Source organism: Dermochelys coriacea, chromosome 1 (assembly GCF_009764565.3).
Source record: "Dermochelys coriacea isolate rDerCor1 chromosome 1, rDerCor1.pri.v4, whole genome shotgun sequence".
NCBI classification, from domain to species: Eukaryota; Metazoa; Chordata; order Testudines; family Dermochelyidae; genus Dermochelys; species Dermochelys coriacea.
In genome coordinates this window covers 186,566,634-186,625,458 of record NC_050068.2, presented here as the reverse complement: position 1 = coordinate 186,625,458, position 58,825 = coordinate 186,566,634, and the positions used below count along the sequence as shown (strand labels likewise).

General features: G+C 45.1%; 2 protein-coding genes across 2 annotated transcripts; both read right to left on the bottom strand.

Moving 5' to 3' along the window:
* Positions 1–8,326: 8,326 nt before the first annotated feature.
* LOC119850105 (zinc finger protein 883-like) lies at positions 8,327–34,050 on the bottom strand. Its single transcript, XM_043509922.1, has 6 exons — positions 33,898–34,050; positions 30,270–30,393; positions 29,617–29,730; positions 28,342–29,209; positions 11,779–16,144; positions 8,327–8,984 (listed from the first exon to the last, which is right to left on the bottom strand). Exons 3-5 carry the CDS (start codon positions 29,705–29,707, stop codon positions 15,310–15,312), a joined length of 1,794 nt encoding a protein of 597 aa, XP_043365857.1. The 5' UTR covers positions 29,708–29,730; positions 30,270–30,393; positions 33,898–34,050; the 3' UTR covers positions 8,327–8,984; positions 11,779–15,309.
* Positions 34,051–45,927: 11,877 nt separating this feature from the next.
* Positions 45,928–49,391, bottom strand: LOC119853194 (zinc finger protein 883-like). The gene is made up of 4 exons (XM_038395978.1): positions 49,382–49,391; positions 47,803–47,982; positions 46,883–47,689; positions 45,928–46,568 (listed from the first exon to the last, which is right to left on the bottom strand). The coding sequence occupies exons 1-4, from the start codon at positions 49,389–49,391 to the stop codon at positions 45,928–45,930; spliced, it is 1,638 nt and encodes a 545-aa protein (XP_038251906.1).
* Positions 49,392–58,825: the final 9,434 nt, after the last annotated feature.

The window sequence follows — 58,825 nt, the reverse complement described above, 5'->3', positions numbered from 1 at the left end:
TGCTAAGCCCCAACCCCTGTCCTGAAGATAGGTGCCTAAGTCCAGGCTGCAGTGTGGTGTTCACATCTGCTAAAAACCCACCAATGGGGAGAAGATAGACATTTGGCCAGCTAAGGTGTATGCAGGGCCTGAAACAAAATGGCTAGGGGTGGAAAGAAAGGAGGAGGAGCTCCCTCATAACCTTTACTCTCACATACTTATGCAGAATGTGGGACAGACCTAGTTCAAGTCCCCCATCCTCCTGAAAGGTGAGTCCCCCACCTCTCAACTCAGCACCCTAACCACTAGGACATAGAGTCATTCTAACTTTTGCTTTGGCTCAGTTAATATTTATGTATTCCCTTGCTTAATTAAAGGGAAACAACTTCAATAAGAGAGGTTGAGGCAGCCCGCATCAGAATAGTCTATAGCCTAGTGGGACACTCACTTGAGGATTGACTGAGGCCTGTTCAAATCCCTTCTCCCCTTCAGGAAGTGGGAGGGACTTGAACCAGGCTCTCCCTTACCCTGAGTGAGGGCCCTAGCTAACAGTTATTAGAGGCCCCTCCCTTGGTTGTTTTGTGTGAACTTGCCTGAAGAGGTCGATCCAGTAGGGCATACTCAGTGGCTGCCTACTGGATCTGCCCCCCTGCGACTTAGACAGTCGAATACCTATCTAACATCTTTCCCAGCTTGTTAATTGCTCTGGGGCTTAGGCAGGAGATAGGTGTCTGGGTGCCTACTACGAGGCAGTAGCGCGCATGCTGAGGCAGGAGATAGGTGCCTGGAGTGATGCTGAGGTATACACGCCCAGAGGAAAAAAATTAGGCGCCAAGTGAGATTAGGCAGCAGCCAGGCTGCTGTTCTGTGGATCGCAGTGATCCCTAAAAATAGACCTTAGGTGCTTAAGTACTTTTGTGGATTGCAGCCTGTGTGCCCAACTGCCATTGATTCCCATAAGCCTCTTTGAAAATCCAGTCATGGTACTTAATCCACTTGTTATTGTATTCATGGGTTATGCATTGCTCATGTACATGGCAATCTTTTTTCTCCCAGTATGCCAGGAGCGAGTTGTTCTGTTTAAATGCACTCAGCTTTTGTTAGTGCTCCTGTGCTCTTCTCTACACACTGAGGTTATTTTCAAAAGAAAAAAGAAAGAATGCCAAAGATAATGGGGAAAAATAACAGAACTTTTTTTTTCTCATACACCCTTCTTATCCAACGTTATCCATTTGTCAAAATTTTAAAGCAGAAAAAACGAATGTCAATCTGCCCTGATTATCCTGTAGGTAAGTACTTTGTTCCCTTTCTCTCAAAAATCAAAGTTACTTTGCTTTAGTCTACACATAAGGCATATTTGCTTATTTTTTGTAGGCCTGCAGACTTCTTTTGCACTGATTTTATTGTTGCAAATTAGGGCTGTCGATTAATCGCAGTTAACTCATGCAATTAATTAAAAAAAATTAATCTCTATTAAAAAAATTAATCGCGATTAATCACAGTTTTAATCGCACTCTTAAACAATAGAATACCAATTGAAATTATTAAATATTTTGGATGTTTTTCTACATTTTCATATATATTGTATTCTGTGTTGTAATTGAAATCAAAGTGTAAATTATTTTTGATTACAAATATTTGCACTGTAAAAATGATAAAAGAAATAGTATTTTTCAATTCACCTCATACAAGTACTGTAGTGCAATCTCTTTATTGTGAAAGTGCACCTTACAAATATAGATTTTTTTTGTCACATAACTGCACTCTAAAAAAAAAAACAATGTAAAACTTAGAGCCTACAAGTCCACTCAGTCCTACTTCTTGTTCAGCCAATCACTAAGACAAACAAGTTTGTTTACATTTACAGGAGATAATGCTGCTCTCTTCTTATTTACAGTGTCACCAGAAAATGAGAACAGGCATTTGCAAGGCACTTTTGTAACTGGCATTGCAAGATATTTATGTACCAGATATGCTAAACATTCGTATGCCCCTTCATGCTTTGGTTGCCATTCCAGAGGACATGCTTCCATGCTGGTGATGCTTGTTAAAAAAATAATGAGTTAGTTAAATTTGTGACTGAACTCCTGGGGGGAGAATTGTATGTCCCCTGCTCTGTTTTATCCGCATTCTGCCATATAGTTCATGTTATAGCAGTCTCGTATGATGACCTAGCACATGTTCATTTTAAGAACACTTTAACTGCAGATTTCACAAAATGCAAAGAAGATACCAATGTGAGATTTCTAAGGATAGATACAGCATTAGACTCAAGGTTTAAGAATCTGAAGTGCCTCCCAAAATCTGAGAGGGATGAGGTGTAGAGCATGCTTTCAGAAGTCTTAAAGAGCAACACTCTTGATGTGGAAACTACAGAACCCGAACCACCAAAAAAGAAAATCAACCTTCTGCTGGTGGCATCTGACTCAGATAATGAAAATGAACATGCATCGGTCTGCTCTGCTTTGGATTGTTGTTGAGCAGAATCTGTCATCAGCTTGGACGCATGTCCCCTGGAACGGTGGTTGAAGCATGAAGGGACATAGGAATCTTTAGCGCATATGGCATGTAAATCTCTTGGGACACCAGCTACAACAGTGCCATGAAAATGCCTATTCTCACTTTCAGGTGACGTAAACAAGAAACGGGCAGCATTATCTACTGCAAATGAAACCAAACTTGTTTGTCTGAGCGATTGGCTGAACAAGAAGTAGGACTGAGTGGACTTGCAGGCTCTAAAATTTTACATTATTTTATTTTTGAATGTAGGTTTTTTTTTACATAATTCTACATTTGTAAGTTCAACTTTTATGACAGAGATTACACTACAGTACTTGTATTTGGTGAATTGAAAAATATTATTTTTTTTTTTACAATTCAAATACTTGTAATCAAAAATAGATATAAAGGGAGCACTGTACACTTTGTATTCTGTGTTGTAACTGAAATCAGTATATTGAAAATGTAGAAAACATCCAAAAATATTTAAATAAATGGCATTCTATTATTGTTTAACAGTGCAATTAATTATTTTCAATCGCTTTACAGCCCTAAAGCAAATGCTTTTATTTTGCTTGTTTGAGCCTCTGGCACCCTCCCTTCTCCCTAATAGTCTGGATTCATTTGTTCTTTCTTATAACCAAATGTATTAATTCCTCCCCTCCCTCCCCCGCATGTTTTAAATTAATGGTGAGAAACTATAGAATGTTCGGAACTTGATTTGACAAGCAGCTACATGTGCGGATGCATATCCACTGAGAGTCAGCATAATCCACAGATTAGATCTGGAGTCAAGAGAACTGTGTTCAGTTCCCACTTTTGCCATACGTTTGCAGTGGGACCTTGGGCAAGTCACATCATCTCTCTGTTTCTGTTTTCCCCAGTGACAAAATGGGGATAGTATATATTGATCTTTCTTACAGGGAAATTGTAAGGCTTAGATAATGTTTGTAAAGTGCTGATGGTCCCAAACCAAAACCTCAGATTTGTCTTTCTTGAACTTTGGGGAAAATCAAATTTTGATCTAAACTTCATTTCTGTCCCCATTTTCTATCATGTGCTGAACTAAAAGCCCAGCTCTAAACCTTAGAAAAGTTGTATCCAGATCCAGATTTTGTGATTGGGGACCATCTGTATACTCTCCTATTGGATCTATAAACATAGGCTGGAAATCTCATGAGAACAAGTTCACTCTTATGAGCTATACCGGGGTGGGCAAACTTTTTTGGGCCACATCAGGGTGCAAAACTGTATGGAGAGCCGGGTAGGGAAGGCTGTGCCCCCCAAACAGCTTGGCCCCCACCCCTGTGCCCTCCCACTTCCTATCCCCCATTGCCCCCTCCTGGGACCCCCTGCCCCAAACCACCTCCCTGGGATCCCACCCCCTATCCAACCTCCCCTGCTCCCTGTACCCTGACTGCCCCGACCTATCCACACCCCTGGCCCCTGACAGACCCCCTGGGACTCCTGAGCCCTATCCAATCCCCCATTCCCTGACCATCCCAGAACCTCCACCCAACCGCCCCCTGCTCCCAGTCCCCTGACTGCCCCCCAGAACCCCTTACCCAACCCTCCCACTGCCGCATGTGTGCCGCCCCCTTACCATGCCGCTCAGAGCGACAGGAGCTTGCAGCCCCGCTGCCCATGCGGCAGCATGGCTGCATGGGAGGAGGAACAGTGTGGGAGGGGCCGGGGCGAGCCTCCTGGCCAGGAGCTCAAGGGCCAGGCAGGATGGTCTCGCAGGCTGGATGTGGCTCACGGGCCGTAGTTTGCCCACCTCTGAGCTATACACTACTTCCTATTGTTGGTCAGACCTTCTCCTGGAGATTTTCAGCACTCCTATTTCCATTCCCAGCCTAACCCAGCAAGCACAAAGGCAGCAGCAAAAACAAACAAACAAAAAAACAAAAAAAAACCCCTGGATTTTTTAAATGTGAAAAAATGTTTGAGGTTTTTCATGATTTAGGCAAAGGATCTCCTTGATTTAAACAGGTTTGCCTGGCTCTGTTTTATATGCTTCACACAAGGTGGCATTACAGCATTTCCAGACATGGTATAGGAGGAGAAATCATGAAATTTCTTTTCTCTCTGTGTGACCTTGAACATCCCATATTTCTGTAATCTAGCATTGGGATGAAGCACCATCTGGTGGCTCTCATAAACCTTTGCATTAACCTCTTCATAGGTAAGGTTACAACCAAGCACCACTTTAGCCCCTCAGTATCTTGGCTTGAAAACTGCCACGTTGACTCTGAAGATAAAAAAGAATGTTTCTGCAGAGTCTGAAGACAATTAATAGGTAATTAAAAATACTGTGATTTGAAATTCTGACTTTTGTCTGTTTCTTCGACTTCCATTATCTTGAAAAGAAAAATCCTCATGTTTTCAAAGTAGTGCCAAGTCTCATTGACCGTTAGACTGTCTGATGAAAAGTTTAATTAAACTGAGTATCTTTTGTGATTACCAGATTTAAATTAGTTCCGTTTGAAAATATTTGCAAAGTATTTAATGTAGCCTTTTTTCTCCAGCAAAACCACGTACCACCACAAAGTCTCATGAGGGGTTTTTCAAGAGTAGAAGTAGTAAAAGGTTACACTATTGCTCAGGCAATTAATTTCAGAGGGTAAAGATTTATACTATTATGAATTAAAGTGTAAATGGGATTTACACCTGGATTTCAAAGCCTTCAAAGTGTAGGCATATTCAGATGATCCAAGGTTTTGGTTCAGACCATTGTAAAGAAGAGGGTTATTTGCAAAATTCAGATCCAGGTCTCATTTTGGATTCTGAGATCTTGGATATTAAGATACAGGGTTTGGTTCAAGCTCATCTCTAAATTGGAAACATAAAAATGTCTCCCAAAAAATGTTGTCTGGGAACATTAAGTCTTGGTCATTAGCATAACTCTGTTTTTTTTTTCTTTTTAGTTACATGTCAGACTTGTTTTCATCACCCCTGCCCTGTAGCAGGTGTCAGTTATTTGCATTTTCTAACTATAACATATTAGCTGCAAGCAATAGATTATTCAGTGGTTTTCTCACTGAATACACACTGCAGGGTAAAGGTAGCACTAATCAGATGTGTGTTTCAGTAAAGATCCAGCTAAACATTTCATCAATTTGCTCCTTGAAGTTCAATGTTTCTGGACAAAACCCCAGGTTGCCATGTTATCTGCATCAGATCCAGCAGAAGGACCTGATCCTGCTTTCACTAAAGTCAGCATTTTTATCAAGGATTTAGAGTAGGATTGGGCTGTAAATCTGTGATCTTTCGGCATACCCTGTGCAGACTCTTCAATTAGTGGTGAGATTCCATTCAAAGATGCTAGCGCTGGGTAGCCATCAGTATGGAGATGCAGCAGCCTGTCCAGCGTGCTAAAAGACTTGTTTCCTGTTGGAATCCTAGTTTTGCACACCTCCCCTCCATTTTTCAAACAATGTTATTTCCACTTCAAATGGAGCATGTTTTGCCTGTTGCTAGGGGACAATATATAGTCCACATTTGGGAGGGGGGGACGAGGAAGAGAGAAAATCACTTCTAAGCTATGGGACTCAGAGAACCTCTTTGCCTTGGATTTTCAAGAGGCTAAGGGAGTTAGATGTCTAGGTGCAGTGAAGTACAGTGGGATTTGAGCCCCTAGCCCATTAGTGTCTAATGAAAATCCCAAGTTTTGTGCTTATTTTATCTGGGGTACCACACCAAAGGTCTCAACTATTTATCACCAATGCTTTGTATTTCTATGCAAGGATCACAAAGTATTGTTGAAAATAAATGGTTTCAGAGTAGCAGCCATGTTAGTCTGTATTCGCAAAAAAGAAAAGGAGTACTTGTGGCACCTTAGAGACTAACAAATTTATTTGAGCATAAGCTTTCATGAGCTACAGCTCACTTCATCAGATGCATTCGGTGGAAAATACAGTGGGGAGATTTATAAACACACACAGAGAACATGAAACATGGGTTTTATCATACACACTGTAAGGAGAGTGATCACTTAAGATGAGCTGTTACCAGCAGGAAGGAGAGGGGAAAGGAGGAAAACTTTTTGTAGTGATAATCAAGGTGGGGCATTTCAAGCAGTTAACAAGAATGTCTGAGGAACAGTGGGGGGTGGGGTGGGAGGAGAAATAACATGGGGAAATAGTTTTACTTTATGTAATGACTCATTCACTCCCAGTCTCTATTCAAGCCTAAGTTAATTGTATCCAGTTTGCAAATTAATTCCAGTTCAACAGTCTCCCGTTGGAGTCTGTTTTTGAAGTTTTTTTGTTGAAGGATAGTCACTCTCAGGTCTGTAATCGTGTGACCGGAGAGACTGAAGTGTTCTCTGACTGGTTTTTGAATGTTATAATTCTTGACGTCTGATTTGTGTCCATTCATTCTTTTACGTAGAGACTGTCCAGTTTGATCAATGTACATGGCAGAGGGGCGTTGCTGGCACATGATGGCATATATCACATTGGTAGATGCGCAGGTGAACGAGCCTCTGATAGTTTGGCTGATGTGATTAGGCCCTATGATGGTGTCCCCTGAATAAATATGTGGACAGAGTTGGCAACAGGCTTTGTTGCAAGGATAGGTTCCTGGGCTAGTGGTTCTGTTGTGTGGTGTGTGGTTGCTGGTGAGTATTTGCTTCAGGTTGGGGGGCTGTCTGTTAGCAAGGACTGGCCTGTCTCTCAAGATCTGTGAGAGTGATGGGTCATCCTTCAGGATAGGTTGAAGATCCTTGAGGATGCGTTGGAGAGGTTTTAGTTGGGGGCTGAAGGTGATGGCTAGTGGCGTTCTGTTATTTTCTTTGTTGGGCCTGCCCTGTAGTAGGTGACTTCTGGGTACTCTTCTGGCTCTGTCAATCTGTTTCTTCACTTCAGCAGGTGGGTATTGTAGTTGTAAGAATGCATGATAGAGATCTGGTAGGTGTTTGTCTCTGTCTGAGGGGTTGGAGCAAATGCGGTTATATCGTAGAGCTTGGCTGTAGACAATGGATCATATGGTGTGATCTGGATGAAAGCTAGAGGCATGTAGGTAGGAATAGCGGTCAGTAGGTTTCCGATATAGGGTGGTGGTTATGTGACCATCGCTTATTAGCACCGTAGTGTCCAGGAAGTGGATCTCTTGTGTGGACTGGTCCAGGCTGAGGTTGATGGTGGGATGGAAATTGTTGAAATCATGGTGGAATTCCTCAAGGGCTTCTTTTCCATGGGTCCAGATGATGAAGATGTCATCTTACAGTGTGTATGATAAAACCCATTGTTTCATGTTCTCTGTGTGTGTATATAAATCTCCCCACGTATTTTCCTCCGAATGCATCCGATGAAGCGAGCTGTAGCTCACGAAAGCTTATGCTCAAATAAATTTGTTAGTCTCTAAGGTGCCACAAGTACTCCTTTTCTTTTTTGAAAATAAATGTATCCTTCTTAATTATAAATCAGAAGCTGTTCTCTGTATCCTGACATTTCAAAAAACAATATCCTTCTCAGAGCAGAGAGAGAGTTTAACCCCCCTCCCCCCAAGTTTTCCAAGAGAAATAAGAGGCAGTTTGGAGAGACAGAAGTTGTCACTTCTCTCCAGATCTCCAAGAATCAGTTACAAGGAATGCTGTTTCTTGAAAGAGAAAGATCTTTGCTGTCCAGATTGCTGTGACGCTCTTCACGGTCTTATGTTTCTACCCTCTAACAATCTTAGTCTTAGTACATGAGTGTAAACAATGCAGGGTGATGGGGGCTTTAGTCCCCCATTAACAAATAAATAAGTTATGGATTGCATTCATAAACACTGGGTTTGGAACAAAAGCTTCTTTATTTTACTTAATTAAAAGTGGACAAACCACCATAATACAAAACTGCTCATTAAACCTATAGTCAATGGCTGTCATTTTATTATTGTTTAACTCTATCTCCCTAAATAAACAAAATGGTCTATGCTCTTGTAGGAAGATTTAGGCCGGAGTAATTATGTTCTAGGAATAAATTCTTATGCCCAGATTCTCCAGAAATTTATGCATGTGTTTGATTCGACTCCTGGGACTACCCACAGTAGTCTATTGAAAACATGCATGTTGTTTGCAGGATTGAGGCCCTGGGCTTGATGTTTTTGAAGTGCCAAACACCCACATTTCCAGATGAAACCACTGGCAGGTGTGGGTGCTCAAAACCACTGAAAATTTAGCCCTACTTACATCTAAATATATTTATTTTCACTGTTTTTGAGGCTATGTGATTTAGCCTGGTCTTTGTAAACAGTTGTAAAATAAATGCTCGTGCAGCAGAATCTTTATAATCCAGAAGCTCCAGACAGCCTATCATTCTGATTTAGTACAGCTTCGTAATCAAGAGAGAGTGCGATTTTGTACTTGCAGTGATTGTCCAGTTTGTGTCAAACCTGTTGGTTTACTTAAGAATTAGGAGTTACATTGAGCTGCCAAGGACAAGTGGCTTAAAAGGAGTTAAATTGCAACTAAGCTAGAGAAGTGTAAGGCCACATCATTTCTATCAGAAGCCTGAAGAGAACTAACTTTACAGAAAGAAAAGGAGTACGTGTGGCACCTTAGAGACTAACAAATTTATTAGAGTATAAGCTTTCGTGAGCTACAGCTCACTTCATCGGATGCATTTGGTGGAAAAAAAAGAGGAGAGATTTATATACACACACACAGAGAACATGAAACAATGGGTTTATCATACACACTGTAAGGAGATTTCAGAGTAGCAGCCGTGTTAGTCTGTATTCGCAAAAAGAAAAGGAGTACTTGTGGCACCTTAGAGACTAACAAATTTATTAGAGCATAAGCTTTCGTGAGCTACAGCTCACTTCAATGCATCCGATGAAGTGAGCTGTAGCTCACGAAAGTTTATGCTCTAATAAATTTGTTAGTCTCTAAGGTGCCACAAGTACTCCTTTTCTTACTGTAAGGAGAGTGATCACTTAAGATAAGCCATCACCAGCAGCAGGGGGGGGAAAGGAGGAAAACCTTTCATGGTGACAAGCGAAACAGCAGCCTGGATTTCTACATAGACTGCTTCCGCCGACGTGCACGAGCTGAAATTGTGGAAAAGCAGCATCGCTTACCCCATAACCTCAGCCATGCAGAACACAGTGCCATCCACAGCCTCAGAAACAACTCTGACATCATAATCAAAAAGGCTGACAAAGGAGGTGCTGTCGTCATCATGAATAGGTCGGAGTATGAACAAGAGGCTACTAGGCAGCTCTCCAACACCACTTTCTACAAGCCATTACCCTCTGATCTCACTGAGAGTTACCAAAAGAAACTACAGTATTTGCTCAAGAAACTCCCTGAAAAAGCACAAGAACAAATCCGCACAGACACACCCCTGGAGCCCCGACCTGGGGTATTCTATTTGCTACCCAAGATCCATAAACCTGGAAATCCTGGACGCCCCATCATCTCAGGCATTGGCACCCTGACAGCAGGATTGTCTGGCTATGTAGACTCCCTCCTCAGGCCCTTCGTTACCAGCACTCCCAGCTATCTTCGAGACACCACTGACTTCCTGAGGAAACTACAGTCCATTGGTGATCTTCCTAAAAACACCATCCTAGCCACTATGGATGTAGAAGCCCTCTACACCAACATTCCACACAAAGATGGACTACAAGCCGTCAGGAACAGTATCCCCGATACTGTCATGGCTAACCTGGTGACTGAACTTTGTGACTTTGTCCTGACCCATAACTATTTCACATTTGGTGACAATGTATACCTTCAAATCAGCGGCACTGCGATGGGTACCCGCATGGCCCCACAGTATGCCAACATTTTTATGGCTGACTTAGAACAACGCTTCCTCAGCTCTCGTCCCCTAATGCCCCTACTCTACTTGCGCTACATTGATGACATCTTCATCATCTGGACCCATGGAAAAGAAGCTCTTGAGGAATTCCACCATGATTTCAACAATTTCCATCCCACCATCAACCTCAGCCTGGACCAGTCCACACAAGAGATCCACTTCCTGGACACTACGGTGCTAATAAGCGATGGTCACATAAACACCACCCTATATCGGAAACCTACTGACCGCTATTCCTACCTACATGCCTCTAGCTTTCATCCAGATCATACCACTCGATCCATTGTCTACAGCCAAGCGCTACGATATAACCGCATTTGCTCCAACCCCTCAGACAGAGACAAACACCTACAAGATCTCTATCATGCATTCCTACAACTACAATACCCACCTGCTGAAGTGAAGAAACAGATTGACAGAGCCAGAAGAGTACCCAGAAGTCACCTACTACAGGACAGGCCCAACAAAGAAAACAACAGAACGCCACTAGCCATCACCTTCAGCCCCCAACTAAAACCTCTCCAACGCATCATCAAGGATCTACAACCTATCCTGAAGGACGACCCATCACTCTCACAGATCTTGGGAGACAGGCCAGTCCTTGCTTACAGACAGCCCCCCAATCTGAAGCAAATACTCACCAGCAACCACACACCACACAACAGAACCACTAACCCAGGAACCTATCCTTGCAACAAAGCCCGTTGCCAACTCTGTCCACATATCTATTCAGGGGATACCATCATAGGGCCTAATCACATCAGCCACACTATCAGAGGCTCCTTCACCTGCGCATCTACCAATGTGATATATGCCATCATGTGCCAGCAATGCCCCTCTGCCATGTACATTGGCCAAACTGGACAGTCTCTACGTAAAAGAATGAATGGACACAAATCAGACGTCAAGAATTATAACATTCAAAAATCAGTTGGAGAACACTTCAATCTCTCTGGTCACTCGATCACAGACCTAAGAGTGGCTATACTTCAACAAAAAAGCTTCAAAAACAGACTCCAACGAGAGACTGCTGAATTGGAATTAATTTGCAAACTGGATACAATTAACTTAGGCTTGAATAGAGACTGGGAATGGATGAGTCATTACACAAAGTAAAACTATTTCCCCATGGTATTTCTCCCTCCCACCCCACCCCCCACTGTTCCTCTGATATTCTTGTTAACTGCTGGAATTAGCCTACCTTGCTTGTCACCATGAAAGGTTTTCCTCCTTTCCCCCCTCCTGCTGCTGGTGATGGCTTATCTTAAGTGATCACTCTCCTTACAGTGTGTATGATAAACCCATTGTTTCATGTTCTCTGTGTGTGTGTATATAAATCTCTCCTCTGTTTTTTCCACCAAATGCATCCGATGAAGTGAGCTGTAGCTCACGAAAGCTTATGCTCTAATAAATTTGTTAGTCTCTAAGGTGCCACAAGTACTCCTTTTCTTTTTGCGAATACAGACTAACACGGCTGCTACTCTGAAACCTAACTTTACAGAATGTTTGAAAAGGCCAGGGCAGGGATGGCTATTAAGGCAGTCTGGGTTGTTAAACCAAACAGCAGAAGTCTTTGGAGGGGAAACACAATCCAATCCCTGAGCATCAGAAGGGTATGATATCCTTATATTCTAGAAGAATCACTTCACCTGCAGGCAGTCAAATAAGCACCAGTCACTGCCAACTCAGTTTAATTAGGTTCCCTGTTAAATATCCCAATTAAGATGAATTCAAGATTAAGACTGTCCCAATTAATGGGAGTAACAAAATGAAATGTGGTCAAAATATTGGGTACTCTGTGTTCCTTAATGAGAGAGGGCAGCTGTTAATGAGAGAGTGGAGCGAATGAAAAGAAAATCACTGCTGTTTATGAAGAGCTAAATTCAATTCAAATTACTGGCTTTTTCCAGGACTCCACCCCAGAACGCTGTACCAGGACGCTGAGCACAACGCGCACATCCAAGGAAACACAAGATAGCAGCATTGCATCATGAGAACTGGCATCAGCTCACTAATAATCTCAAGAGAAGAATATTGTTGTAATAAACACGTGACACACCACACCATAGGGTTGGTAAGAGACTACACTTTCTTTCCTGGCTCCACTCACTTTAACCTGGGCCAGCATTACAATGGGTATATTCATATCAGGATTTAGTATCCACCGACTCCAAGTACTTACTGGTTTCAGAGTAGCAGCCTTACTGTTACAGCTGTAATCATTCCTGAGAGCTGACTAATCTTTTGGTGTGCATCATATATTCTACATCACTCTCCTTCCCCTGCTCTGAAATTGCAGGTTTCACTAAAGATTAAAAAAAAAAAAAAGTCCCATGAACAATAAAATAAAATATAGCTATAGTTTTTCTTCTATAAATTTAGTCTGACTGGAGGCTTCCTGATCTGCTGAGTTCTGGTCATTAACACAGTAAGGGCTAGATTCACAAAATACTTAGGTGCCTAACTACTTCTTTAGGCACCTAAGTCCAACATTAAGGCATTAGTTGCACCCTCAGAACTGCCACTGAGCTACCACCCTATCCTTTAGGCACCTATGTTTGTGCCAGCGGCATGCGCAAAGCCACCTAAGTCCTGATGCTGCTCCATAGCTCATGAGCTGCTTGGAGCCCTAGCTCAGGATTCTCAAACGAAGCATTCCCCTACCTGTCTTACCCCTGGGGCTGACCCAGGAGGCTTTCTCAGAGCACACCTACTGCATTGGGCCTCACACAGAAGTCAGCCAGGAGTGAGAGACAGAGAGAGATGGTGTGTGTGTCTAGAATAGCTGGGATGCTGGAGAGCTGTATTCAAATCCTGACTCTGCCTGATTTGGAGCAGGGACTTGAACACAGATCTCCCAGGTCAGTGCTCTAATCACTAGGGTAGTAGGTACTTTAGACTGGATATAAATAATTAATGCATCAGCCCTTCAGTCACGATAGAGACTTGCAGGATAGACAAGACATGAATTTTTAATGTAAAAATGCTTCTTTGGGGGGCTCCTTCCTCCATCACAGAGAAGCAAAAGAAGGCACAAGTCCAATTATTTTCCTTTGCAGGTCACCTGTAAAGGAATTTCCCTAAATGCCTCACCTTGGGGTCCCAATCCTAGCTGCAGAAGCAAGAGAAAGAGAGTCCTGTGTAGCTCGCCAAAAATGGAGCAACAGGGTCTGACGTATCCTCAGATGCACACGCTCCTTGTCATTTGCACTTCCACTCTCCCCTGACCTGCCTTTACCCATACTGTCCCCTCTGCCCTTGGAGACTCACTTCTGGCATACAGCAAAGTTCTTTACTTTTATTTTTTTAATAAAGCCTACCAGCCCTGAGGGGACTGCTGGGCTAATCAGCAGTGCCTTCCACACAGGATGCAAATGAATGTCCATTATAATACCTTGTTTGTCCACAGCACCTTCCATCTGAGGAGCTCAAAAGTGCTTTTCAAAAAATGAATTAATTTGCACAACACATTGAGAGGTAGGTCAATATTAACCCCATTTAACAGATGGGGAAACTGAGGCCCAGAATTGAAGTGAGCTTCCCAAGGCCACATAGCAAATCAGTGGCAGACCCTGGCTCCCAAGTCTGTGTTTTAACCATTGGGTCATGCTGTTTCTCTAGGGAGGTGTAGAAAGACTATACTTAAATGCAGCTTCTGTAAAGCAAGGACTGGCTGTGTAAACTTGTCATTTAAGGAAAAGGCTTCAGTGGGAGTTTGTGTTCAATATAAAGCTTCCAATAGTTTCCCTGGAGGGTCCTTTCATGTGGTGGTGTCTTCTTGAGCTCTGCTCTGAAATTGGCTTGCTAACACAGCAATCACAAAGAAGGGATAGGGATGAGAAACCATGTGCAATGAGATCTTGGGTGTGTGCAGGACTCTTTGGACAGGTAAGGGGCTTCAGGGAGTTTGACCTGAGCCAGCAGAGTACAGAAACTAGGCTGAACAGACTGCCTGATCAATGACTGGTGCAATGTGGGAGAGGAGCAGAGGGCAGTGAGCATTGTGGAGGCTATTACACTGGTACTTGCTGCCTACACTTGCACTGTATTGATGGAGAGTGGGACAGTGGCAGATGCCATGGCATTAGCCTTGCTCAGGTCAAGTGCAATCCAAATGTCTGTGTGAACTGAGCTTGTGAACTGTTGGGAGCAATTTTGTTTGTGAAGGCATGGTGTGCTACAGGAGTGCTGGGGGATCCAAAGAGTGGCAAGGATGCCAAATTTCTATAGGGTAGACAAAGCTCAAGCAGGCAGGATCTTCTGATCAAACCAGAGTCCTCCTTTGAAAGCTTGGTGTTAAGTCCTGGGTCAAGTGCAGGGAACACATTTCTATGTCAGGTTAACCACTGAGACTTGCAAGCACATTTATCAAAGCAGACATTTTCAAAAGCGTTCTCTTCTAATACTGGATGCCTAACCTGTGACACCCGGTGTCTGAGTTTCAGAGGTGCTGAACTCCTGCAGCTCCCATTGACTTGCAGTTGCTAGGGTCCAGTACCTCTGAAAATCATCTTCTGGGTGTCTCGAACTGGGCACTCAAAATTCAAGGTAATTTGGGGAAATCTGGGTCTACACATCTCAGCTGCACCATGTGACTCCATTTAATCTCATCCCTCCCCACAGCCTCCAGATGATCGCTCCTCCCATTGCCTAATTCCCTCCTGTTCTGGTGCCTGCCAGCTCGTTGATTCCTGACTAGTTCATCTCCTTTCCACACACACCCTTACTCCGCTGCCCAGCACTGCCCCACCCCCAGTCCTGCAAGGCTCTGTGCCCAGCCGCCGATTGCTATGTGGCATGCAGTCTCTGGTGCTGTCTGAATTGTGGCTGGTATCGGAAGCTCTCCCTGCATTGGGTGCACTGGGAAGGTTTCTCTCCCCGGTGGATGCTCTGGTGGCTGTGAAGGGTGGCGTTCCGACTGAATCCCTTCCCACACTCGGCACAGCTGTAGGGCTTCTCCCCGCTGTGGCTCCTCTGGTGACTGTGGAGGTTGGAGCACTGGATGAAGCACTGCCCACAGTCAGCACACTGGTAGGGTCTCTCTCCAGTATGGGTTTTCCGATGCTTGATGAGGTGCAAGCTCATCCCAAAGCTCTTCCCACAGATGGTGCAGCAGTAGAGTCTCTCCCCTGTGGTGCTGGAGGAGGTTGAAGCTGCGACTGAAGCCCTTCCCACAGTCTGGACATTTGTAGAGTCTCTCTCCCGTGTGGGTGATCTGGTGTCTAACCAGGGTCGAGGTCTGAGCGAAGGTTTTCCAGCACTCAGCACACTGGTAGGACTTCTCTGCCCGGTGGCCAATCTGTCCAGAGTGCTCTCTGATACTTCTCCTGTAGCTGGGGCATTGGTAGGGTCTCTCTCCGGTGTGCACTCGCTGGTGGGTGGTGAGGATGGAGCTGATGACGAACCCTTTCCCACTCTGGATACATTTATAGGGCTTCTCTCCCGTGTGAGTCCTCTGGTGTTTGACCAGGTCCGAGTTCTGCCGGAAACATTTCCTGCACTCAGCACACTGATAGGGCTTCTCTTCTGTGTGGATCCGCTGATGTTTCACCAGGTCTGAGCCCTGGTTGAAGCTCTTCCTGCACTGAGTGCATTTATAGGGTCTCTCCCCAGTGTGGGTCCTCTGATGTTTAATAAGATCTGCACTCCGGCCAAAGCTCTTCCCACACTCTGTACAGCTATAGGGTCTCTCCCCCACATGGATTCTCTGGTAGTTAATAAGCTTGGAGCAGACACTGAAGCTCTTCCCACACTCCATGCATCTGTAGGGTCTCTCTCCTGTGTAGGTTCTCTGATGCAGAATGAGGTCGGGACTCTGGAGTAAGCTCTTCCCACACTCAGCACATTTGTAAGATCTCTCCCCCATGTGGGTTCTCTGATGCTGGGTAAGCTGTGAGCCCCAAGTGAAGCTTTTTCTGCATTCAGTACATGTGTTTGATTTCTCTCTCATCTGGGTTCTGCCCTGGACAGTGAAGCCTTTGGGTCTCCTGCAGTGTTTTGGAGGTATTGTGTCCTGTCTTTTCTCTCCAGAGTTTCTCTGCTCTCTTTCTGACCTGTGCTGACCCAGACGGTTTCTTCTCTGGTCAGGACTCAGGGAAACATTCCTGTTAGAGCTTCCCGATAACAGCCCAAGTGATCTCTCAGAGCCTTCCTGCTGAGGATTTTGCACCTGATTTCCACTCACCATCCCATCATCTGCTGGAAAGAAAGAAAATTCACACATGATTCATGTCCTTTATTTGACAGAATGAAAACTTTGGGAAGGGAAATTGCAAAGGGCTCACGGTTGTTGGGTTTTTTTATTTGTAAAAAGAGTGTTGATAAGTTTGAAAATCAGGATATAAATCGTACAAAACTTTTTCCCAGAGGCAGAAACAAGGACTTGGTAGGTGCATTTTCCAAAGATCTGCTCTGCCTTTGCTAATTCACTCCCCATCTGCAAGGGAGCATCAATAAGAAATTAACAGGATCAGCACTAACTCATTGGATATGTTAATTTCACTTCATCCTTGCACAGCACTAAGGTTTGATGGTAGTTCAAATGGGAGCTGACTAAAGAGGTTGGGGTAAAGGAGGAAAATGTGAGAAGGTGAAAGGGAGGCAACTTGTGAGCAGAAGAGGGGGGGAGTAAGAAAGCAGCAAATGAACAAAAGAAAAAAGGGGACACCATATGGGGAGGTGAGAGAGAAAAAAAAACCTAATTGCACACAGATCAGAAAGAGACAGACAGGATAGGGTAGGGTTGAAAAAAATGACCAAAGAAAGGAGGTGATATGAGAAAATAGAAAACGTGGGAAAGCGAGAAGAGACAAAAGAGAAAATAAAAAGGAGAGAAATTCTGGGATGTAGTAGAGGAGAAGTTGAGATTGTCCAAGAGGAGGAAGGAGCACACAGGAGGGAAAGGACCATGTGCCACGCATAGCAGACACTGTGCACAAGAGGAGTGGACAGTTTGTCTGAGCTCCCTGTCCCCACATTCAGACACCTGGATCAGTTCTATCCTCAGATACTTTACTGGGAGTTGTGCCCTTGTATCCGAGGCTTTGAAGCCTTTTTAATTTCAGCTTTCTTTTACTGAACATTTTAAAGGAACTGGCATTGGGTGAAAAACAATTTAGGGTGGGATTTTCAGAAGCACTTATAGCTACCTAAGTCTGCTCCCATTGAATCCAATGGACATTTTACCAGTGACTACAATGCTGAGCACTTTTGTAAAATCCTTAAATGGCTACAAAATACAAATGCTAAATGCAATGCGTTATTAAAGACTACTGTTAGTGCAACATTAAGTGATCTCTATCATGCATTCCTACAACTACAATACCCACCTGCTGAAGTGAAGAAACAGATTGACAGAGACAGAAGAGTACCCAGAAGTCACCTACTACAGGACAGGCCCAACAAAGAAAACAACTCATCTTAGCTGAACAGAATTTTGCAAAGCTGACTTGCAAAGTGACAGGGCTGGTATCCAAAAAGAATGTAAGATGTCTGGGGAACAGATTGTCTTTTTCTTTATTGCATGTAGAACAGATTACCAAGAGATGTGGTGGATTGTCTATTACTTAGATTCTTTAAATTGAGCTTGGAAGTCTTTCTAAAAGAGATGCTGTAGTTCAATCACAAGTCTAGATGCAAAAACTGGGTTAAATTCTATCACCTGCTTTATACAGGATCAGACTACAGGATCATAATGGCCCCTGCTAGCCTTACAATTGAGGAATCTAGGAGATGTAAATGTTTAACTTATTCCTCACCTGTGCATTAGGGTTGGATATTTGGGACACACAGCTCTTCCCCGTTCCATCTGCGATTCAAAGTCCATCTTCAGAATAGGAAATCCTGCTAACAGAAAGCAATAAGAAAGTATGGCAGTTAGTTAAATGTTTAGTGAAATGATAGTTGCATGATTTGAAACCCCAAGTGGAGACTAGAGAGGTGGAAGGAGCAGTTCCTGGGTCCATTCAGAGCAATCAAAGGCTCCTTCTCCTCACAGCTCTTCAGAAGCCCCTCATCTGTTTATCTCCTACATCAACTTCACTTCACTGATCTGGACACAATGGCACCCTTGGATCAAGGGAGGTATTTATATTGTAGGTTCACTGTTTGAACACGAACAAATATACGGTTTAGGTATCAGTGATCCTCTTATTCTCCCCAAACTCAGGCCATTAGTGGAGAGGCAGGGCAATGGGGAATGGGAGTTTGCTCTCTTCCTGGTGCAGCATTCAACATAGCAACAGCTGGGACACTTAGAGCCTTTCAGCGTACACCTGTCCCGCTCCCCTGATATCAGAGAGATTCTTTGGACCCAGATCCTAGTCCGGCCTGTGGCAGTTTTGGATTAATTGGGTACATGAGTATTCTCTCAGAGAGAGGGAATGCCAACATGGGATAGGACCAGGATAGTAGCTTGTATGTCACTGCCTCCCAAGGCCCCACACTGAGGGTAGGGAGTGTAGCTATGTCTACCTACATGTGCTGTTGCCAGCCAGTGCAACTGAGTCTTGGTCTATACTAGGAACTTACGTTGGTATAACTATGTTGCTTAGGGGTGTGGAAAATCTGCATCCCTGAGCAGAGGCACTGACTTTCTGTGTTCCTGGGGGGTTCTCGACCCCCCACTCCATCCCTTCCTGCCCTCGCTCCTTCCCCCCACCCCTGCATCCCTTGCATGCTGCTGAAGAGCCGATGGCGGTGGGCAAGAGGCGCTGGGAGAGAGAGGGAAGAGCTGACTGGCAGGACTGCCAGCGGGCGGGAGGAATGGGGGGGGGGTAGGGAAGGACCTGATCTGTGGGGCTGCTGGTGGCTGCTAAGCATCCTTTTTTTTTTTTCCTGGAGCATGTAAGGAGTTGGTGCCTATGCCCGAGTGATGCAGTTATACTGACCTAATTGCTGGTGTAGACAGTGCTGTGTGACAGGAGGTCGACATAGCTGCCGTGTCTCGGGGAAGCTCTCCCATCGGCGTAGGCAGCATCCTCACTGAGCGCTGCAGCACCAATGCAGCTGTGCCACTGCGGCACTGTGAGTGTAGACAAGCCCTTGGAGTAACTTGGGAGGATGCTGTAAGCCACACTGCAGGACTAGAGCAGCACCCAACAGGCTGAGGCTCAGGGAGGTGTAAAGGCAGCTTACACGGCTGCTCCAGGGGCACTGGGCATCAAAGAGCCAGTCCTGAGGGTCTAGCCCCTTGTCTGCATTCAAGAAACAGCAGAGTGAACTACTCCCTAGCTCACCTGGAAGGCGGGCGTAAGGAGCAATGCCCCCATCTGCCATTCTCTGCTATTCTCCGCCAGCCATCCTGGGTGCAGGGTGACCTCTGGGAGAGGCTGGTTACACTGGAGGAGGAGAGGAGGGAAAAGGTGGCAGCATGGGGAGTCCAAAGGCTGGGCCAGGAGCGTGGCTCATGGTGTCAGGTGGGACAACAAACCAAGGAACAAGGTGGGAGGTTAGTGAGGGGGCTGAGGTGAAAGAAGCAGCTATCTTGTTCGAGGAGTCGGAGCTGCAAGGAGAAGCCATGCGACAGGACCCTGGGCTGCAGTTACTATGGCGACATAAGCAGAGAAATTCAGCAGGTGTCAGTGAGCAGGCCTGAGCCTGCAGAAGCCCAGATGCTCCTGAACAGCCCTGATCCCCTCTGCTGGTGCCTGCCTGGGCAGGGAAGGTGGCGTAGGGCTGGCTGGCTTCAGGGAGTCATGGTAGAGGATAATCAGTGGGGCCAATTGTCTCTTGAAGTCCCACTCCCTTAAACTAATCTAATGCTCTAACCCTTAGGCTACACTCCCTTCCCTGGGATGGCACAAATCTTCCTGGCAAATATTGCTGTGGAAACTACACTCCGGTCTTGCAAGTGGGGAAGGAGCATTCTCTGTATCTCCTTTTCAGTCACCCCATAACCACGCTCCAATCTGCGGTTCAGAGCATTCATGTGCTCCGAATCCTGTGCAGCATGCCCTGCACTGCTGTTTGCCAGCAGAGACCTCACTGCATGATCAGCCCCCTACTCTGCACTCTGCTTGCTCCCAGATGTCAGAGGATCACAGGAGGTAGAGATGGAAGAGATTGATTAAGACCTCAGCCAGCCCCTCTGCCAGAGCCGGGTGTGGTGTCTGATAGAGAACAGAGCCTATGCTGCACTGAGCCTTGCTAGACCCACTTTCATCTGTTGTAGCATTTTCTAAATCCCCCAAGATCTGGCCTTAGATGTGTTCCCCGTTCACGTTAAACTCCCCGTGGGGAGTGTTAGGAAAGTCCCTTTTTGTCTTAACTGCAGGGAAACATAGACAGGGATCATAGCCTGAACTAGGAGCTGCCTCCTCTCTCTCCTCCTTTGTATTCCTGCTTTACTAGCACTCATGGGTTGCAGCTTCCGGCAAGGAAGAGCACAGCACACTTCTTGGGAGGAGCAGGTGAGTCGCCCAGCTTACCTCAAAGTGCAACTCCAGTGAAAACTTCCTGTCAGAGCAGTACTGCTGAGGTGCACTGAATCCAATGGGAACCTTTCCCCAGATTCTGGATCGGGGATTTTGAGCTACACTTTGATCAGTGACAGCTTGAGGCATGCAGACGTCCTCCAAAAAGGGCCATATTTCGGGAGTTTACTGTAGGCATCCTGCACACACCCACATTGCATATCATTTCAAAGCTTATTTTATGTATGTGTAGCTGGAGTATGATGTGGAGCTGCCAAGTGGTTTGGTAAACCTGCAGGCGAGGTGTAACAATGGCATCCAAAATGAGAGTGTCATGTTTTGGCACAACTTCAGAAAAACTGCAACATGATAACACCTCTCTGTGGTGATTATTGGTCAAAGCTACCAAATGACAATGTATTGAACTATTTTGATTGGTTTTGCAAAAGCAAGTTTGTTTATTTTCCAGAAAAGTTTAAATTGTTTATCATGTGGCAAAAATGGCAAATAGCAACATTTTGCAATGTACTGTACTAACATGAAATGTCCTCACATTGCATATACTTAATTGTCAAAGTATATCACAAGTGATTAGAATAATTTTTTATATTTTCAATTGAAATTTGTTGACCAGATCAGTCTCACCCTGAAGATTGTGCACCAGTAGCAGTAGTAAGCTCATAGTTTGTACCTGATAGTGGGTAGACAGAAATGTACATGAATTCCTGCTGTTAATACTTTCTGATTTTTAAGCTTTTGTTGTACAGTGTACCCTGGAGTCTGCCCAGTAGAAGATTTAAATTTGTAATTGCCTATGCATGCAGTAATAGCCTCGGAAATATTCTAGAAAGTAGTTTTTTAATTCAGTGACACTTATGCACAGGTCAGTATGGAGGATACAAGCACCTAAAAGCTTACATCAAAGAGAAAAAGACTCCCCACAAACTTATTTGTCAATAATATCAAAAGAACGTGAAACTGTCCAAAGCCACCAGTGCTGGAAAAGAATGGTACTGTTGCATTGTTTGCCTGAGAAAAACACACAAGACAAGAAACTTCATAAAAGAAAAACTTTTGAGAGAGCAACCAGTCTTAAGGAGGCACCATTTCAAAGAGGAGATGATGACATGTTGCACAGAATATCCTTGGACGACTTGATTCCTAAGGATGAAGTCTATCACTCAACACTGCATTTCTTCCTACTTGAGTACAACAACTCTTTAAAGCAAAACCATCTAGTTACAGTGCAACAATACAGTCTCCTTTTGGCATTGCATTTTATCAAATGAGAGCTAGACAATGATCTTATGTACAAGAAAGTTCTTCTGTCCAACCTGCTACAAAGATATAAAGCCCTACTTCCATCAGATGTAGAAACTGCAAACTATTCTAATAGCAAATTACAGGCAAGATTCGAAAAACATTGTGGTTCTGCAATTTTATTCCATGCAAAGCATGGACAGGGCAAGTCTATCATTGTCTATGCAGCGTAACATTAGCTAATGCTATCCAAGTTGATAATAAACTGAAGCAGACACTTAAGTCATCCAAATATTTTGTGGATGTTCTTCTAGTGAGTGAGCCTGCTGAGCAGCTTTCAAATTAACAAGTGTTTTGTGTAATACTGGTTCAATCCTTTGGTCTGAAATAGCCAAAATAAAAGCCTCAGAATATTATCCAAAGCCAGGTGATTGTAGTTTACAGAGGTCAGGTACTTTTGTGCCCCAACTGCTGCAGAAGTTTGTTCTTTGGTTGATAGATAAAGGGGCATATGATTCAGCCAGCAATGAGTATCATCCTTTAGAAGACATTCAAAGAAGATGCCTCTCAACTGCAGAGTGGGTAGTATCGAACCATTCTGAAATGATCACACCACTGCATAAAAACCTTACTGCACAGCTACACCATGAGTTTGGGTCTCACAATTTAATTGCCATACTACAACTTAATGGATTCTGTATCAGTTATGATTAAGGCTCGGTGTTTGTCAAGGAGATCATGGAAGTCATGGATTCTGTGACTTCCTGTGACCTCTGTGACTTTTGCAGCAGCTCGTGTGGCTGACCCCAGGGCCACTCGAGCAACTGGTTGTTGGCTTATTAAGAGGGGGCACTTGATCTACAGGTTGTGGAGATTCTGCATTATGGCATATGTTAGACAGGAGGGTCAGACTAGAACGTCTAATGAAGGCAGTGTTTCACAACCAGCGGTCACAAAAGGCAATTGGGGAAGGATGGAGGCTGTTGAAAATTTTATTGCAGTCTAAAGGAAAGAATCTTGCTCTCCGACTTGCTGCAGACCCTTACCCTTGAAGATCCAGTATTTTTTGTCAACCTCCCAACACTCCTTATCCCCCAATACATTTTATATGTTTATAACTCATACTTTTTTTACTCTTAATCTAGAGCAAATGTAAGGGGGTTGTGAAAATGTTTAATTTCAAATAAGGATTTGCAAACTCTAATGGCCTTAACATCTTTGAATTAGTAGCACTGGTTTAGGGTCTTTCCAGGGATTCTTGGAATTTTTAGTATTTCTCCAGAACAGAAGCTTTTATTTAAAAAAAAAAGTCAAGAAAAAATAGCTTCTAGCCTTTCTGGTCCTAAGGAAAACCTTCCGCAGTGCTGTCTTCCCCAACCTGTACACAGACTGAAACAATATCTCTGAGGGGCCTGATCCAGCAAGATTTAGTGAGAACCTTCAATGACAAACCCTAGTAGAAGCGTAGCACAATACCAATGATCCCAATGTATGTTCATGTTGAAACACACCACCACCACTAGCTAATGTCAACACTAGTTGTTTCCCTGTGGATCACTTAGTCGCAGCATTTGGCTAATATGCTTTATCTCACTAATAGTTACATTCAGTTGGCTCATTCGCTAAACATAAATATAACAAATTCCTGTCCTCAGTCACATTCCCTGCTTCTCCATTCATTTCAGGCTCCATTGCCACTCTCTTAAGCCATCCATCACACTTATTTTTAAATTATTCTTTTTATGGAAAGGGAAGATCTGCCATAACCACTTATTTTATATCAGGAACAAAAAGAATCCTAACAAGAGTATTGGTCCATTACTATATGTAAATGGTAGAATTATCTGTAATAATAAAGAAAAGGCAGAAGTATTTGGGAAAAAGCAACGTAGTTATATGTAACACTCTTTCCATCCACTAGTATCTCAGAGGATGTTAAACAGCAGCTACTAAAGTCAGACATTTTAAAATCAGCAGGTCCGGCTAGCTTGCGTCCAAGAGTTTTAAAAGAGCTGGCTGAATAGCTCACTGGACCACTAATGTAAATTTCAGTACGTCTTGAAACACTGGGGAAATCCTAAAAAACTGAAGGAAAGCTAATGTTGTGCCAATATTAAAAAAGGTAAATGGGAAGATGAGGAAATTATAGGTCTGTCAATCTGGCATGGATCCTGAGCAAGATAATGAAGCAGCTGATATAAGAATTGATTAATAAAGAATTAAAGGAGGGCGTGTTTCTAGTGAGGTACCACAGAGATTGGTCTTGGCTCTACATTTTTATCAATGAACTGGAAGAAAATCTAAAAGTTTGCAGATGACAAAAAAGTTTGCAGATGACAAAAAATATCATACAGCCATGTAATTATCCTTTTTTGCAATGACAAATAACCAAACCCCACACAGAAAACAAACAAATTGGGAGAATTTGGTGTGGACAAACCTCCCATCCCAGGCACCTCCCCAATATAGGTCCTTTTTTAGAGGGTACTGCTGGGATCCTCTTTGGGGCTGGTGAGCTTTCCTTCAAAGGTGACGGCTAGCAGGAGAGATGCTGCAAGTGGGGGAAGAATCTTCATTCCCCTTTTCTGTAAGGGCAAAGGTAGAGCCACAATGGGTTCTTCGCTTCCCATCACACCCTGGAAGGAGGGTCTGGGGGAACAGCTCCACTCCTGCTCTACCTTTGTGAAAAGGAGTTGTTTGCACTCAGGGATTCCCTGTGCACTGACTAATCCCAGAATTCTGCTCTGCTCTCACACAGGCAGAGAGGTAGTTCTAGGTTAAGGTTCCTGCAGGCGGTGATGAGCCTGAAGGAGAAAGTCAGCTACAATCCCAGATTGCATGTGGGTAATGGGAAATTGTGAGCACAGGTTTCACTTGTACAATGCAGACAGCTGGACAATAATGTTCTCCTTCCACTCATGCAGTGAGTTCTCTTCTGTCACTTCACTCAGTCACCCTGTTGTTGGCATAATATCCATCTCCTGCCATGCTGAACAACCATCCTGCATCCCTCCACTGTACCAGTTTTCCATCTCTATGGACCTCATCTGAAAGCAACTCTCTTCTCTTCAGCCACTTTCTTTTGCTGCTATTAGGGAACACTAAGGCATTTGGGATACAGTTTGTATGAAAGACAATGCTGACATTTTCAGAAGTGACTAGTGCTTTTGAGTACCCAAGTTGATGCCTAAATAGGACTACTTTCAGGGACAAGGCTGAATGCACCTACGGCAGAAATTCAAATAGGGGAGGTGAGATTCTCATCCAGCTACCTGGTGGAAGCAAAAAATGACTCCAGTTTGGGATCAGTACATTTGTGACATTAGAATGGGAACATAGCATCAGTTCTGGAGAGGTACAAGATGCCACAATATTGTGGAGAATACTAGCAATGGGTCCAAGCCTGGTATAAGTCTCCCTAATGTAAGGATATAGGATAGTTAGTCAATGTCTGTTCACCTGTACAAACACCAAACTCAAATTTCTGTAACATTTCAACAGAACTCTTTCCTAAACAGGCAAAAAAAAAATCCATACAAATGAGAACAAATATTTTAAATAGATGCTCTCCTAAGCCTGGCAGCACTAGGGTGTTACTGCCTCTGGCTAAGCAGTCCATAGTTTCAGTAACATTGTGTGCATTTCATGGCTTGCACTTTTTCTCAGGTCACCATTCTTATGTCACCTCTTGCTTTTTGCCCTTGCCAGCCTCCTATCATTGGGAGTTGGTTGCTGTCTTAAAAGCCCATCATTATCACTCTCCCTACATTCAGATTTTGTGTGTGTGTATTTACAACTCAACATATTTAATTATTTTCGTTCTAGAATAAATAATGAAATAATTTCTTCCCCACTTGGCTTTGAGGATGGAACAGGCATCTCAATAGGTTTTTTGTTTACCACAAAGTTTTTTGGAGCTAGAGGTATCAGCACTTCTATTTTATTGCCAATTCCACCCCTACTCAGTACCATCAAGCTTTTGTCTGAACCAGCATCCCTTTTAGATACAGTAATTCTTCACTTAAAGTTGTCCCTGTTAACATTGTTTGTTATTACGTTGCTGATCAATTAGGGAACATGCTCGTTTAAGTTGTGCAATGCTCTCTTATAATGTTGTTTGGCAGCCACCTGCTTTGTCCACAGCTTGCAGAAAGAGCAGCCTGTTGGAACTAGTGGTGGGGGCTTGGAACCAGGGTGGACTGGCAACTCCCAATCAGCTTCCTGCTCCCTAAGTTCCCTGTGCGGCAGCCACCCTTGCCAGCAGTTCAGCTGTCCCTCCCTCCACTGCCTTGGAGTTGCTCCTGCCCTCTGCCTTGGAGCTCTCCCGGGAACCTCCTGCTTACTGTGCAGGGGGGAGGGAAGAGGGGTACTAATGTCAGGGTGTCCCCCTCCCCCTGCTCCTTTACCCCATCAGGCCATTTCCACAGAGCCGGGGGGGACATGACAGGGCTCAGGACGGAGGGAGCTTCCTGGCAGCAGCTGCTGTCAACTTGCTGATCTACTTAAAAAGGCAGTGTACTTAGAATATGGTCAGTGTACTTAAAGGGGCAATACACGTCTCTCTCTCTCTCTCTCACACACACACAAGGTGTCTGTCTCTCTCTGCCATGCTTTCTCCCCTCCCTCCATTTGTGCTGCCTTATAGAGTGAGAGGCTACATTAACAAGTGTTAACCCTTGAGGGCTCAGCCGAGTGCTAGTTCATCATTTAGCAGTAAGGCATTGCCTGGGAAATATCCCACCCCCTTCCACCCTCTGACTCCACCACCTCAACCAAGCTTAACAATCATCATTGCGGTGTACAGTATTAAATTATTTAAAACTTGTATTGTGTGTGTATATAGTCTTTTGTCTAGTGAAAAAATTTCTGTGGAACCTAACCCCCTTCTTCCCCCTTTACATTAATTCTTATGGGGAAATTGGATTTGCTTAACATCGTTTCGCTTAAAGTAGCATTTTCCAGGATCATAACTACAACGGTAAGTGAGGAGTTACTGTATATTCATTGTATTAGTTTTCCCTCTCACAAAGAATGCTTTAGGAAAACATGCTTGGTGGTCAGTTCTTTCCCCATTCCAACAATTCTGCCTCCCCATATCTTCCTGTGCAGCAAATCCCTACTTCCTTCATGTCGTGACTTTATAACCAAAAATCACAGCACATGACTACTCTTAGGCTATGTCTACATTACAGACCTTGCAGCTGCACAGCTGTAAGGTCTCCTGTGTAACCACTCTATGCCAACAGGAAAGAGCTCTTCCTGTCGGCATAATTAAACAACCCCCAACGAGTGATGGTAGCTATGTTGGCAGAAGAGCGTCTCCCACTGACATAGCCCTGTCCCCACCGGTGCTTCTATCGATGTAATTTATGTTGCCCCGGGGGTGGTTTTTTCACCCCCATAACTGACAAGTTTTATTGACAAAAGTGCTATTGTAGACATAGCCTTAGAAATATATGTCATAATCTCCTCTCCAGAACAACTGACAATTCCAGATTCATGGTGGTTTAAGTTAAGGTGGTTTATTTAAGGGGGAAAAAAAACAGAATTATGAAATTAAAATTCGTATTAAAGTTTAAGAACACATTTAAAATTAAAGTTAAACAAATAGTTTAATTTTTTTTCAATGCATGTCATCCTCCTCCTGTTCACCAAATTGTCAATTAGCAGACTGCAGTTAAAACAAATTCATCCTACATACTGATTACACCTTTATAATTTTCATAAAGTGCCACCCACAAGGGCACTTGAGCAAGCATCTTTCTGACAGAAATGTCTATTAGGATGTTAACTGACTTGCTCTCATGGACTAAGTTGTCAAACAGCAGCATATTTGTCACAGACACATTAATTTCACTACCACTTATTCAGCAAATACAGTTCCAAGGATATGGCCCAAGTACCATCACAATATGGGGTTGGGGGAGTGGGGTTAAATAAATATAATCAATAGGAACCAATATCTAAAAAAAGTACCAGAAAGTGGGAAACAGGCGCTTAGGTTCTGAAGGGAGCCACAAGGCCAGAGTGAAGTCTGGCCAGGATGCCAAAGCCTGATTAACGTCTTGAGAAAGTGTTATGATTTGACCCACATTTTACCCTTATCACTACTAAAAATAAAAGGCCATGATTCCCCTGAACACTTAACTCTTCCCAGTTTCCTTCTGTTGTGGTGCTTCATACCCACTCCCAAACAATGGCTCGAACCATCATCACGCTAAGGATGTGCTCCCTCCCCAGCATCACACTGCAATGCTCAGCTAGCTACTTCCTACAGGCAGGGCCGTATTCCCCTCCTTCCCAGCAGTAGTGGTCCCTACTGTGGGTGGTGTTTCTGGTGCCGCACTAGCTGCGGCTGGAAGCGGAAGCACTTCCCACACTGAGCGCAGTGGTAGGGATTCTCTCCTGTGTGGATCCGCTGGTGTTTGATCAGATTGGAATTCCCACTGAAGCACTTCCCACACTCAGTGCATTTGTAGGGTTTCTCCCCGGTGTGGGTCCTGCTGTGGTTGATCAGATCGGAGCTCTGGCCAAAGCTCTTCCCACACTCCATGCACGTGTAGGGCTTGACGCCGTTGTGGATCCTCTGGTGCTGGATGAGGTGCGAGCGCTGGCTAAAATTTTTGCCACACTCGGGACATTTGTATGGCTTCTCTCCCGTGTGCATTCTCTGGTGTTTTATACATGTGGAGCTATCACTGAAGATCTTCCCACACTCAGTGCATACATAGGGCTTGTGCCCTGTGTGGATCCTCTGGTGTTTAATAAGGTTGGAGCTCTGGCTGAAGCTCTTCCCACACTCGTGACATGTGTAGGGCTTCTGGCCCGTGTGGATTCTCCGGTGCTGAATAAGGTGTGAGCTCTGGCTGAAGCCTTTCCCGCATTCCGTGCATTTGAAGGGTCTCTCCCCCGTGTGCATTCTCTGATGCTGGATCAGGTGTATGCTTCGACTGAAGCCCTTCCCGCATTCAGAACATATGGTTGGTCTCTCTGATCGGGGTGTTCGTCGGGGGACAACGTCCTCTCCTTGCTCCTGGAGGTCTCGTTTGCCATGAGTGGATTCAATTTGTTTCCTCTCTGAAGGGTCCTCTCTCTGTGGCATTGCTGAGTTGTGCTGACTCACATGAGCTTTTCCCAGGTCAGGACCCTGGGATATGTCTCCTCCGGATCTCACTGAAAACACCCGCTGCAGTTCCATGCTTGCAGAATCTTCCTGCTGCGGAATCTCCTCCTCTCCACTGTGATCTCCTGGCAAAGATAAGATTATTCCAGACATGGTTATTCCCTGTGCTTGGGAGAAAGGAAGCCTTGGGAAGAGGACTTGCAAAGGACTCGTGACTATTGCTGAAGGTCAGAAGCCAGGTCTTTCCCAAATAAGAATGGAGGGGGATGAATTCAGCTTCCACAACTCTTCTTAACACTCAGTGTACAGGTGAGGGTAGACAATACTAGCAGAAGTGAGTCAGGAAGGGCAGAAAGCCATCCTTGATATTTGCCCAGGAGATAGGAGAACTGGTTACAGTGTAAGAAAACTAATGACAAAACGGAACAAGGTGACATGAGGCAAAACCATGAGCTCACAGTAGCTATTGGAATTCCAACTTCTTTTACTTCACTCATTGAGTGTTTCCAAGTTGGTTCAGCTTATTCCTCACCTGTGTGAGTGTATTTCAAGAGCTCCGTTTCCTTGAGAGTCTGGTGACGTGTGTCAGATAGTTCTTTGCCTTGTTCCATTTGGGAGGCCATGCCACATTTACGAATTGGAAAACCTGCTCATGAGAAAGAAAATATCATGGCTTGTTAAATATTCAACCAATGCTTGTCACAAAAGATGTTTTTAATCCCAGCTGCTCTAATGGGGAGGGGAGGGAGCAGAGCAGAGTCTGGAAGGGATGAGTCGCCTGAATGGCTGGGAAAGTGTTCCAGGATACAAGTTGGGGAATAACAGTTTTGATGGTAGATGTATTTTAACCGTGTAGGAGATTCAAGGCTCCCTCTTAATGGGAGAATGATATTACATAGAAAGCCAACAAGAGACCCCCCCGAATCCCTTTTTTAAGTTGGTGACAGTCCCGGGTAGAGGTGTGTTGCAAACCCTGGAAAATCCTGGAAACGTTTGTATGCTCAGGTGTTAGAGACAAGGACAGGGGTGGGCTGTCAACTGCACTTCTGAAAATCCTTCTAAATGGGAGGGGAGAGTCGCACCCAGGTTCTGAGGATTAAAGGGTCTGAAACCCACAGGAAAGAGCCTTGTGCTGAAGCAAATGAAATCACTTCAGAGATGCTCATAAAAAAGGCGACTCCTTACCTAGTGAGACGAGATTCTAGTAGTTCTCTTGCACGTCATCCCTGTTGCGCTCCATCAGCCCTTTGTCATAAAGCCCTGCTAGGTCTTTGGACGGCACAACCACACCATAAAATACCAATGGTACCTAAAACAAGCATTCTCCATTCAGTATTTGCTGCTCCAAGGACAATCCCACTGCTAAGTAGCAAGGGGTAGTGAGAGGAGCAGGAGGGGCACAGGAACTGGGAGTGGCTGCAGAGAACAACAAATGAGAGACAATAGCAAGAAAAAGGGAAGGGGGGAACCTCAAAAGTCACAGAGAGAGAAAAAGAGGATGGGGAAGGAAGAAAACCAAAGGGAGGAGTGGGTAGTCCTAGGGTTCACCACGACCAACTAACGTGTTAAAACTAAAACTTGCTCTGTCTGGCACAGTAGCATTTTTAAAAAGCGTTCGCTACCACTCTTAAAAAGAAAAGGAGTACTTGTGGCACCTTAGAGACTAACAAATTTATTAGAGCATAAGCTTTCGTGAGCTACAGCTCACTTCATCGGATGCATTTGGTGGAACTTTTTTCCACCAAATGCATCCGATGAAGTGAGCTGTAGCTCACGAAAGCTTATGCTCTAATAAATTTGTTAGTCTCTAAGGTGCCACAAGTACTCCTTTTCTTTTTGCGAATACAGACTAACACGGCTGCTACTATGAAACCTACCACTCTTAAGTATCTCCTAGGCTCTGGCTGCACTAGAATTTTCACCTCAAGTTAACAGATTGTTAATTAATGCTAGGTCATTAACACTTTGCTAAAGGCCAGTGTGTATACTTCTCAGATGTTTGTTCCAGGCTATATGTTTCTTCTTTACTCTAGGCTGATCTCCAGGGAAACCACAGATGTTTGAGAGTTTCCAGACAAGTCTTCATAAAGGTGTTTGCTACTTCAAGTCAATTTGCAATCAACTAACTAAAGGTAAGAACTCAAGGGAAGACAAGCCCGCAGCATGAACAAGTGCTTACAGGTGATGGGCTACTTCCCCCACTTGTGCCCATTCACCCATCAACAATGGTTCGGAAAGTGGCATTACTGGCATGTTAAGTGCATACATGTTAATAGTGTATAAGTTTAAGATCTAATAAACCATCAAGATGAACAGGACAGGTAACATCCTCAGATTGGTGGTTTTCTTAAAGCACCAGTTTCTTGAGTCCTGTGATTACATGAGAATCTCAAGCTTTTGTTAAAGATTTCTCCCCCTAAGGGTTGCAAATAAAAGCTTGAAAACTTGAACCCTAAAGGCTCAAAAATGAGGAAAGTAAAAAGAACCCAAAATTATTTATTTAAAAATAACTGATTTGGAGGATCCAACTCAATTTTTTTTTTAATGCCTTGGATTAACAAAATTGCAGACCAATTGTTTCAGGCTATATGTAGATCTCCACATTGTGTTACATTCCCTTAAATACCAAATGCACAAGACACTTTTTAAATTCTACAGGAACTCAATAGGCAGGAAGCAACTATAATCTGCAATTTGTGCCAGTGTAATTTACCCCTGCTTTAAGCAGAAGTGACCAAGGTCTTGTCTACACTAGCAGGTTACATTGATACAGCTCCACTACTGTCTGGAGCCAAAGGCTGTAACTGCTGGGATTGCTAAAACATATTAGTTAGGGATGGGCAAACATCCCAACGTCCAGGCAATACTTGTATTCGGAGGCCGTATTATTGGATATTAACAAGTATATAAGCTTACAATGGAAATACCATGAATGAAAATATAAGCAATCAGGCAGCAGCAGGGAGGGGCTGCCCATCATACTCAACCTTCAACCGTGCTGCAGCAGCAGAGAGATCCACAGTAAAGCTAAATTGGCCAGCCTGAAACAGGCAAAGAGAATGAAGTCTCTCTCTCTTCAGGGGAGGCAAAGATAGTGAATCCTATGGCTCCCCCCTTGCTTTAGAATTCTTGTGTGCCACTGGCAAGCATATTTAGGGTGTTTTCATTCTGTCCTGAGCCAGGAGACCAAGGAGAGGGTAAGAGTCTGTAACCCTCCCCCCATGCTCATAGTTGGAGTTTTAATAAATGTTTATCATTTTGCTTTTAATTCCACTCAGCTACATGTAATTTTTATGGCTCAGCCAAGATATTTTTGGTTTATAGGGATTACTCTAGTGCGGAGTTGCATGTTTTCAGTAAGACATTTTCTATCCGTTAGGCCCCTGGAATCTGTTTCTGCAGGAGAACGGACAGCGTAACATTTCCATTCTCCATACTATGAACCCTGGGGACTACAGGGCAAAGATTAGATTTTGAGGAAGCAATCCAATTATAGTGTGTATATTTTTCCCCAACACTGAATAATGCTCACTTTCTGCTCCCAATGGTAAGAGATTTTTGCCACAGGGAAGAATACATCCACTTCAATAGCACAAGTCTGCCTGGCAAGTATTACTCTTGTCTTTGGGAGACAAGGTGAGCGAGGTAATATCTTTTATTGGACCATCTTCTGTTGGTGAGAGAGACAAGCTTACATAGGGCTGGACTCTGCAGCAGGAGACAGACCCCTTTTCATTCTGGCCCCACTACTGGCTACTAGGGGATTCAGTCTCATTTACACAGCAAGCTGGTATCTCTAGATTCTCTAGCTCCATGCTGCTTGCAGAACGAACTCCCAGGGGTTTGTAGGGTGGGAAGCTATAATTCAGCAAGGGGTTGAAGCAGGGGGTACGAGGCTGAGTGGAACATACAAGCAGCAGCTTGCTATGTCAGGTGTAGTGCTAGAGGATCCTAGGGTGAGATGCTGAAAGAATGGGGTGCAAGGGGCCTGCTGGCAAATGCTAGGGGGATGGAATGCAAGAATAAGAGGATTGTGGGGCTGCTCGACCAGAAAAGGGTGCAGTAACAGGGGGAGACTGCTGTACTGTGGCCGGATAGCGGTGTATGAATGGGGAGCTGCTGGGGTGTGTATGGAGAGGAGGGTAAGGACGGGGAGGGCTGCCAGCTGGAGTGCAAGTGAGATAAAAAACAAGGAGCAGGGGTTCAAGTGGAAATCTGCCCAAGGGGCAGGAGGACAGATGATTCCTGGGGAAGGGGGACAAGCTGGGTAAAGGTGGGTGGCTGCAGGAGGAAGCGGGGACAGGAAAAGCGAATGGAAAACGTCAAAAGGGGATGCGAGAACTGAGGGTCACACTCCTGGTCTGTGCCACAGGAAAGGGGTGCAGAAACAGGGCGGCATCCCTGGGGAGCAGCGGGGAGGAAGGGCAATAAATGGAAGGGAGCAGGAGCTGAAAGGGGAAAGGGAGCGTGGTCTCTAAGGGAACATTTGTGCAGGTGGTGGTGGGGGGGGGGGAACGTCCCTCGTTTTTTCAGCTGGGTTCTGGCGGCGCCCGCTCTGGAAGGGGCCCGCGGGGCAGGGCCAGTTTGCGGCGCCCCCGTGCCGCTCTCGCACGCCCCCTCCGGACAACGCAGCGTCCTCGCGAGCAGTCACGTGGCTTCCAAGCGCCCAGTGATTTGATTTATTTTATTTTATTTTTTTTTTTGCGGCGGCGGCGGCTCCCGCCCCTCCCCCCCCCCCCCAGAGCCGGCCCCGGGAGCAAACGCCGCCTCCCGCACGCCTGCGGCTCCGCTTCCCCCGCCCCGTTTGACCTACCCGCAAGAAAACGCGGGCAGCCTCCCGCCCAGGGCTCTCGTCCGGGAGAGAGGCGGCGCTTCAGCCCGGCACAGCTCGCCACCCGCAGCCCAGATTGCAGCTTCCTGCGCGGGCCCTGGGAGGGCAAAGGGACGCTTCCTCCCTGGGAGGAGCCAATGCTCAGCGCGCCTGCAGGCGGGGACCTCTCCGGGGAGTCCGGCCCATGGCACCGGGGCAGCCACTGCTCCGTGCATGTCCGCGGGAAGCCTGTTCCGCGGCCCGCCACAGCAGCCATCTCAGCAAAGCGGGGGCGGGGGCCGACACCCCCGGGCGCGCTGCTGCCTGGACGGCCCGTGGCCAGCGTGGCAACAGGATGGTGGCGGAAGCTTTTCCTTGCCAGGTTGCACAGTCGCAGCCGCGAAAAGCACAGGAGGGCTCGTAGCGGCTAGCACGTGTATTGGAGCGTAAGCTTTCCTAGCTCACGAGAGCAAGCGAGCCGTAGCTCCCGGAAGCTTACGCTCTAATAAATGTGTTCGCCTCTAAGGGGCCACAAGCCCTCCATGCCTTGCAAGCTTGCCAGCTCTCTGGTATGCTGCCTAAAGCCCCGGCTCCTGGAGTCAAACGAGCGCGCATCTCAGCTTATTTGTGTGTTAAGATTAAAACATTTCTAGCCCTCGTGATTGTGGAGGAGAGCGTGACTGTATAACCTGAATGCATCGCAAAGGCTCAAAAATCCCAAGGGAAACGGACCCCCCAAACTTTTTTTAAAAACATGATTTTTAAGAAAAAAGAAAAGGAGTACCGGTGGCACCTTAGAGACTAACAAATTTATTAGAGCATAAGCTTTCGTGAGCTACAGCTCACTTCATCGGATGCAGTGAGCTGTAGCTCACGAAAGCTTATGCTCTAATAAATCTGTTAGTCTCTAAGGTGCCACAAGTCCTCCTTTTCTTTTTGCGAATACAGACTAACACGGCTGCTACTCTGAAACCTATGATTTTTAAGGCAATTTTGTGATTTTTTTTTTAAAACCGTTTTGGGTCTAGACCGTAAGCTGTCTGGAACAGAGGCTTTTTGGTCTGTCTCAAAACAAAACCCTGCAGCCAGTCAGCAAGACCCATTTCTGCAATCAGCTCTTGATGTTTTACAGATTGATAGTGAGCTGTAGCTCACGAAAGCTGATGCTCAAATAAATTTGTTAGTCTCTAAGGTGCCACAAGTACTCCTTCTCTTTTTAGGTGTTGATAGTCGTCACACACAGCATAGCAAGCGGCTTCATTGCCCTCTGTGTGCAACAGGACTTTGTATGTATGCAGTGTTGTCGCTATGTCAGTCCCAGAGTATTAGAGAGACAAGGTGGGTGAGGTAATATCTTTTATTGGACCAACTTCTGCTGGTGAGAGAGACAAGCTTTCAAGCTACACAGAGCTCTTCTTCAGCTCTGGGAAATGTAAGTGTAGGCACAAAAGCTTGTCTCTTTCACCAACATAAATTGGTCCAGTACAAGACATTACCTCACTCCCTGGTCTCTCCAGTACAACTTTGTCACAAAGTCTGGCAATCAGTCTCCCTCTCTTTCTCTCACTTAAGCCCCTTTGCTTTCTGTGCACTTCTCCCTGATACCCACCCCCAGGAAGGTAGGGTGGGACTTCGATCACTTTTGGGCCCAGGCATTTTTAGTATTTAAGGAATAGGTTGTGTGAAAGGCATATTTGAAAGAAAGCAGCATGTCTAGAAGGTTGGAACAGGGGACCAGGAATCTGGAGATTAGGGAGTTTTATGTTCATTGCTTTAAGGTCCCTTTAAATTGTCCAAAATTATTATTTGAAGGAAAAACATTGCAGAAGATAATATTTTTATGCCTGTAGTGCCTTTAGCTGAACTCCACTAGAGCTTTTACAACTTTTAAGCCTCACAATATCCCTCTGAGGTAGAGGTGTTATCCCCATTTTACTGATGGGGAAACAGAGGCACAAAGAGGTTCCGTGATGACTAGTCAGAGGTTACATAAAGCAAGTCGGTAGCAGAACCCAGAATAGAATTTAGTACTCTTGAATTCCAGTCCAGTAATATAGCTGTGTACCAGGTTTTATATCTAGAGATTTTGACAGTTTCTATGGAAAGGTTGGACAGATGCTTTGCAGCAATAGAAGTGACACTCAGTGCAGTCAAATGATAAATTTGGTACAAAATCTGAGACTGAGGTCAGTGTATAAGGGCTGGTCTACAATGGGATATTGACTGGAATAGTTATTGCAGAATAAGCTATTCTGTATAGCACGCCATGTGAATGCTATTCTGGAATAAAAATCTCTTTATTCCAGAATAATTACTTGGCTGTGGAAATGCACTAGTAATTGTGGAATAAAATTGACTTTTATTCTGGAACAGAGCGCGGGGGATTTATTTAAAACAAAGCAATTTAAATCACCAATTTTACTCATGATTTAAATCAGCAAGCAGGAAACCTTGATTTAAATGATCAGTTTTAATCTTGGTTTGCATTTGTACCTTAGTTATTTTCCTAAAGAAAAGCTGATTGTTATTGGTCGTTAACCATTAAAACATGTTGATTTGGAACTCTATATAGTCTTTACGTTTTGCTAGCCAGGAGGATACCCTATATATAGGTACATACACATTTATTAAGCAATTATAGAGTTTACTATGCTTATTCACATTCTTCATTTTCTAACATAAATGTAAAAATTGTGAATGATGGATTTCGTATTCTCACCTTCTCAGAACTCATTTTTATTCACAGACTGAAAGAGGAAAACAAGTTTTCCAGTTTTTTCAACTCCTAAGAAACCAACTGAACCAGCTGAATAAATTGAAATAAAGAAACTGTTCTCTGCTCCCACAGAAGAGACTACTGCTGTCAGAAGATAGTAAATGCATCCGATGAAGTGAGCTGTAGCTCACGAAAGCTTATGCTCTAATAAATTTGTTAGTCTCTAAGGTGCCACAAATACTCCTTTTCTTTTAGCACTTCAATAATTTCTGGTTCCAGATGCTTAGCTTGTATGACTTTTTTTAAAACTTCGGTAGCAAACATATACTTCTTAATTTTTTATTTTAATTTAAGTGATATTAATAGATTACAGTAAATCTTGGCCTCAACATAGGGTTGTCATAATGTCAAATTTAATTTTAAATGGGTTCATTTTTAAAATAAAATTTTTGATGCTTTTTTAAAATCCATTTTTATACATCCTGTAATAAAATGTCCATAGGGAGAGCTATTCTGGAATATCTGTTCCAGTCGATTTCCACATGTAGATAAGCTCTAAATGAGAAAAAGTTGATGGCCATGGTACATTATAATTGTATGACATATGAGGGAAAACACCTGTTGTGAAGGTGAATACCTGAATTTTATTTGTTTTGTATAGAAGTACATAAAGGGAAGATGCTTTCTTTAGATTGAATATGGAATGGCTAATTTAATTTTCTGGGCTTGGGATGCTGGTAGAACAGGGAGGAGAAAAGGTTTGACTTTTGGCGGGTGGATGTTGAGTGAAGGCTACTGGGAGGAGAAAGTCTTGAGTCTGGACCCATACTACTACTTTCATGTTAGGACTGTCTCTTCCTCTCCTAATGTAGTTTGCCCCCCACCATGTTACTCAGCCTGATTCCCTCCTCTCTGCCTAGCAGCAGCAAGGGACAAGAGCAGCACAGCTGTTGGTAAGTTTCTGGCATACTGGTTGCTTAGTGGAGATGGGCAGGTAGTATGAAGGTCTGTGGGGTTAACTATCAAAAATAGCTTTCAGAATATTTTGGCTGTCCACAGTTAAACACAAGCCAGAGGTCACCAAGACTATTGAATAGTAATGAAATAAGTATGGCCCTTGCACAGTAGTAGTAAGGCCATCAGCCCTCTGTTTTCAAAATATGTCCCATGTTAGGGGAATGTGATGGGCTGTACCAGGCATTCGCTGCCCCCTGCCAGAGATCCTGCTCCTTTGTCACATGCTGCCCTAAGAAACTGTCCTTAAAAAAAAAAAGGGCAGCGAGTTTGGACCAACAGAGGCCTTCCAGTATCAGCTACTGGTGAAACAAGTGAGACTTGATCCTCTAACAGCAAGAAGGGCCAGGAGCAGGCAGAGGCCACTCAGGGACCAGCAGGTTAGACAAAAAAGGCTGGTTGCTTCTGTCAGGGCCTTTTTCTAGGTGAAACTAGGATAGGGGAACATGTTATACCAATAAAATAAAAACCAGCAGGATCTTATTAAATGGGAAAAGGCAAAATGCCACATTTATTGTGAATACAGAAAGAATCATAGTAAGCAGTTATAGCTATAACATTCCATTCAATTTCATATTTATTCACACATTCATTCATATACACATACACACAGGTTCAACAAGTTATCATAGTTAACAGCCTTAGAGTTGCTCGTGCCAAGCCTCTGGCCAGATGGCCTGGACATGAGGAGGGAGCAGGGCCTTGTCAGATGCTCATCTGATGCTCCTGGAAGTTGGTTTGCAGAATCAGACCCCAAAGTTCTCACTTTCTAGAGTGCATTTTTATAGGAATTTCTTCCTATGCCAATCTATGGAAATTGCTTCATCATGTGTTGCTGAATCAATCAGCAGATAGAAAAGGAGTACTTGTGGCACCTTAGAGACTAACAAATTTATTAGAGCATAAGCTTTCGTGAGCTACAGCTCACTTCATCGCACATTCCTGACGGCTCTGTGCTGCCAGATGTTATCTTGTTCTTTGGTTCTCCCATTCTTGTGGCTGTTGGGTGGATTCCAGTCTGCCCTCCGGGGGTCCTCGGGTTATTTCCGCTTGACGCCTTCTTCAGCCGATGGACACTGGATTCTTAGGCTGGCACCTCCCTGATCATTCAGTTATTATCCACACCAAGCATCCATCCACATACATCCTCTATCTCTAGTTTAATCACAATTGTTAACAAAGCGAGATGAATACAACAAAAGGGGAGTCTCAGTGCTGTTTCTGTTGTTACTGTGTATTGCTTTGAGTCGCTCTCTGTGTGAGTAGTTGTTACAAAGAATTGCTTTGAGAACAGACTCTGTCTTAGAATGTACTAACACAATTAGCAGCTTGCAAGTTTCACACATAGAGGGAGAGAAACAGTACCAAAAACCAAGAGACCTCTTAATTAATAATACCCTGGAATTTAAACTATGGGGAATCAAGCTCATTTGTGATTTTAATACAGAACTTCTTTAATATGATCCAACAAGCAAAGGCACTTTCTCCTGTCTGATCCCAAGAAGCCAGGCTTGGAAGAGTGTAATTGTGATTGCACCTTTGGGTTTAAATCACTGAAAGACTTTTTGTTTATATTGCGCAGTGTGAAGCCCAGGTGGGCCATTCTGTGTCATTCATTTGACTTCTGTAATATTAGATGAGCTTAGTTTGTAAGATGCTCCACTGACTCAGATGAGCCCATGACAAGAAGTAAAGAGACAAAATTCTGATACACATGTGCAACCCTGTTATCATCATTGGGTGACACGGATACAAGCAAGAGAATCTGGCACAAGGAGTACAATCCAGGCACTATTGGGATACCCTAACACAAGTGTGTTAGGGTCTTAAGCCTGTTTGTGTAATCTACTAAATGCAAAATTCTAATGTATCCAGAACTTCAAAGGGATAAGTTTGGAAGAAATAAACTTTTTAAAAAAATTGTTTTAATAGTTTAACTACCATATAATCTACTACATCACTCAAATTGTCAAAAATCAGTGTTTATACAATATGTATCCCTGTGATTCATAGGTGCTGACTCCATGGGTGCTCCAGGGCTGGTGTGCCTGTGGGGAAAATGGTGGGTACTGAGCACCCACCAACAGTCTCCCTATCAGAACCTCCCCACTCCCTCCAGCACGTCCTGCCCACTGGCAGGCACCACCGATCAGTGCTTCCCCATCCCTCCCAGCACCTACCGTGGATCAGCTGTTCTGCAGCATCTGGAGGCGCTGGGGAAGGGAGGGGGAGGAGCAAGGATGTAGCATACTTGGGGGAGGGGGCGGAACTGGGGCAGGGCGGGGGTGGGAAGAGGCAGGGTGGGGGCAGAGCAGGGGCGGGAAGAAGCAGGGTAGAGGTGGGGTCCTGGGGGAAGGAGTTGAGTGGGGGCAGGGCCTGGGCAGAGCCAGGGCGGGGAGCACTCCACAGCAGATTAGAAACTCAGTGACTATGCTATGATTTAGCTGATACAGGGAAAAAATAACTTCAGATGAAGTAACTTTTCTAGGAGGTAGGTTAAAGAGATTGAATTGCATAAAATGTATGTGTTATGTTCATGAATAAATCTAGGTTCTGCTGCCTCTACGTTTCCTTCAATAAATACTCCCTTTACCTCCATCAGTTCTTAGCCCTGGTCTACACTAGGAGTTGAGGTTGAATTTAGCAGCATTAAATTGATTTAAACCTGCACCTATCCACACGACGAAGCCCTTTTTTTCAACTTAAAGGGCTCTTAAAATAGATTTCCTTACTCCACCCCCAATAAGGGGATTAGCACTGAAATCGGCCTTGCCAGGTTGAATTTGGGGTACTGTCGACGCAATTAGATGGTATTGGCCTCCGGGAGCTATCCCAGAGTGCTCCATTGTGACTGCTCTGGACAGCACTCTCAACTCAGATGCACTGGCCAGGTAGACAGGAAAAGACCTGTGAACTTTTGCATTTCAATGTCCTGTTTGGCCAGCGTGGCAAGCTGCAGGTGAGTGCAGAGCTCATCAGCAGAGGTGACCATGATGGAGTCCCAGAATTGCAAAAGAGCTCCAGCATGGACCGAACAGGAGGTACGGGATCTGATCGCTGTATGGGGAGAGGAATCCGTGCTATCAGAACTACGTTCCAGTTTTCGAAATGCCAAAACATTTGTCAAAATCTCCCAGGGCATGAAGGACAGAGGCCATAACAGGGACCCGAAGCAGTGCTGCGTGAAACTTAAGGAGCTGAGGCAAGCCTACCAGAAAACCAGAGAGGCAAACGGCTGCTCCGAGTCAGAGCCCCAAACATGCTGCTTCTATGATGAGCTGCATGCCATTTTAGGGGGTTCAGCCACCACTACCCCAGCCATATTGTTTGACTCCTTCAGTGGAGATGGAGGCAACACGGAATCAGATTTTGGGGACGAGGAAGGTAGCTCACAGCAAGCAAGTGGAGAAACTGGCTTTCCCGACAGCCAGGAACTGTTTCTCACCCTGGACCTGGAGCCAGTATCCCCCAAACCCACCCAAGGCTGCCTCCCGGACCCGCCAGGTGGAGAAGGGACCTCTGGTGAGTGTACCTTTTAAAATAGTATACATGGTTTAAAAGCAAGCATGTTTGATGATTAATTTGCCCTGGCATTCACGGCTCTCCTGGATGTACTCCCAAAGCTTTGCAAAAGGTTTCTGGGAGGGCAGCCTTATTCTGTCCACTGTGGTAGGACACTTTACCACTCCAGGCCAGTATCACATACTCAGGAATCATTGTAGAACAAAGCATTGCAGTGTATGTTTGCTGGCGTTCAAACAACATCCATTCTTTATCTCTCTGTGTTATCCCCAGGAGAGTGATATCATTCATGGTCACCTGGTTGAAATAGGGTGCTTTTCTTAAGGGGACATTCAGAGGTGCCTGTTCCTGCTGGGCTGTTTGCCTGTGGCTGAACAGAAATGTTCCCTGCTGTTAGCCACGGGGAGGAGTTAGGGGAGGGGCTAGCCACGTGGTGGGGGGAGGCAAAATGCGACCTTGTAACAAAAGCACATGTGCTATGTATGTAATGTTAACAACAAGGTTTACCGTGAAAGAGCGTACCCATTGTTCTATAAAATGTGCCCAGACCGCCGCTACAGTCCCTGTGTAACCAACCGCCCTCTTCCCCAAGTTCCATAGCCTCCTCACCCAGATGCCCAAGAATGCAGTGGGGGGGGGGGCCTCCAGCCACCCAGCCACTCCACCCCAGAGGATTGCCCAAGCAACAGAAGGCTGGCATTCAATAAGTTTTAAAGTTTTAAACTTTTAAAGTGCTGTGTGGCCTTGTCCTTCCCTCCTTAGCTTACAGGGAAGTAGAGTGAACCAAGGAGCGGGGGCTTTCATCAAGGAGAAATAAACAGAACTTTCACACCGTAGCCTGGCCAGTCATGAAACTGGTTTTCAAAGCTTCTCTGATGCACACCGGGCCCGCCTGTGCTCTTCTAACTGCCCTGGTGTCTGGCTGTGCATAACCAGCGGCCAGGCGATTTGCCTCAACCTTCCACCCCGACATAAACATCTTCTCCTTACTCTCACAGATGTTGTGGAGCGTACAGTAAGCAGTAATAACAGTGGGAATATTGGTTTTGCTGAGGTCTAACCAAGTCAGTAAACTGCGCCAGCGCGCTTTTAAATGTCCAAATGCACATTCTACCACCATTCTGTACTTGCTCAGCCTGTAGTTGAACAGCTCCTGACTACTGTCCAGGCTGCCTGTGTATGGCTTCATAAGCCATGGCATAAGCTGGGTCCCCAAGGATAACTATAGTCATTTCAACATCCCCAACAGTTATTTTCTGGTCTGGGAATAAAGTCCCTTCCTGCAGCTTTTGAAACAGACCAGAGTTCCTGAAGATGCAAGCGACATGTACCTTTCCCGGCCATCCCACGTTGATGTTGGTGAAACGTCCCTTGTGAACCACCAGTGCTTGCAGCACTATTGAAAAGTACCCCTTATGGTTTATGTACTCACCAGCTTGGTGCTCTGGTGCCAAGATAGGGATATGGGTTCCGTCTATGGCCCCACCACAGTTGGAGAATCCCATTGCAGCAAAGCCATTCACTATGACCTGCACATTTCCCAGACTCACTACCCTTGATATCAGCAGATCTTTGGTTGCGTTGGCTACTTGCATCACAGCAGTCCCCACAGTAGATTTGCCCACTTCAAATTGATTCCCGACTGACCGGTAGCTGTCTGGCGTTGCAGGCTTCCTCAGGGCTATTGCCACTCACTTCTCAACTGTGATGTGCTGTCCTCATCTTGGTATTTTGGCGCTTCAGGGCAGGGGAAAGCAAGTCACAAAGTTCTATGAAAGTGCCTTTACGCACATGAAAGTTTCGCAGCCACTGGGAATTGTCCCAGACCTGCAACACTATGCGGTCCCACCAGTCTGTGCTTGTTTCCCGGGCCCAGAATTGGCGTTCCACAGCATGAACCTGCCCCATTAGCACCATGGTGCCCTCATTGCCAGGGCCCATGCTTTGAGAGAAGTCTGTGTCCATGTCCTCATCACTCTCGTCACCACGCTGACGTCGCCTACTTGCCCGGTTTCACTTTGCCAGGTTCTGGTGCTGCATATACTACCGGATAATGCGCGTGGTGTTTATTGTGCTCCTAATTGCCAGAGTGATCTGAGTGGGCTCCATGCTTGCCGTGGTATGGCGTCTGCACAGAAAAAAGGCGCGGAACGATTGTCTGCTGTTCCTCTGACGGAGGGGGGGCAACTGATGACATGGCTTACAGGGTTGGCTTACAGGGAATTAAAATCAACAAAGGGGTGGCTTTACATCAAGGAGAAACAAAAACAACTGTCACACAGAATGGCCCCCTCAAGGATTGAACTCAAAACCCTGGGTTTAGCAGGCCAATGCTCAACCCACTAAGCTATCCCTCCCTCTAGTATTTTAGGCAGCACTGAATCTCCATTAAAGTTTTCAAGGTGCCCCGATAGATCTCACCGAAATGATTGTCGGCTGTTGATTTCACGGGAGGAAGGGGGGAATCAAATGAATACAAAACAAATCTGGTCTATTTCTTGTTTTGATCCACTCCATCTATCTTTTACATCTTTGGCTGGCAGCAGACGGTGCAGTAGGACTGCAACCCATCCACATCTCCTGCCTGCTTGGCAGAAGATGGTGCAATAGGACTGCTAGCCTATCTTCATCTCCTGCCTGCTCACCATAAGATGGTACAATAGGACTGCCTGCAGGACTAAAGAGAATGACCTGGTCAAGTCACTCCTAATTTAGTCCCTGCATCCATGTTTGCCCAGGCGCTCCTGACCGACCTTACCGAGGCGGCCAGGAGCACCTCAAACACGATGATGATGGTTTTCAGGCCTATTGTACCGTCTGCTGGCACAAGGCAATGAGTTGCTGCTGCTGTGTAGCAATGCAGTACCACGTCTGCCAGCACCCAGGCGACATATGGTGACAGTGAGCTGAGCGGGCTCCATGCTTGCCATGGTCTGGCATTTGCACAGGTAACTCAGGAAAAAAGGCACGAAATGATTGTCAGCTGTTGCTTTCACATAGGGAGGGAGGGCCTGATGACATGTACCCAGAACAATGTACCCATGTACCCATGACAATGTTTTTTGCTCCATCAGGCATTGGAATCTCAACCCAGAATTCCAATGGGCAGCGGAGACTGTGGGAACTGTGGGATAGCTACCCACAGTGCAACTCTCCGGATGTCGACGCTAGCCTCGGTACTATGGAAGCTCTCAGCCGAGTTAATGCACTTAATGCACTTAGAGCATTTTGTGAGGGGACACACACAATGGACTATATAAAAACAATTTCTAAAAAACCGACTTCTATAACTTCAACCTAATTTCATAGTGTAGACATAGCCTTAGAGTGATGGCCTTTCTGGACTGCTGTTAGCAGAGTTAATCTCTCTTTCTCTTCACAGATGTCTCAATAGCATATCCTTTCCTGTTTCTCCCAGATGTCATACGCTGAGTTATGGTGAGTACCATTGCTATTTATAATGTTTAAAGGCAAACCGCATAGGAAATATGGAAAACCATAAAAAGAAAAGGAGTACTTGTGGCATTAGAGACTAACAAATTTATTTGAGCATAAGCTTTCGTGAGCTACAGCTCACTTGATCGGTGCATCCAATGAAGTGAGCTGTAGCTCACGAAAACTTATGCTCAAATAAATTTGTTAATCTCTACGGTGCCACAAGTACTTCTTTTCTTTTTGCGGATACAGACTAACATGGCTGCTACTCTGAAACCTGTCATTATGGAAAACCATGTTACTGTAAACAAAGAATATACTAGTCACAGCAAGTAGTTACGCAGAAAGCAAAAAGTTTAATAAACAACCATTGCTTGAGATTATGGTCTTTCTTCCTCACTATCTGAGCAGCTTGTTCAGCTTGTGAAAGAGGAACCACAGGTGCCGGCTATCTTTACTCAGGTTTTAGCTCTTTCGACCCTCTCCCTTTCCTTGCTCTGAAAGAATGAATAAAAGGTCGGCTACAACTATTTTAGCAATCCTGACAAGATTAATTTAAAATACCTCAGCCTTTCAGCACACACAGCTTTACCTCATAAAGTCACTTAGCACTGGTCTACACTAGGAGGGGGGGGAGAATAGATCTAAGTTACACAACTTCAGTTATGTGAATAACTTAGACCTCCTTAGACCTACTCACCGTGGTGTCTTCACTACGGTGAGTCCACTGCTGACGCTCCCCTGTTGACTCCGCCTGCGCCTCTCGTGGTGGTGGACTACAGGAGTAGACAGGAGAGTGCTCGGGGGTCAATTTATTGTGTCTAGACTAGGCCTTTGACTGAACCTTTGCTGCCCTCCTGCCAGGAAATTTTTTATTTTCACATTTTCCCATGTATAGGTTATGATCTGGCCCAAGGTTTGAGACCAGTCTCAGTTATTTTGGATTTGGAGGAAGCCTATCTGCAAGCCAGATGCCAACACATCTTCCTCATGGATCACACGCCATCCCCCAGACAAAAATGCATTTTTAAGAAAAGTTGGAATATGTTCAATATTCTGAGACCTGTGCCTTACCCCTTAGCATATGTTCGGATGGTTTACTCAAAATTAAAAATAAAATTGTCCGACCTGAAACCAAAGAAGTTTCATTTTTAGTACAGGCTCACTACAAAGAACTCCAAAAAAAATGTTTAGGCACTGTAAGGTTTCATAACCCCAGAGGTTCTCATCATTGGTCTTCCTACTGAATGAAGCAGAACTGGGTGGGGAGGGGAGTGTTCACTGTTTAAGGATAAAACTTGACCCACCTACAATGTGTTTGTACGTCCTGTCACTTATGTGGGTTCTCAGGTGTTTGGTGAGTGTTGAGCTGAATCTGAAGCTTTTCCCACACTCTTCACAGTGGTAGGGCCTCTCTCCGGTATGGATTCTCTAGTGTTGACTGAATGTTGATCTGTCGGTGAACCTTTTTCCACACTCAGCGCATGTGAAGGGTCTCTCCCCGTATGGATTCTCTGATGAGCAGCGAGGTGTGAGCACCGACTGAAGCTCTTCTTGCACACTCTGCAGGCGTAGGGTCTCTCTCCCGTGTGCATTCTCAGATGATGAGTAAGTGTTGAGCTCCCACTGAAGCCTATCCCACACTCAGTGCATTGGAAGGGTCTCTCCCCAGTGTGGATTTTCTGATGTGCAGCAAGGTTCGAGCTCCGACTGAAGCTTTTCTTGCACACTCTGCAAATGAAGGGTCTCTCTCCTGTGTGCATTCTGCAATGCTGAATAAACGTTGAGCTCTGGCTGAAGCCCTTCCCACACTCCGTGCATATGAAGGGTCTCTCCCCTGTGTGAATTCTTTGATGTTTCAGGAGAGTGGAGCTGTGATTGAAGCTCTTGCTCCAGTCAGCACACAGGTAGGGTCTCTCTCCTGTGTGGATTCTCTGGTGATTAGTAAAGTGTGATCTGTCAGTGAACCCTTTCCCACACTCGTTGCCTGTACGGCATATCCCCAGTGTGGGTTCTCTGGTGCTTTATGAACATTGATCTGGTGGTGAACCTCTTCCCACAGTCAGCACATGTGAAGAACAACTCCCTGGTGGGGTTCTGTGGTGGTCATTGAGGTATGAGCTTGTTGTGAACTCTTTCCCACCCTCTTCATGTTTATAGGGATTACTTCCCATGTGGATTCTCCGGTGTTTAGTGATGTGCAAACTCTGCTGGAAGTGTTTCCCACGCCCATAGGGCCACTCCTGCTGTGGATTCTCTGGTGTTCCATGGGGAAGGAGGCATCTCTCAAGCTCTTCCCACCCTGGGTGTGTTTGCACAGCCTGTCTCCTGTGTGAGTTCTCCGGTGTTTGGTGAGTGTGGAGCTGAACCTGAAGCTCTTCCTGCACTCTTTGCAACTGTAGGGCCGCTCCCCAGTGTGGGTTTTCTGGTGCTGCACGAATGTGGAACTCTTTGCAAACCTTTTCCTACACTCAGCGCATGGGAAGGGTCTCTCCTCTGTGTGGATCCTCTGATGTGCAACGCAATTTAAACTCCGACTGAACATCTTCTTGCAAAGCCTGAAGGCGTAGAGTCTCTCTCCCGTGTGGATTCTCAGATGCTGAGTAAGGGCTGAGCTCCCACGGAAGCCTTTTCCACATTCGGTGCATGTGAAGGGTCTCTCCCCCGTGTGGGTCCTCTGATGTTTGAAGAGAGTGGAGCTGTGATTGAAGTTCTTCTCACATACCCTGCATGTGAAGGGTCTCTCCCCCGTGTGGATTCTCTGATGGTTAGAAAGGTATGAACTCTCCGTGCACTCCATGCACTCTCCTTTCCCACATTCTTCACATATATAGGGTTTTTCTCCTGTGTGGATTCTCTGGTGTTTAGTGACGTGCGACCTCCCCTGGAAGCGTTTCCTGCACTCTCTGCACTCGTAGGGCCGCTCCCCACTGTGTGTCCTCTGGTGCTCGATGAGGGCGAAACTGTCTCTGAAGCTCTTCTCACACTCTGTGCATTTGCATGGCCTGTCCCCTCTATGGGTTCTCAAGTGTTTGCTGGGCGCTGATCTGAAGCTGAAGCTTTTCCCGCACACTTTGCAGCTGTAGGGCAGCTCCCCGGTGCGGGTCTCTGGTGCCGGTTGCAGGTTGATCTGTCGGTGAACCTTTTCCCACACTCAGCGCATTGGAAGGGTCTCTCCCCTGTGTGGATTCTTTTATGTGCAGCGAGGTATGAGCTCCGACTGCAGCTCTTCTCACAGTCAGTGCAGGTGGTCAGCCTGTCTTCTCCACAGATGTGCTGACCATCAGAGGTGTCTCTCTCCTCAGGACTCTGGGAAATATTCCCTTTGGATCTGCTGCCTGATAATGTTCTAGGCTGCTCTATGTCTTCATCAGGATCTTCCTGCACAATCCCATAGTTTCCTGCAATAAAAGGAGAATCCAGAAATGATTAAATCCCCATGCTTGAGAGAAAGGAACATTGGAAAGAGGAAACTTCTTCACAAATTCAGAGAACTATGAATACATTAAAGATATCCAGAGATGAATACCCTGGCCCTCAGAAGGGACAAGGGATCAGATCAGCTTCCATATCCCTGTGACAAAGTATATGTACCTGTCCCTGAGGGAATCAGAAAGAGAGATTAAGCCCCTTTACTGGGCAGAAAGGAGGTTACCTGAGCTCCCAGAATTGGAATTCATTCAGTTGCTTAGAGGAGGAACTGACAGCTGTGTCTGAGTGAGACAAAACCAGTAAGACAGAAGCAGAGAACTCGGGGGAGAGGAGTACTAGGAAGGAAGACTAGCAGATTTGTAGTTTCCCCCACACCCTAAGCCAGTCTGGGGAAGAGTAGTAACTGGGGAATAAATCACATGCCCTGAACTGGAGTACTTGTGGCACCCTAGAGACTAACAAATTTATTAGAGCATAAGCTTTCGTGAGCTACAGCTCACTTCATCGGATGCATGAAGTGAGCTGTAGCTCACGAAAGCTTATGCTCTAATAAATTTGTTAGTCTCTAGGGTGCCACAAGTACTCCTTTTCTTTTTGCAAATACAGACTAACACGGCTGCTACTCTGAAACATGCCCTGAACTGAGGTCTATGCCACTGACAGAGACTGCAATCCCAGTGAGACTGTTCCTGGTTTTGATTGTTTCTGGACATTTGGACGACACAAAAGGAAGTTGCCTTGCATTATTTTTGTGTCACTTGGGCTCCCCAGTACTATCATCCCAAGGCTGAGACCAGAATATTTTTCTCCCTTTATGGGGAAACACTTGGAGTGGCAGTTGCTCCCATTAAAATCTCCCTCTTAGTCCCCTCCCTCCCCCGCTATCTGAATAATCACACAAGTAAAAGAGGAGTTTTTTTGCTAAAAATCAGTTAGAATCAGAGGAAAGCCCTGACTGATAACTTCTAAGTACCATGCAGTACTGAATGGCAGCTGGACAGGAGGGGTGTGCTCCCTTTCATATGCAGTCCCATAAACTGTCCCTGCACATTGTTATTAGCAGGGGTGGCAGGGCTCTCTCCTCTTGGCTCACCCTATTAGTAGGTATTAGAACTCTGAACACAACTGCTGAAATTCTACCGAATCACTGTAGCAGAGACACTCATGGACTCTGCCTAGGTTATTAATATGAACAGTAGATTGGAATAGTTCTTTAGAGAAAGGGAACTAGAAAGGAGGTGGTCCTGGATGGAAACCCTAAGGACCGCGTAGCTCAGCAATGAAGTTTAGGCTGAGGCTGGTCATAGATTTGAGTTAGGTGACAAAGCCCAGTCCCAGGCTGGGAGCAGAATCTGGAAATTGTCTTACGAACAGCCATACTGGGTCAGACCAATGGCCTATCTAGCCTAGTATCCTGTCTGCTGACAGTAGCCAATGCCAGGTGCTTCAGAAGGAATGAAGAAGAGCAGGGTAATTATCACAGGCTCCATTCCCTGTCGTCCAGTCCTAGCATCTGGCAGTCAGAGGCTTAGGGACACCCAGAGCATGGAGCTGCATTGCTGACCATCTTGGCTAGTAGCCATTGGTAAACTTATCCTCCATGCCAGGGGCAGCGTGCTGTGTTAAGGATGGTGTATGATACCTACTTATTGATAGATACATTCTATGCATGGTACCGCTATGGGAGCCTGTTTGTAAATTAATTTATCTCACAACGGACAATTCATAATCAGTCCATCCTGTGACGTGACGTCCCTTTTTTAATACAGCGAATATCTAAGAAAACCATCACCTTGTTTTCTGGATCCAAGGTACCACTCCTTATCCCCTTCCTTCCTTCCCTGAGTGCAAAAAAGCCCCCCCAAACCAAAAAACCCCACTGACAGATGACCACACGTGCACCACACTGCAGCAGCGTGGGACAGGTCTGAATGTTAAGTGCTCTCTGTCTTCAGCTGCTTAAAAAAAAAAATTAAAAAAAAAATCAGCACCTTTCTTCCATTCCATTCCCACTACACATAAATGAGTGGTGTCTTATTGCTGCCTGACTCCCCACTACTTGTGCCTGTGTGAATGCACAATTCACGGTCTGCAAAGCATGAATTTGGGAGGGGTGACAGCCAGAAGCAATTTGTTATGGAATCAGTTTTCAATGCTGTTAGGGAGTGATGGCCATCTCTATAGAGAAAGCAGAAACTGGGTTTCCATCATTAGCTCAATTTTGGCATCCAGCCCAAGAATTCACAAAAAAGCCAAATTGGCCTCAAAATTAGGAGGTTTGATCAGCGATTGAGGTAGAAGTTTTCTACCAAGTTTGAAGCAAACTGGACAAGCAGCTCCTGAACTTTGGACCCAGTCATTGGGGCGGGAGAGAGTGAAATGACTCTGTAGACCAGTATTAGGGCACCCACCGGTAGATGGGAGACACTATGGGTCCAGGGCCCCTGCTCCAGTCACTTTAATTATTTGTCCACAGTGGAACAGCTTCCACAAGAGAGATTGAGAGAGCCCTACAGCAGAATATCCCATAGCCAAGTGATTAGAGCACTCTCCTGAGGTAGGAGACTCCTGTTCAAATTTTCTCCCCTCCGGCCTGCCTGAGGATAGATAATAATAGAATAGTAATAATAATAGAATTATTAAAGCTGGAAGTGAAACAGATCTGTTATGTCATGTCTATCCCTCTGCTCCTTCAGAACAATAGTGCACCGTTCAGTGTAGTTTTAAGTGTTCCAAGCGATGGTATCCCTATCATTTCCTTTGGGACATTATTCCACGTCCTAGTAGGTCTCTCAGAATGTCTTTTCTGATATTCATACTAAATTTCTCCCTTTTTTCACCTCATCACTCCTAGAAATACTCCCCTGTGCCTCCCTAAATAATTCCTCTGCCTCCTCCTTGTTTGTGCCCTTCAAATACTTGTAAAAAATTGTCTCTCCTCCAAAGTGGCACTTTTTATCTTCCCTTGGTCAAGGCCCATCAGACCTGTGAACATTTTTGTTGCTTTCCTCTGAACTCTAATTCCTTGATACCTTTCTGGTAATCGGGGACTGGATTCTGCTCTGTTGCACAAGCTGAGCCAATAAAAGTGGGCTTTAAAGCCCCCTGCCCCATGAGTATCCCTGCCATGGGAAACCCTCTGTGGAAGCCTTGACAGCACCCCTCTGTGCAAGCACGTTTTGGGGCAGGCAGCGTGAAGGCAGAAAAGGGAATGATTGGAGTGCCCTAGTTATTCTGCATACTGGAAGCCACCTGGGCAATTGCAGCCAAGTGACAAGTTAGGGAAGACCTCAGGGTGCTGAACTGGCCTCAGGTCAGGATGAGTGTGGCCTATGGGAACCAGAACTGACTGCAGTATTCCTGATGCAGTTGCATCAGAGACAGAGGGATTATTGCCTTCTCGATCTGTGCCACTTTTGTGTGTGTGTGTGTCTCAAACATTTATAATTGCACTGGTCTATTCTGCTACCACATGATATTCCAAATTTATGTATTATTTGCTTTTCACTTTATGGCTCTTTAGGCCTTTCTGTTCTCCAGGCTTCTCCCTCCCATTGAATACTGCAATTTTGGTTATTCTCCCCTCCCAAGAGCTATTTAACTTTTGTTTTCCATCTTGAATATTTCTAATTTTTCTAGTATTTGCAACACACTTGCCCCAGAGTGCTCGGTGTGGGGAATCACCCAACCCATCCACAGGGGGATAACAGTAGGAGTCTCATGGACAGAAAAGGAAAGATTGTTTCCAGCTCCTTCCTAGAGCTCGCTCCCCTCCATCCCTATTAGGAGAGTGGCTAGAGAGGATAGACAGTTTCTTGTCCCATGTTGAGTTTGGAACCACCCCATCATACCTCTCCACAGGGAATGAAGGGGTGAGGATAGACTTCACTTTGGGTTTATTTTATGCTAATAACCCAGTCGCCAAGAAGAGGTGTGGTTATTGGACATATGCCTCTATGGATTATTCCTGGGAACCTGTGAAGGGGAAACTGAGGCAGGGTGCTGCAGAGCCATCGTTGCCCAGCAGAGGATGCTACAGAGGAGGTGTACTCTTTGACATCAAGTTTCATGAACATGCTGCTTACTCCTTCCAGATCTTTAATAGAGATGATAGGTAAAACCAATGACCCATTCCCCACTGGACACCATTCCTCCCTTACAGGGGCTAGCCTGAGTTTCACATTTGTATCAAAATCCAGAGTCAGGTGAGTCTCTTAAAACTAGAGCTGTATGAAATGTCCAGAATGACAGGAAAGAGGAACATTAAAAAATGAAAGGTTTCAGAGTAGCAGCCGTGTTAGTCTGTATTCGCAAAAAGAAAAGGAGTACTTGTGGCACCTTAGAGACTAACAAATTTATTAGAGCATAAGCTTTCGTGAGCTACAGCTCACTTCATCGGATGTAGCTCACGAAAGCTTATGCTCTAATAAATTTGTTAGTCTCTAAGGTGCCACAAGTACTCCTTTTCTTTTTTTAAAAAATGAAAGTGACAGCAAAAGGAGGATGAGTGTTAGATCTTATAATCATAAGCACCAACAAGAAGGGAAAGGAATGATCTAATCCGGACCCAAGGGTATGAATGAGTGTAAAATGATGAAAGGGATAAAAGGCAAATTTAGGCTGACTATCAGTAATTGTTTATTAGAATGCAAATTAGCTTGCTAAAGGAAGTGGCAAAAGCCCATCGTTTGAAACGAGACAGGGCAAACCTCTAGAAAATACAGCCACATTTTTTTTAAAGGTGCCAAAAATTAGAGTATTAGACCATATTTAGGCAACTAAGTGGCATGATGTAAAATGCATCATGTAAAAGCTCACTATGTCACCCAGACCACAGGACAGACATATACAGAATTACATGAGTTCATGCACAATCGTCATTTTAAAACTGAACAGCTCAACAACATTTTGCTTATATAAAGTACTTTAAAACTCAAGAATTTCAGACAGTAAATTAAGCCTCAATTCCTCTGTGAGCTTGGCAAGTATCCTCCCCAATGCACAGGGAGATTAAGTAATTTGCCCAATATCACAGAATCTGTGGTAGAGCTGGGAATAGACTCCAGATGCCCTTTCTTCCAATTCCAGGTATTAACCACAAGACAACATTACTCTTCTACCTTTTGTTCCTTATGTGTAGGCCTGTCTGACCGTGTAGGCCTTTTGCTCACCATATTTCCTCCCTCTGTGATCTTCATCTTCTCCTAATTAAACTGACAATTCTTTTCCTGTTCCTCTGCTTCCATCTCCCCCTCTTCTTGCTCCTGAGGAAGCAAGTCAGGAAAAACGACAGGTTTAGAAGGGAACAGAAATGTGGATGAAACACAGTTTGAACTATTCCTACTTCAATTACTCAGCCAAAGGAATTAGACACAATTTTGCCCCAGCTGACACTTTTCATATATAATACAACATCTCAGAGGCTGTTAAAATGGCCATTCCGCATTTCAGAGCACTTCTGTGAAAAGACTGAGGGAAGCTATGGGAATCAGACCCGTTAGGTTGCAGCATTTCCTATGTATACTATCTGCACAGATTTCAGAGTAGCAGCCGTGTTAGTCTGTATTCGCAAAAAGAAAAGGAGGACTTGTGGCACCTTAGAGACTAACAAATTTATTAGAGCATAAGCTTTCGTGAGCTACAGCTCACTTCATCGAATGCATTTGGTGGAAAAAACAGAGGAGATATTTATATACACACACAGAGAACATGAAACAATGGGTTTATCACACTGTAAGGAGAGTGATCACTTAAGATAAGCCATCACCAGCAGCAGGGGGGGAAGGAGGAAACCTTTCATGGTGACAAGCAAGGTAGGCTAATTCCAGCAGTTAACAAGAATATCAGAGGAACAGTGGGGGGTGGGGTGGGGGGGAGAAATACCATGGGGAAATAGTTTTATTTTGTGTAATGACTCATCCATTCCCAGTCTCTATTCAAGTTAATTGTATCCAGTTTGCAAATTAATTCCAATTCCGCAGTCTCTCATTGGAGTCTGTTTTTGAAGCATTTTTTGTTGAAGGATAGCCACTCTTAGGTCTGTGATCGAGTGACCGGAGAGATTGAAGTGTTCTCCAACTGGTCTTTGAATGTTATAATTCTTGACGTCTGATTTGTGTCCATTCATTCTTTTACGTAGAGACTGTCCAGTTTGGCCAATGTACATGGCAGAGGGGCATTGCTGGCACATGATGGCATATATCACATTGGTAGATGCGCAGGTGAAGGAGCCTCTGATAGTGTGGCTGATGTGATTAGGCCCTATGATGGTATCCCCTGAATAGATATGTGGACAGAGTTGGCAACGGGCTTTGTTGCAAGGATAGGTTCCTGGGTTAGTGGTTCTGTTGTGTGGTGTATGGTTGCTGGTGAGTATTTGCTTCAGATTGGGGGGCTGTCTGTAAGCAAGGACTGGCCTGTCTCCCAAGATCTGTGAGAGTGATGGGTCGTCCTTCAGGATAGGTTGTAGATCCTTGATGATGCGTTGGAGAGGTTTTAGTTGGGGGCTGAAGGTGATGGCTAGTGGCATTCGGTTGTTTTCTTTGTTGGGCCTGTCCTGTAGTAGGTGACTTCTGGGTACTCTTCTGGCTCTGTCAATCTGTTTCTTCACTTCAGCAGGTGGGTATTGTAGTTGTAGGAATGCAAGATAGAGATCTTGTAGGTGTTTGTCTCTGTCTGAGGGGTTGGAGCAAATGCGGTTATATCGTAGAGCTTGGCTGTAGACAATGGATCGAGTGGTATGATCTGGATGAAAGCTAGAGGCATGTAGGTAGGAATCGCGGTCAGTAGGTTTCCGATATAGGGTGGTGTTTATGTGACCATCGCTTATTAGCACCGTAGTGTCCAGGAAGTGGATCTCTTGTGTGGACTGGTCCAGGCTGAGGTTAATGGTGGGATGGAAATTGTTGAAATCCTGGTGGAATTCCTCAAGAGCTTCTTTTCCTTGGGTCCAGATGATGAAGATGTCATCAATGTAGCGCAAGTAGAGTAGGGGCATTAGGGGACGAGAGTTGAGGAAGCGTTGTTCTAAGTCAGCCATAAAAATGTTGGCATACTGTGGGGCTATGCGGGTACCCATCGCAGTGCTGCTGATTTGAAGGTATACATTGTCCCCAAATGTGAAATAGTTATGGGTGAGGACAAAGTCACAAAGTTCAGCCACCAGGTTAGCCATGACAGTATCGGGGATACTGTTCCTGATGGCTTGTAGTCCATCTTTGTGTGGAATGTTGGTGTAGAGGGCTTCTACATCCATAGTGGCTAGGATGGTGTTTTTAGGAAGATCACCAATGGACTGTAGTTTCCTCAGGAAGTCAGTGGTGTCTCGAAGATAGCTGGGAGTGCTGGTAACGAAGGGCCTGAGGAGGGAGTCTACATAGCCAGACAATCCTGCTGTCAGGGTGCCAATGCCTGAGATGATGGGGCGTCCAGGATTTCCAGGTTTATGGATCTTGGGTAGCAGATAGAATACCCCAGGTCGGGTTTCTAGGGGTGTGTCTGTGTGGATTTGTTCTTGTGCTTTTTCAGGGAGTTTCTTGAGCAAATGCTGTAGTTTCTTTTGGTAACTCTCAGTGGGATCAGAGGGTAATGGCTTGTAGAAAGTGGTGTTGGAGAGCTGCCTAGTAGCCTCTTGTTCATACTCCGACCTATTCATGATGACGACAGCACCTCCTTTGTCAGCCTTTTTGATTATGATGTCAGAGTTGTTTCTGAGGCTGTGGATGGCACTGTGTTCTGCATGGCTGAGGTTATGGGGTAAGCGATGCTGCTTTTCCACAATTTCAGCTCGTGCACGTTGGCGGAAGCACTCTATGTAGAAATCCAGGCTGCTGTTTCGACCTTCAGGAGGAGTCCACCCAGAATCCTTCTTTTTGTAGTGTTGGCAGGAAGGTCTCTGTGGGTTAATATGTTGGTCAGAGGTGTGTTGGAAATATTCCTTGAGTCTGAGACGTCGAAAATAGGATTCTAGGTCACCACAGAACTGTATCATGTTCGTGGGGGTGGAGGGGGAAAAAGGAGAGGCCTCGAGATAGGACAGATTCTTCTGCTGGGCTAAGAGTATAGTTGGATAGATTAACAATATTGCTGGGTGGGTTACGGGAACCATTGTTGTGGCCCCTTGTGGCATATAGTAGTTTAGATAGCTTAGTGTCCCGGAGGGAGGAACATCAGTTTTGGGAGGAAACCTTTTAGAGAAACACTAGAAAGGGAACATGCGCCAGGAGGCAGGTTATACAGAGAAGGTGATTTGGAGTTACTGAGCATCGGTATCACACTGAGGTAAAGTGCAGAGATTAAGTTGTCTATGGAGCGCTCAGCTGCAAGGACTGAAGGTAAAAAATCCATTACAATCTACATACCACACAGACTATGCTGACAGCTTGTGCCACACACTCTCAAGGAAACTGCGGAACCACCTGATCAACATCCTCTACAGCAAACAGGGAAAGATTAAGAATGAGCTCTCAAAACTGGATACTCTCATAAAGAACCAACCTTCCACACAAACTTCCTCGTGGCTGGACTTTACAAAAACTAGACAAGCCATTTACAAAACACACTTTGATTCTCTACAAAAGAAAAAGGACACTAAGCTATCTAAACTACTACATGCCACAAGGGGCCACAACAATGGTTCCCGTAACCCACTCAGCAATATTGTTAATCTATCCAACTATACTCTTAGCCCAGCGGAAGAATCTGTCCTATCTCGGGGCCTCTCCTTTTGCCCCTCCACCCCCACGAACATGATACAGTTCTGTGGTGACCTAGAATCCTATTTTCGACGTCTCAGACTCAAGGAATATTTCCAACACACCTCTGACCAACATATTAACCCACAGAGACCTTCCTGCCAACACTACAAAAAGAAGGATTCTGGGTGGACTCCTCCTGAAGGTCGAAACAGCAGCCTGGATTTCTACATAGACTGCTTCCGCCGACGTGCACGAGCTGAAATTGTGGAAAAGCAGCATCGCTTACCCCATAACCTCAGTCATGCAGAACACAGTGCCATCCACAGCCTCAGAAACAACTCTGACATCATAATCAAAAAGGCTGACAAAGGAGGTGCTGTCGTCATCATGAATAGGTCGGAGTATGAACAAGAGGCTACTAGGCAGCTCTCCAACACCACTTTCTACAAGCCATTACCCTCTGATCCCACTGAGAGTTACCAAAAGAAACTACAGCATTTGCTCAAGAAACTCCCTGAAAAAGCACAAGAACAAATCCGCACAGACACACCCCTGGAGCCCCGACCTGGGGTATTTTATCTGCTACCCAAGATCCATACACCTGGAAATCCTGGACGCCCCATCATCTCAGGCATTGGCACCCTGACAGCAGGCTTGTCTGGCTATGTAGACTCCCTCCTCAGGCCCTTCGTTACCAGCACTCCCAGCTATCTTCGAGACACCACCGATTTCCTGAGGAAACTACAGTCCATTGGTGATCTTCCTAAAAACACCATCCTAGCCACTATGGATGTAGAAGCCCTCTACACCAACATTCCACACAAAGATGGACTACAAGCCGTCAGGAACAGTATCTCCGATACTGTCACGGCTAACCTGGTGGCAGAACTTTGTGACTTTGTCCTGACCCATAACTATTTCACATTTGATGACAATGTATACCTTCAAATCAGCGGCACTGTGATGGGTACCCGCATGGCCCCACAGTATGCCAACATTTTTATGGCTGACTTAGAACAACGCTTCCTCAGCTCTCGTCCCCTAATGCCCCTACTCTACTTGCGCTACATTGATGACATCTTCATCATCTGGACCCATGGAAAAGAAGCTCTTGAGGAATTCCACCATGATTTCAACAATTTCCATCCCACCATCAACCTCAGCCTGGACCAGTCCACACAAGAGATCCACTTCCTGGACACTACGGTGCTAATAAGCGATGGTCACATAAACACCACCCTATATCGGAAACCTACTGACCGCTATTCCTACCTACATGCCTCTAGCTTTCATCCAGATCATACCACTCGATCCATTGTCTACAGCCAAGCGCTACGATATAACCGCATTTGCTCCAACCCCTCAGACAGAGACAAACACCTACAAGATCTCTATCATGCATTCCTACAACTACAATACCCACCTGCTGAAGTGAAGAAACAGATTGACAGAGCCAGAAGAGTACCCAGAAGTCACCTACTACAGGACAGGCCCAACAAAGAAAACAACAGAACGCCACTAGCCATCACCTTCAGCCCCCAACTAAAACCTCTCCAACGCATCATCAAGGATCTACAACCTATCCTGAAAGACGAGCCATCGCTCTCTCAGATCTTGGGAGACAGACCAGTCCTTGCTTACAGACAGCCCCCCAATCTGAAGCAAATACTCACCAGCAACCACACACCACACAACAGAACCACTAACCCAGGAACCTATCCTTGCAACAAAGCCCGTTGCCAACTCTGTCCACATATCTATTCGGGGGATACCATCATAGGGCCTAATCACATCAGCCACAATATCAGAGGCTCGTTCACCTGCGCATCTACCAATGTGATATATGCCATCATGTGCCAGCAATGCCCCTCTGCCATGTACATTGGCCAAACTGGATAGTCTCTACGTAAAAGAATGAATGGACACAAATCAGACGTCAAGAATTATAACATTCAAAAACCAATTGGAGAACACTTCAATCTCTCTGGTCACTCGATCACAGACCTAAGAGTGGCTATACTTCGACAAAAAAGCTTCAAAAACAGACTCCAACGAGAGACTGCGGAATTGGAATTAATTTTCAAACTGGATACAATTAACTTAGGCTTGAATAGAG

Bases quoted from the DNA above. Each gene is read 5' to 3' on its own strand.
- LOC119850105 (XM_043509922.1), bottom strand. From the start codon at position 29,707: ATGGCCTCCCAAATGGAACAAGGCAAAGAACTATCTGACACACGTCAC. The intron at 29,210-29,616 runs GTGAGGAATAAG...TATCTTTGCCAG, and splicing joins CTTGAAATACACTCACACAG to GAGATCACAGTGGAGAGGAG. The intron at 16,145-28,341 runs GTGTGGGAAGTG...CATGGGGGAGAG, and splicing joins AATCCCTACCACTGCGCTCA to ATCTTACAAATGTGCTGAGT.
- LOC119853194 (XM_038395978.1), bottom strand. The intron at 47,690-47,802 runs GTCGGAGCTCAT...AACCGGCACCAG, and splicing joins TGACTGTGAGAAGAGCTGCA to AGACCCGCACCGGGGAGCTG. The intron at 46,569-46,882 runs GTGGGAAGAGCT...TATGCCGTACAG, and splicing joins GCTGTGCAAACACACCCAGG to GCAACGAGTGTGGGAAAGGG.